We start from the raw sequence: 54,082 nt of genomic DNA, 5'->3' as shown, positions 1-54,082 counted from the left end.
GGCTGGTTTGTTTAATACAAGATTTTTTTTCTTGCAAGCCAAAATACTTCTGTACAGAACTAGCAATGAACCAGTTGAAACTTTAAACAGCCATAGAGACTTATTGAAATCTTGATGGTTTCATAAAGAACCCCATGCATACCACCAAGGGTCATTTTTTCTTAGGTGACTGATGTCACTGGCTGTCAGTGGGGGATATTGGGCTGCACCTGCAGGGAAGAGAATATTTTCAAGTTGAAATGGGTTAAGTAAGTAGGCCTACATGTAGAGCAAATGCATAAGATCATTGTGATAGAGTAGTTTGCCCCTTAAAGGCAGTAGCATCTGGTGGTCAGTCCATCTCGCCTCGTGGGATGACCCTTGAAGGGTTTGAAAGGTCCAATATAAGAATCAATATAAGGTGAGAGAAGAAGCGGTCTCAGGAACGAATGATGCTGGGAGGAAATCCTTTCACTGTATCTTCAAGGACCTGGGGCCAGGAGCCTTGCAAGTTCCTAGTAACCAATTAGGAATGAACTGGAAAAAGGAACCACCATAAATACTGCCTCCTCCCTCATATCAGCCTGTAGGGTAGATGCAGACTCTGCAGGGAGTAAGATGGCTCCTTAATGAGTACCTGCACTGGATATCTGCCACAAGGAGATGCCAGCAACGTAACTTGGCTGCTACCCCCCACCCTCATCCTCTGCCAGGTTCCCAGATATTTACCGATTTCTTCCTTAATATAATATATTAAGGACAAAATATATCTGCTCCCTTGTGGGATATGTGTACCCCATCCTCCCTGAATAACATGGGTGCCAAATAAGATATGTCAAACTGAGAAATCTCCAGCCCCCCTTAATTATGTATGAATTTAACCACCTCCTTAGTCACACACTTCCAGGTTATCTCACCTCACAGAGACTTTGTGGCTCCCTGTTGCACTATCCACTTTGTAACGTGTCAGACCAATTGATTCTAAGTTTTTATTTAACCTGATTAAACATAACAAATAGGATTCATTAACCCTTCTATTTCTTCTTCCAAGAGGGAAAGCCTAATCTTATAAGAGCGCTGTCATGCTGGTGTTCCTGACTGCAGTCTAGCTCTCTGGCCTCCTCTGTGATCCCATTCCCTGTCTCCTCAGGCCTTGTCTACGCTGTGAAAAAACGCCCCCCTGAGCGATGCAAGTTTCAGTGCTGGAAAGTGGCAGTGTAGACAGTGCTGGGAGCTATTCCCCTCGCGAGCTCTCTCCCAGTGCTGGAGCCGCGACTACACAGCCACGTTAAAGCGCTGACAGAAGCCAACTGACCATCCTTCAAATTCAACAAAGTCTGAAACAAGCAGTCTGGATGGAGCTTCTATTCAGGAGTCCAAGCCTCTGTCTCTCTCTGCACACAGCAGCCTATGTTCTTTTTGATCTTCGTTCCTTAAGATATCACATAAAATTCTGCTTAACACTTATTCTGTAGCAGTATCTCATAATATAGTCCCTTCTCCACAGCTGGACTCGCTCAGATGCAGAGAAGTGTCTCTTTGGTTGCTATGCCATATATATGTCTATAAAGTTAAATTTGTGCTAGTGGTTTTGGATTGGTGCCATCACCATAGTATCTGATGTTGGATTTTTATTGGCAAAAATGAAGCCTGTGGCAGTGGTTTTGTTAAGATCTCCTGAAAAGTTGCTCAGGCGGACCATACATTCTATACTGGCTAAGGGGACGAAAAATGAAATTAGACAGTTAGGCGCTAAATGGCTGATCCATCATGAGGAACTTATTTGTGCCACTGCCCATGTATGTGCTTTAAAGAAACAATCCTTATCCTTGACAAATAGCCAGTGCCTTCTCTTTCATTTGGAAATTGTGAGCTACTGTAAACTGATAAAGCTTCGCAAAGACACCAGTCAGGATTGGGACGTGGTTGTGCTGGGCACTGGACAAATACATAGGTGGAGGTGCTCCCTTCTCAAAGCACGTCACTAAAAACAAGTGAGTAACTAGTATGGAAAGTGGAGAGAGTTGATGTGGGTGACAGTAATAGGCTGCAATTAGACAGGACGTGGTGCACAACTTGATGATTCCAAAGTTGTTTAAAACTTCTCTATCAAAGCAAAAACGCTCTGTGCTTCCTTAACAGTTACACCTCCTCTTTCCACACACACCGGAAAAATTGATTGGGCTTGCTGCCTATCTTTGAGTGGTTCTTCCCACCCCTTTCTGTATAGGCTCCCCAGTCTGCCTTCTAACTAGCATCATCAGTTCTGCTTTTTAACAAACTATCCTGAAAACTGAGACAGTGAGTGCCTGCTTCACATGAGTCTGGGATATCACCAGGCTCCCTGGCATTCTGTCACTGTTCAGAGGGTAGATTTGGGTTCCTGCAAGAAATCAGAAAAATCATAGATCAGCTATGCGCTATGCTAGCAGTATGTGACCTTGGGCTCTGAAAGTGCCCCCAAGGCCTGCCCATCACCTGGTCCTCCTGGGGTTAGCTTTCCTCACTCAACAGTCAATCTCCCAACTCCACAAAGCAACTCGGAGCCTTAAACTGACACTCATCATGTCACATAAGACTGTATGGGAGCTGTCCCTGATGCTGCTGGGACTCTGTAGGTGCGGTGAGGTTGAGGATAGGGGCTCAGCCATCTCCAGCTCCATAGAGCTGTGGAATTTTTCACTCATCCTAATGGGAATTGCAACTTGCATAGCTATGTAGGGGTTAAGCAGCTGCTGCATTATACCCCAGAGGTGGTTGTATTTCAGTAGTGGGCGAAGTGGTTTGTATGCGTAGTTTGATTATCTGCTATTTAAGGCTCTAACACACTTCAGAAATTTGAGTAAGATAAGGGTGGATGCTGCCCAAAATGTGTTCGCGTCTGTGCTCTTTATATTTTGGCCTGCTTCTGCAGAGTGAAAGTTGGGAATTTCCTCCAACTGAAGGATATGGACTCCTAATGGGACGAGCTCCTGGAGTGCACCATGTGACTCTCAATGAGATAAGCTCCTGGAGCATAAGAGCAAATGGGCAGAATGGGACTGCCCACTTGACTAGCTGGTTGTTCTCCAAGGAATGCCAGTCCACTCAATGGCAAGTATTTGCACTTGGGATGCTGGGTGGTGGATGTTCAATGCATTCTGTCTCAGATATTACAGGTGGAACTCAGTTTCCTGACTTGCCAGGTGAAAATGGTATGGCACTGATGGGTTTTTGGTGCTGTGTTTGGAGAAGATGTCTAAGTGCTGCTAACTTAGATCCAACTGAAGTGCAAGTTGCCACTGCTGCTAAACTCCATGGAAACATGCTCCACACTGGTGCATAGGTTGAATGCCACCAAATTTGCCAAAGATTTGTGTAGGTGATTGCTGGCAAAGACCAGGTTATCAGACTGCTGTCTTCACTGGGGGTGATGTACTAGCTGTCAGGACTCCAGCAAATGCACAGCAACTCCCAAAGTAGTTCTCAATCATGCTGCTGCAGGGTATAGTGTTGGCACTGAGCATTTCTTGTTGCCTTGGAGGAGACTTAGATGCACGAGGCACCAGTGGAGTTTGTGAAGCTGGAGGCATGTCCCATCAGTTCCAAAACAGCTACTGGTAAGACATCAGGCCCCAGTTATAAGTACCCCATAGCGCTCTGTCCCTAGACCTGCTCCTATGAAAGCATCAATGTTGAGATCTGGATCTCCCTGAGGAGGGTGGGGGCAAATTTTGAACCCTCCCATAATCAGACCTGGATATGTAAGATTTTACCTTCAACTCCAAAGAAGAGTAGGAGCAATCCAGTGGCCATGGAGCTCTGGTACCAGGTGTTGTAAAAGGAGTTGGCAAGTGGGATGGATGAGGCGAAGCAGTAGGGGTGGGTGAAACATTGGGCACTTGCCTGCTGACAGTACCAAGCATCTGATTTGGAGATGTTCTGAAGACTGGTAGCAGTCATCCGTACCAAGGGCTGCTCTGTAGAAGTCAGTGTTGAATGGGGGAATGCTGAGGATGTAGTGGGTACCGGCGCTTGCATTGAAAAAGACAATGCCAGGACATATGGGCAGGAGTGGAGAGTCTGGCACTGAAAGGCAGAGGAGGTCCTTGGCCACTGTGGATACTTCTGGTGTTGTCAGCACAGAGAACTTTGGGTAGATAGCAGCATGCAAGAGAAAAGTCATCTTTGTAGATGGCCCTGGCAATGGAGTCAGCCTCAACAGTACCAAAGTTGGTGCCAGAGTCAGGGTCCCCAAGCACGGCAGTCCGCTGGTCACGCAGATTCGGCGGCATGCCTGCGGGAGGTCCGCTGGCCGCGCCTTCAGTGTCCCCGCCGCCGAATTACCGCCAAAGCCACGGGATTGGCGGACCTCCCGCAGGCATGCCGCCGAAGGCAGCCTGACGGCCACCCTCACAGCAACCGGCAGGCCACCCCCCGTGGCTTGCCGCCCCAGGCACGCACTTGCTGCGCTGGTGCTTGGAGCCGCCCCTGGCCAGAGTCAGTGATTCTAAATGAGTGGCTCTGAAAAAGAGGTGGTGCTAACCCATTGGGGGCCTTAAACAGAGATATTTTTGCCCCCCCCCCAACACATAATAAAAAACGAATAGTGGTGCCCCCTTGAGCTTCTCAGGGCCCTAAGCAATTGCTTACTCTGTTTATGCCTGGCGCCAGCTCTGTCAAGGAAGTATGCATTACCTGGTAGCACCTAACCGGTTCTCTGAACTCAGTACCTGATTTGCTCCTGGAGGATTCTGCTGGAGACTGAGTGATGATGAGACAATTTCATAAACATCTGAGAAACTGGATTTGAGTGTTTCCCCCGCTCCTTACCCCTGTTATTCTTACCCAGTAGACGATCCCAAGCCAACTGATTGGCCAACATTTGTGAAATGTTTCATTTTATTGTTGGGAAATTCAGCCAACTGGCAGCTTCTTTTCATCTATCAGAGAAACTGCAAGGCCAAAGAAATATCTAGGTTGTGTGTGTTTACTGTGAATTACAACATGTATATAGATGGTGAAATGCAGACCTTAGGCACCGGACAAACTGCCTCTGCAGTCTCAATATTGCAAAGTTGGAGCAGCCTTATTGTAAGAAAGCTAAGTGGACGGATTAGAATTAAAAATGTATGGACCGAGATTTTTCAAAAGTGGCCAGTGATTTCGAGTGCCTCAAATTTTGGGTGCCCACCATGACATATAATAAAGGGGCTTGAATTTTAGAGGTGGGTGTTCATCCATTCCAAAAATCAGGGATCCATTTAAGCTGTCTTAGTTTGGGCTTTACCCCAAAATTGAGGTATTCAGCCACTATTCCAGTTGATCAAATTTTTCCTCAGCCTTACAAGGAGAGGGTCTCAAGGCCACATTTGTCCCAAGGTCACATTTGGGCTCCCTTGTCATAAAGTTAATCTACATACTGTAGTATTAACTGCTAAGGAAGTACTACAGGCACCAGAAACTGTCAGATTCCAGCGTGGTTTTTGTTCAGGTCACCTCTTTCAAAACTTCTAATTTTCAGACTGTTATATCCAGGTGGCTGATTTCATCCCTGCTGTAACTCCATTGAATTAGTTGGAGTTACACTAAAGATGAATTTGACCGAGGGTCTTTCCCTGGTTAGGAATGTCCATGTTTTGTTTTGTTTTTGGGTGGGAGTGCACTGGGAGTCACAGTACAATCTTCTACAGTGGTGATCCAGAACACTGCAGTAGACAAAACTGTGTAGGAGGAAATACCTTTGAACTAGTTTAATAACTTTCTATAGTGGGAGAGGACAAACTTCTGGTTTTTGTTATTACTTGCCTTCTGCAACCCTGAAGCTATACGCGTGAGCCAGAGAGTGCCAGGTGCAAATCACTGTTCCCTTCCTTCATTCCAGTTGCATTTTCTTGTTTACCACCTCCTTAGCTATCTTCCCCATCCCAATATCGCTCTTTCATTTAGTCTCTGCAACACCCAAACCCAGCAGTGCTGTACTGTTAACAGGTTTTTCTCTGTAGTACAACCAAATGGATAGCATCTCAGATGTGTTCTAGGTGCAGGAATGATTTTCCATTTTAAAAGGGAGACAGAAGTCAGGAGAATATACAAGTCCTTTTAGAAAGCATTCAGTCTAGGAACTCAGCCTTTCCGCAGCACTGCTAAAGAGCTATTAGTTGTAGTGCTACAGAGATGCAGCAGGTGGCATCAGAGGAAGTGCAGATAATTACAGTGGAGTGAACCCTACTTCCTTGAGCCAGAAGAGTGGTAAAGCAGAACAGAGAGGTCTAACTTCGGTGTTCAAAGAAATTGCATCCGGTAACTGTTGCACAGGTTAGTAACGGGTGATAGGAATGAACAATAGTAACTGGGACTGAGTTGATGATAATTAAAAGGCATCATTATCTAGGCTCTTACACATTTGCAAAGTCAATCCAATTCTGTGTCTTATCTCAAACCAATTCTGAAAGAGAAACTGCTGCTCAAAATAAACAGCATTTTCCAGAAATCTAAGAGTAATAGAAATGTTTCCTTAAATTATAAATTGAAGTGAAAACGTATTTTAGATAGTCCCATGCAGTGTTAGTAAGCCAAACACTGCAACGCCAGACTAGTGCAGGAGAACCAGAGAGTGAAACGGACTATAAAAAAGGGAAGCTAAGTATATTTTCATTGTCTAGACCAGGAGTCAGCAACCTTTCAGAAGTGGTGTGCCAAGTCTTCATTTATTCACTCTAATTTAAGGTTTCACGTGCCAGTAATACATTTTAACGTTTTTAAAAGGTCTCTTTCTATAAGTCTATAATATATAACTAAACTATTGTATGTAAAGTAAATAATGTTTTTAAAATGTTTAAGAAACTTCATTTAAAATTAAATGAAAATGCAGAGCCCCTTGGAACGGTGGCCAGGACCCGGGCAGTGTGAGTGCCACTGAAAATCAGCTCGTGTGCCGTCTTCGGCATGCGTGCCATACGTTGCCTACCCCTGGTCTAGACTGAGCTTAGGGCAGGAAGGAAACATGAGCGGTGAGAAACGTTGTAAGAGCCAAATTCTGACCTTAATTTCACTAGTGTCAATATATTAAAGTTAATGGAATTATTCTGGGTTTATACGAGTGCAAAGAAAGAAGTATATGGCCTCGAAGTTTTAAAAAATTATTTGTTTCATTAATGTAAGAGTTTATTAGTATCACACAGATTATGAAAGTTGTGGTTTGTTTGTTTTTCGTTTGTTTGTTTGTTTTAAATTAGGCTTTAACTTGAGAATGATTTTTCAAAAAATTTACCTGCCAGATTCAAGAAACAATCTGTTACTCCAGCTCAGAACTCCTGAGTGAGACCTGTAGTAACAATCAGTGTAGACATTCCCACTCAGGTTCTGAGACCTGGTGAGGCGGGTGGGTCTCTGGGCCCGGGCTCCCAGCTAGAGCAGGAATGTCTACACTGCTATTTTCAGCTTCTATAGTGCAAGTCCTGCGAGCCCAAGTCAGTTGACCCGGGCTCTGAGACTCGCTGCCACGGGGCGGAGGGGTGTTCAGTGGAGACGTACCCTCCTAAGGTAAGCTTTTTCACAAGCACTCAGCACATTGGGTGCTGCCTATGAAAATATGGCCTTTTATTTTGGTGCCTGAATGGGAGTTGAACTCTTGAAAACCTGGCCTTAAATTAAGTGAATTGGAAGTGGGGAAATGCCAGTAAAGAAACCTGGCGGAAAGTTTTTCAGACTTCCTACAGACTGGGATAAACAAGCAAGTAACCTTTATTTTAAAATTTTGAAAAATGCTTTGATATCAGCCTCTTAAGAATTGGTATTTGTATAAAGCTACTTCAGAGATGGTGGGCAAGATAGAGCCACAGCTTCCTAATAATCTGGGTTAACAACATAAAAGTCGGATTCTGCTCTGTGTAAATCAGTGGGAGTTTTGCTAATGATCTTAGTGGAAGCAAAATCTGACATAGTTATTGGGATCATAGTTAATGTTCTGAAATATGTTGTATTTTTTCTTTATAATTTTATATATGCTGAACCTTTGTCCTGAAATTTTTATTTACTGTGTAGCAACACTAGGAATGCAAGTCTGTCCCACTGTTCTCAACCTTTTCCATAGTACTGGGGACCCCATTCTTCACACCAGGACAGATATGGGGGCCTTTGTCTGTCTAGCTGGGATTCCCCTTCTACTTAATAATATGGGTAGGGTCAGGGCCAATGGGGGGGGGGAGGGGGAGAGGGGAAAGCCAGTACAAATTACCAGGGCCCGGCAGTCCAGAAGGGGGCCCAGGGCCCGGCTTCCCTGCCCTCTTGTTGACCCTGTTTAGCCAGTCCGCCCTTGCTGGGGGGCCCAAAAATTTTTTTTCACCGGGGCCCAAACCCGCTCTCCGCGGCCCTGGGTAGGGTAGTTGCAACTGTCTGCCACCTGTTGGTGACAGTGCTGGGAGATGCAACCCTGAGGTGGAGAACCTATCTTCTATCCAGCCCCTGGAGAGACATACTCTGAGCAAGCCAGTGCCGGTCAGTGACCTATTTAGCAACGGCAGAGCTGCATTCAGCCAGGAAAATCCTTATGCATTCTCTGTGCTCAGACACGCAGTTCAGATCTTTGTCATTTGAAAGCCAATGACCCCAGAGCTGCCAGTATTGAGTGCTCATTTCCTCACAAAAAATAGCCAAGAGGCATGCATTAAAAAAATCCAGAACTTTTACAGCCTCATCAAGTCCTCTTTTCAGCTCCACTGGAATCCTGTGGGAGTTGCTTCCCAGGGAGTTGAACAATGTGCCCAAATGGCTTGGGGTGCAATAGATTGGATTCTGTTCACTGTCTTTTTCTGTGGTAGCTTGGGCACCATCAGTGCAAATACTAACACAGCAACGCCAATCCAACCTGGCTGCAAGCAGGGCCGGTGCAAGGAAGTTTCGCGCCCTAGGCGAAACTTCCACCTTGCGCCCCCCATCCCACGGCAGCTCCCCCCCCCCGCGGCAGCTCCCCACCCCAGCTCACCTCTGCTTCGCCTCCTCCCCGAGCACGCCGCCCCCACTCTAATTCTCCTCCCCTCTCAGGCTTGTGGCGCCAGACAGCGGATTGGTGCTGCAAGTCTGGGAGGCAGGAGAAGTGGAGCGGCGACCGCACGCTCGGGGAGGGGTTGTAGGAATGCTGTAAAAAAAATTGGGTGCACTGCTTTTTGGTGCCCCCAAATCTTGGCGCCCTAGGCAACCGCCTAGTTTGCCTAAATGGTAGCACCGGCCCTGGCTGCAAGAATTGATTGGTGGAAAGCTTCAAAGATTTCCCACCTCCGCCCTGTAGCGCGCCCTGAGTGGACAGCAATACAGGGAGTCCTCATATATGGATCCTTCCTACCTGTATTGAACTCATGTGGGGCAGAAGACACATCTCTAGTTTCACCCGGTTGTGTTGAGAAATTGTGGCTCTCCTGAACAGGTGCTGCTGACCACTGGAAGCCATATTGTGAATTCATCAGCTGACTATGTCATGGGAGAGAGGAACTGCTTGGCTTGACTGGCAGATCCCAACATAACATTAACAACAGCTAAGAGAGACGATGTAATTGTTGTTTCCACAATTATACAAGACTTGGAAGCTTTTAGTATTCACTGCGAACCCAAGTCTGATGCATGCAGGTTTTCATGCCATTTAATAAAACAGGCTTCTGATTTTGTCAACCCATGCATTGTTGCTCAAGGAATATCATGGGTTTCTTTAGTAAATGTAAGGGACTGTTGGCCTCTTACTAAAACTCAGTGGGTTTTTTTTGGTTGGCTAGCTCCCAGTAACAAAAGAAAGGGGAAGGGTCGATGGGAAATCAGGACCCTGAGACTGAGAGTCCCCAGGGACAATGGGGAGAGGCCAATGCTCCAGGTTAGCCTGATTGGCAGGGCGGGCAGGCTAATGAGGGAGTCAGGAGGGCAGGGAGGGCCCGTCCTCCCTGTGAGCTGGAATTGCCTGCCTGGGTCAGACAGAGTGGGGCCGAGCTAAGGAGAGAGTAGGGGCCCGAGCTGAGCTGGGGAGCAGAGTCGTGCCAACCAGAGACGCAGCCCAGATCTGTGCTGGGAGGAGAACTGCAACAACCAGAGTCGGAGGGCCAGAAAAGCAGCCCAGGTGGCTGGAGGCAGAGCAGCAGCAGTGCTGAGGCAGAGTGGAGCTGGACCAGTCCAGAGCCAGGTGCGGTGAGCAGCTGGGGAGAGTGAGAGGGACTCTGGGCAGCAGGCCCGGTACAGGAACACGCCCCCCCAGCCAAGACAACTTGCAAGCCAGACTTGGAGGGAGATCGTAATCCTGACAAGGTGGGGGTGATGCTGGGAAGAAGGGTCCTGCCACCCTAGAGATCAGGGCGTGTGGCCACCGCCAGAGCAAGTGTCCGACCCGCAGCATCCCTGCAGCACAACCAGGGCCTGAGAAGGTGCCTGGAACTTGTGAGGAACAGACTGTGAACTGCCCTTACAGTACAGAGATACTGATTGTGATGTCCCTGTGCCACAGAGCAGGATGATGTGTTTTTCTTTAACCGTTCTCATTTTTTAAAAAATTGATTGCTGTTTAATAAACTGTATTTGCTTTGAACTGTACGGAATGATCAGTGGGTCAGGGAAGCATCCAGTGCAGAGAGAGCACCCCGGATGGGGACACCCTAGTCCCTGTCCTACATGACAGCAAGGTTGGGGGTCAAGCCCCCCAGGAATCCTAGGCCCAGCCTTGTCGGGGTTATGAGGATTCTGCCACAAGGAGAGTGGAAGGGGAGCCCTGGAGGTCAGGCAGGCATCTGGGTAAAAGAAGTGGGAGTGAGGACTCAGATCCTTTCGCTAGCTCACCAGGGTAGCGTATAAGCCAGGAAAGTTCCCCACAATAGCGGGCCTATTGCCCTGCTTACATAAAGATGATCGCTTCCTCTCCACATGCCTCAGTGTTCCCTCCTTTTGATGGTCATAAGTAAGGCTCCGTGTTAGTCACGGAAAGTCACGGATTCCGTGATTTTCTGTGACCTCCGTGACTTCTGCAGTGGCTGGTGTGCCTGGCCTGGGGGCCGTCTGAGCAGTTTGGGCATTCCCCAGGCCCGGTGCACTGGCTGCTGCTGGGGCAGTCACAGGCCACCGCCTCCCAGCAGCAGGAGTTTGAGGGGGGAGGGGAGGGGCTCAGGACTGGGGATTGAGGTGCGGGTTGGTGCTTCCCTGGGGGGGCTTCCCTCCCTTAGCCAATGGGAGCTGCAGAACCGGGACTTGGAGTGGAGCGGAGGCAGCATGTGGAGCTCAGGAGGTGCCAGGGAGGGAACCTGCCCCAGCCCCGCCAACCCTCCACCCACCACCCACGGCACTCCCAGGCCGCGCTCCCGCTGAGCACCTGCGGTGCCCCCCCGGGCTGTGTCTCCTCCCCAAGCACCCACGGTGCCCCCTGGGCCATCCCCCAAGTTCCCCCCCCCCCAAGTTTTAGTCAGGGGTACATAGTAAAAGTCATGGACAGGTCACGGGCCATGAATTTTTATTTACTGCCCGTGACTTTTACTAAAAATACCTGTGACTAAAACGTAACCTTAGTCATAAGGAAACCTCAGAATCCTTTGCTGGCTGCTATGAAAACTCCTTTGAAATATCACTGTAGCTGAGAAGCAAAGCATGCTTGGGTCTGGTTCCCCAAGTGAGGAAAGTCAGCCTGCAAGAGGCAGATCCATAAAGGAGGGGAAAATGGTAAGAAAGGGAGGCAGGGCCAGATTAAGATATTCTGAGGCCCTAAACTATGTCAAGTGTAAGAGGCCCCATACCATTAAAAAAATCAATTTATTATTTTCACAGAAAGGACAGTGAATATATAAACACAAAAGCTTTATATTTGCATATATAGAAAGATGAAGTTTTAAAAATAGAAAAATAATTTTCATTTGCAGCAGCCCTCTCGGTAACGATGACTTCATGACAAATAAATTTTAGACAAATTCTTTGAACTGCGTATGTATGGAACCCTTCTGCCCGTCAGAGTTAGCAGCAACAAGGGCCAGGTTCAGTATCTAGGGGTTCCGTTTCAATAACACAATGCAAAACCGGCTCGAGCCCCCACCCAGTGACCTGGGACAATTACATACCACCTCCCTGGGCCCCTCTATGAGGCAATACTTCCCCTCTCGCAAGCCCAGAGTATAAACATAGCAAAAGCCTTTTAATAAAGGAGGGAAATAATGCAGCATTATGCTGGGGAAACCACCACAAACAAGATTCATAACACAAACCATGAGCAACAGAAGACCCATCCCCAAGTAGATTGGGCCACATCCCTTCCCTTTGGTTTTTGAGTCCAGCAACCCAATAGTCACCCCACCCACAGTTTCTGCCCTTGGTCAGTGCAGCCCCAGAGTTCAGAAGTTCATCTGCAGAGTTTACCTACCAGCCAGGGTGGAGGTATGGGGTCACCTTACATGCTCCACTGCTTGGGTTGACAACCAATTGCCATGCCTTTCCATGGGGTTCTACAACCAACCAGACACAGATACCTATCCCCAACCTCTTTCAATTCACTGGGCTTTGGAACCCATGTCCCTTGCTTAGCGAGTGCTGCTTAGTTGAGGGCGAGTTCTTCAGTCATAAAATGCCAAGTACAGTTCTACTGTCCTTGCTTCACATCACCAGGATAACAACACTTTATTACTCCTGCCCCAATAACAAAGAGACTGGGGATCCCACAGCAGCTAAAGTGACCATTTGGGCAAGCAGTCCCATCATGCTAGGCAGGGTGGGTGTGCCCATGCAAACGAGATCAGCCCCTGAAGTCCTTTTCCACAGCTCACCACCAGATGTCAGGGGAGAGCTCATTCTGACTCTGCTTACATCCTCCCCTCAGCTGAGAATTTGTCATCCCGACAAATCACACTCCCTATTATACCAACTCATTGGTTCCCTCCAAAGGGCCTCGGGAAGCCCACTATGGCTTCAACAAGCCTGTGTGCTAAACTTATTGGTTCCTCACTAGTCACCCCTGGTGCATCATAAGTTAACCATTTTACGGGTCTTATTATGCTGTCCCATCTATTGAGAATCTCTGTTGCAGGGGTAAGGGAGACATCTTCTTGAGCGACGGATGGAGAGGTTTCCGTTGAGGGTCCCTTGGCTACTGGCATAGTCCCCTGCACCTCTGGTTCTAACAGTGGAAGGCCCAAGGTGCCCAGGGCACCCTCACCTGTATGTCTCCACTGTCCAATAACCTGAGTGTGTCATCACAAGGGGGGTCCCATCGGCGGCACAGGGGTGCCAGTAATGGGCCTAAATACTTCCACCATGGAGTTTAGGGCTGAGGAGGGGGAGCTCTCTCTTGGTTCAGCTGTTCGAGACTGAAATCTTGTCTCCATTCCAGGATACAGAGCCAGCCCCCAATACCCTCTCCTGCACCCCAAGCCCCTACCCCAGCCCTGAGCCCTCTCCCAGAGCCAGCACCCCTCACCCCCTCCTGCGCCCCAAGCCCCTGCCCCAGCCCTGAGCCCCATCCCAGAGCCAGCCCCCCATGCCCCATCCTGCACCCCAAGCAATATTACCAATAACGGTAATATTACCATATCAACCAACAAAGAACTCAGAAGGTTCAACCATCTGTTTCGGGTTGATGTGCCTCTCACATTGAAGGTTTTTTGCCAAAGTGGTCCCCTCTTCAAAAATAGTGAAGAGCACTGCCCTAAGCTGTAGTTTAGTTAGCTTATACCTTCATCCGGCACTGAAGGGAGGGTGGTCCCAACTGCCCTGCTGCCTGGAACAGAGCAGGGGCACATAAACTGTAATCCAATTCCTTTCCCTTTGAGGGGAGAGCTGGAAAGTAAGGCATCTGCATACAGATCCCATTAGGACAGGGAGAAGAAGCAAAATGCCAGGCTCCTGGCTGCAACAAATTGGAGAATTCTGTGGCTTGTTGGAAAAATGACACATTCCATGCCACAGAATTAGAGTCCACTGGGCTTTGGCTGTGACTAATGGAGCAGTCATACATCTTACAGCTATTGTTTCTGGCTGGCTGTGGATTTTAGCCAGGGCATCATTCCCATTCTAAAGCAGTTGACTCTTGGCTTATGGTTTTGAAGTTTTCTCCATGAACCAAAGGGCTAGAAACGTAATTTAAAAAAATATAGATCTGGTAATTAAAGCCCCCTGAAACCTATTGGTGACCCTTGGAGGTCATGACCCTCAGATTGAAAACTACTGGTCTATCCTGTCAATCACCAATCTCCTGAAATAGTCTGGGCTATAAGATACCCATAGTCTTACAATTTAGTTTTGTATATGTCCAGACATCATAGATTTTAATGGGCTTTTTAGTACTGTAGAGTTGCTCACCTTTCCAAAATTCATGGGAGGTTCTCAGTTTTCTCAGGTTCTCACTGGCCTTGTCCTCCATCCTGTGAGTCTACACTGTCGGGCAGGTAGACTATTGAATTTTGACCTTGCAACATCATGATTTTAGGTTGTAGTGCAGCACTGACACATGATGACTTCGCATTTCTGCACTGTGATATCCTGTCAGCTTGTGATAACAGTGCTGAAGGAACTGAGAATGCAGTGTCATTGTTCTATAACGCATTGTCATGACAGTTTAGCAATTCCAATTTCATGATGCAGTGCCAGGAATTTGTCCTGCAAATAATTTCATTATTAATACTTGGCACTTATATCGCACATTTTCCCCCATAGATCTGAAAGTGCTTTATGAAGGTAGGAAAGCATTATTATCCCCCTATTACCAATGGGGGATATGACATGCAGATAGGCTTCAGTGGGACTTACGGTTGCTCAAAATATCAATCCTTAAGTGACATAACCAAGCTCACTTATCAAATCATTGACAGAGCCAGGAGTAGATCCCATAATGTCTGATACTGTCCAGTCCCCTGATGTCACCTCCAGACTATAAACTGTACAGTCTAGTATTTATAAAGTCCTTCAGGTTCTTTCATTGACGGGTGCTTCAAAAATGTTAAATATTGTTGTTATTATTATTTTTAGAGTGTCAAACAACTGCGTAGACCTGGTAAGGAAGAGAGGTAACAGGGTAAGATATTGTTTCTCTGAATAATTTCTCTAGTTTTTTAACTCTGGGCATCTGCCCACAACACAAAACCACCCCTGAATTATTGCACAGTGACTATATTGTGCTCAGGAATAAACATTTTCATTTTAGTCATGCACATCTGAAAGCTTCTAAGCTGTTTCAGAGAGAATATGAACAAAATAGACCTTGGTCTAACACACACGGCAGTACGGCCAAATGAACTGAGATTGGCAGCAAAACCAAACTAGAGTCTGACTCAAAATTTACAATAAATCAAGAATCCAGGGAGAAACAGTATTAACTGACAAAGGAATTAAACAAAGCTGCACTCTGACATGAAACCTTAGATCAGCTCAGCTATGTTAAGGCAGAATAACTTCCCAAATGCCTGGCATGTGGGACAGTCAAATGTGCTGATCTGTTGAGACAATTGACATAAAAGCAAACTTGGTCCCTTAAAACTTTGCTTTACAGTGTGATTTAGATGCAATCAGGATACACGTTGCTTTTGGGTATGTGTTGGAGATGGAAGCAAAAACCTTATGGAGTGTTGGAATATGTTATCAATAGCACTGCAGGCAATATGTAGGTGGAAAGGAATGTACAAGTCTTTCCCCTTCTTATTTCCATTCTTGTAAGATTTTTGGTGGATGGGGTATGTCCAGCCTTAATAGCCATTAAACGAAATGTTGCTAATTGTATATCTGTTGTGCAATCTTACAGAAATATCTATAAAGCTATTCAGTAGAGAATTCTAATTATTATATATGTTTAAAGAGAGCTCCTTTAGTTTAACAATAAAGCAATATAAGGCAGCATGTCATACTCAGTGTTCTGTGAACCTCAGGCAAAACCAAGGGCTTCAAATGCATCTGTGAACTGCAGACATGGAGTGCAGTGATTGAGTGGTTTTATTCCCCGTCTAAAGTGGACATAATAATCTGGACACAGAGTTACAGACACGCTTAAGGAATCAGCTCATAGGTGAGCTGAAGTGTTTTTAAAAGAAATTGACACAGCAAATGATCTCGAGGATTGTGCGTTATATTAAACATACGATTTGTATGAAGTGCAGGGGGTAAGTCAGGACCCAGTTTGGCCAATGATGTTTTTTCATGCTGACTGGATTTTAAAAAATCACCAAGTGAAATGAGTCTTGTTTCCTTAGGTTCTATTTGTACAATAACTCTTTAAGACATATTGGTGCAGCTGTGAGGGCTGACATTTTTGTATTTACAGATCAGGTGTATATCAGAGTGGGAGAGTCAGTTCCTGCTCTTTTATTTGTGTTCAGAGTGCCTATTGCCACAGATAACAATACCATCTGGCTTTTCCTCTAATCCTGATCATGCAATAATTGATTATGGGGAGCTGTTTTTAAGGTGGCTCTGTTAATAACCTTAAATGCATAGGGGCTGTATGGGAAAGACAGAACCTGAAGTGAAAGGTGTAATGTTCTTGCTGGGATTTAGGGTGTCTAAAGCAGGTACAGACAAACAGTGAATGGGAATTCATGGTGTCATATAGGTTTATCCCCTTGTCACGGACTCACAGATCGTGCCCACTCTTGGCCCCGTGCAGTCCATGGGGGGGGGTGCCCCTTTCAGTGCGACAGCCCTTCTTGGGGGTCCACTCTCTCTCGGGGTCAGGCCCCACCACCTCCTGGAGCCACACCTCTCTGAGCCTTAGCACGTCTGTCTCTCGCCGTGGGCCCCCTCAGGGAGTCCACTCGCTCTGGACCCCCCGGGCCTCCACCCCCGAAGGGGTTGATGCAACCCTATTCTCTAGACCAGAGTGACACTCAGCCAGCGTAAAACAGGAGGGTTTATTGAGAGTTGAACACAGCACAGGAAACTCTCAGGGCCTCAGGCCTGGCCTCCCTCAACCCAGCACATCCCAGTCTCTCTGCATCCAGGTAGGCTCTGCCTGCTCTCCCTCTCCAGCCCAGAGCCCCGCTGCTTCCCAGCTCAGCATCTGAGATCCCCGGCCCCAAGCCCTGCCTCTGTCCATTGTCTTCTCTCCAGGTAAACAGGGTCGTAAACTGGGGCCTCCTCTCCTTGCTTCTGTCCTCTGGCGGGAACTGGCTGGTTAGGTCACTGGGTCCTCACTCTGTAGCCCATTATTCTCCCACTGGCCAGAACCGGCTGCAATTCCTGAGCTGGGTCTCCGGGTCGGGGTCTCAGGTCACCGGTCGCTGGGGTATCTATCCTCCAGGCCATTGGCTGGGGTCCCAAGTTCCCTCTCCGGTCCTCTGTAACAACAAACTCCCTCTCCCCTCACCTTGTTAAACCAGTAACACCCAGGGAAACTGAGTCCCACCCCCTCCGCATGCAAACCATTGAAACCCCACCGAAAACAAGAAAAAACAAGACAATCCCCCACTTCGTCACACCTCTTTACTGCATGTAAGGAGCTTGCTTCTAATCTTTGACACAGTGGGTGGATGAGTATTGCTGGTTATTTGTGAAATCAGTTAATGCACTTGTGCAACATGCATGGGTGCTGAACATCTGGGATTGTGGTGGGGTTCTTTTTTTTTTTTTTTTTAAAGCGGGCCAAAGTAATGTACACCTTGTGTATGTTCTCCATTAGCCTACCACAAACCCCACACTTGTGCCTTTTAGTATCTGAAATCGGTGCAAAGTGTTTAATTGCAAAGTCACCATTCCCTAATACTCTGTCTTGGCTTGTTTGTAGGTAGGCCTGGTGCTTTGTGCTGATTCTTTCACCTTGTTAAATCCTGCGTAGACTTTGAACTTGGTGGGTGTGGTTATTGTGACAGGAAAGAGTGATTGGGCCCTTCAGTAAAGCCCGAGATAATGAAGTCTGTTCGGAGGCCCTCTCACGCCACACAATTCACTACAATGCGGTGAAGTGCCAAAGCTTATTAATATTTAACAACTTGTTAACTGCTAAAGGAGAGTGGCAGTACTAGGTGGATAATCTGAGACTATTGTTAGAAATAACGAGTCTGTATAGGTATATATGGTCAAAATTTCCAAAGAGCCTAAATGACTTTATAAGCCTAAGCCCCATTTTCAAAAGGAATAAACCCTCAAATCCTCAGTTATTTAGGTACCTAACTTCCATGAAATCAATGGGAGTTAGGCACTAATACCTTTGAGGATCCAAGCCTCAAGAACCTAAGTTTCATTGAAATTTACTTAGCTCCATTTTGGTGCTTTAGAAAACTTTACTCATGGGCCCCAGGAAACAAAAATGTGTTTAAAGATAAATAGGGTTATTTTTTTCTTATGATGGTCTTTAAAGTAAATTTTGACCGAAAGATATAGGTTAAAAATAAAATTTGTGAAAACAGAACTGAGTTCTAAAACAGAAAAGTTGCTGAAATTGCTTTGTCTGCAAAAATAAGAGTAAGAACATAGGCCTGCTTTGAGAATAACAAGGAGAAAGTGGTAGTAGTGGTGTGTGTCATATGTTTGGACCCATTTTTGTTTTGCTAATGGTTAGATGCATTGAGTGACTGGTTTTCGTTCTTTTTTTTTTTTTTTTTTGAGGTTAATTTTTAATGATTGGATTTTTGTATTGAACTTTCCATAAAAGCTAGTGAGATGATATCTCCAGTGAGTGGACTCTTGCCAGCTGCCCCAAAAGCAGGGTCTCTTGTCTGAATGGCAATATATATTTTTGGAGGACTCCAGGATCAGCACTCAGAGTGACCTGCAAATGTTTCGTGTATTTAAAGTTGCTTAGTCATGGGGCGACCCTTTTATGAGTTAATGTTTGCTGAATTGGAACTTTTTCTACAAATGAACTAATTGACACTCAATTGGACTAAGTCAAATCACTTGTGAACCTGATTTGCTAATGGTTTGAAGATAGGCACTGTAGGGCGGAGCAAGGGAAATTCATATCCATTGTGGATAAAAGCAGAGATCTTTGCCGTTGGCTACCCACTTGAGGAAACACTGAGGTTCCAGAAGCTGTAAGACGGATCACCTTGCAGAGAAGAAACCTCTATATCCTGAGATTGGCTATTCCAGTCTCTGACTGGGCTTCTGCTCTGATCCGCTGAGCCTGTTGACAAAAAGCAGCCAGAGAACACCACCTGGTTCCTTACCAGCAGGAGCTGAAGAGAAGCAAATCTTTATTATAAGTATCCACTTTTCTTTTGTTGAGGGGAGGGTCCATCCAATTTTTTGAAGGGTCTGAAAGAGGCTGTGCAAGTGTGTATAAACATCTGTCAGATTCACCTGGGAAAGTTCCCTAAGATTGTCTTATGGAAAACACTGATTAAAGAGGGTTCTCAGTTTAATGTGCTGTACTTCTAAACTTGAGAAACTCTAATGTCATTGTTTGAAACATTTGGTTATTAAAATCTGTGTTTATCAGGTGTATCAATCTGTTTTGTGCCACCTATTGGCAGACGTGTGGGAAAGGGTTAGCCACGGTATCAGGGTTAAAATGTAGAGGCTTTATTTGCCTTTGCAGCTGTGATTTGAACTTTGGCTAAAACTGGTAACAATTGGTTTTCAGTGCTGAGTCCATTTAACAAGGCTGAATTTGTAGATTTAACTGGTATAAGGAAAAGCCTTTAATTGAGGATTTATAGCCAATCAGGGTGCCACCTTTTTAGATTTCTTTTAGACTATATGGATGAGATTCTGTGCTGTGTTTTTAAGAACTGTGGCACAGAATTCACAGCCCAGCGGAGTGGGGACTGAGATGACTTTAAGCTGCCTTTATGCCCTCCTGTTCCTGGGCTGTTCTAGGACTAGAATGGTCCCTGGAGTAACTAACACAGCTCTCGGGCGTCCTTCACTGAGGCAGGGAAAGGTACTTTAAAAAATAGTAAACTTTGGTAAGTGCAAATATAAAAGACTTGACAAACTCTTAGTATGTTTTCGGGGTCAGTGCTTAGCCTGAAATGGTTAAGCACAGAGATGGAGATGCTCAGGCCTGACCTGGGTGCCTGACAATATCTAATCTTGCAGCGGGGAGGGGTCAGAATGGCTGTGCAGCCATTTGTATTCCAGCTTTTAATTTTGATTGTGCTGTCTTCTCATGCAGGTGGTACAGGATGGTGAGAGCCAAGTCTTGGACGCTGAAAAAGCATTTTGAGGGCTTCCCCAAAACAAATGACTTTGAGCTGAAAGAGGTGGAGCTGCCAAAGCTAAAGGATGGAGGTAAGGAGAATGTTCCTTCATGTAGATTGTGTTAGGACTATATTTTGTCTTTCTACTCATAGCGCAGTGTGCAAATCTAGAATAATTAATACATTTCTGTGAACTGAGCTATACAAAAGTACGAGCAGGCTGGGATTTCTCCATTGATCTACCACAAACCCCACACTTGTGCCTTTTAGTGTCTGAAATCGGTGCGTGTGACTCAACAAAGAATCCCCTGAGGGTCAGGTGCCGAATACCTGGCTCAGCAGCGTTCACGTGGATGAGCAGACATTTAGGGCGGAATTTTCTAACGTGCTCAGCATTCACCCGCCTCTGCTTCCACTGAAATCAATCAGTCACTGACTCTGGTGGGAGTTAGATCAATGCTGGGTGCTTTTGAAAATCCCCATCCTTACCATTAGGGGTCTGGTAACAGACCCACCCACTTGACTGCAAATGAGTAAGAATGTCTTGTGGGCTGGGGGGCAGGAGGGGGTGCGCGTCTGCTACAAAGATGTACTGAGAGCTATATACTGCTAATCAGGACTTCAAAATTCCACTTGGCCACAAGCCGGTGACAAGTAGAAAATTTGACCTGATGAGTCTGGAGGCCTAAGGTGCAGAAGTCTATGGAATATAAAGTTTTATTTATTTTTTTAAATTACGCCAGCATCATCATCTCATATCATGTTGTAAAGATAACCTTCCGAACGTGAATCGATTATAGTGTTCTCTTCCTCAGTCTGCAGACAGGCAGAGATTGATCATACAGAAGGGGAATTAAATGAACAAGACTGGTCATTTTCACTGCTTCTAGTCAGAACCCTGTGGGCAGCAGAGAAATTATGGAGAATTATGTCATTTTCGTGCTGGTGCTGCTGCTTGGGACAGTGGCAGATGTGCGTATGCTCAGGGCCGGCTCTGGCTTTCTGGCCGCCCCAAGCAAAAAAAAAAAACAACCTGTGGCGCGGCCGGAGCCAGGGTGCAGGGGGACTCCCTGCCCTGCAGATGTGCCCCGGCTAGCAGGGGGAGGGGAAGGGAGTGGGGGGAGAGAGAGAAGGGGAGCGGCCAGGGCTTCAGCGGGGCGCTGCCACGCGGCCCCTCCCGCCGTGCCCCCTGTCGGGAGGGCTCCGCACCACTCTGGTTGGCTGGGAGGGAAGGACGCGGGCTGCCCTGCCGGGCTTGCTGCAGTGCGCTCCCGTCCTCCGCCCCCCACAGGGCGGCCGGAGCGGAACAAAACAAAACAAAACAAAACAAACAAACAAGCGGCCATGCTGCACTAGGATTGGGTGGAATGCTGCCTCCTACAAGCTGCCGCCCCAAGCACCAGCTTGCTCGGCTGGTGCCTGGGGCCGGCCCTGCATATGCTCCAGTTATTCACCAGGGAGTTGGGCCCAAAAGCTAGAGCAGTTGACACCTGTCCTCACACTAACCAGGAACCTCTGGAGTGGGGAAAAGATACAGAAAACTCTTCCCTTCCAGCAGCGAGAAGGTGCTTGAACTTCAAGTGCATGAAACACTTGCTAGCCAGAGATTGACATGAAAGATGGAGGCCCTAAACCAGTAGCTGAGGGACTGGGCTTTCACCAGGACATTGCTCCTGGACCCCACTGGTGCCTTTGGCCCTCACTTCAAACCTGTCCTTGATCTCTTTTCTGGCTAGCAGGTTTAATTCTCCAGCCAGTAAGGATCTGCCAGATGTTTCAAGCCTTATTATTGACACAGCAAACCTGGAAGCTTGCCCTGTGGTCCCAACCAGAAGGCAGGCCTAATTCAACAGAAAACGCATGACTGGATTTTTATTTAAAAAAAAAAAAAATAGTGCAGCTCCAGCCAAGAAAAGGTGTGCACAGGAACACAACAGGGAAACTCTCTCCCAGGGGCACCTGCTCCAAACCCCCTGCAGTGTGTGTGGCGGAGGAGGGAGGGAAAAAGTGCACCCTTCCCCCCCTGCATAGAACAGCAATTTAGGAAAGGGAAATATTTGTTTACAGGGGGATGAATGGAGAAAAACAACAGGGGGAAAAGATAGGGGGAGCAGTAAAACAGGGTTACATGCAACACACGGACCCATGTGCTCAATGGTACCCCAGTATGAAGGGACAGACACTGACCAATGCGTCTAGACCAAAAGTTTGGGAGTCCTGGGCAAAATTCCAGTCTGGCAGCAAGTCTTGGCTGCTCCCGGTCATCTTCAACACCAGTAAACTTTCCCCAACAAACTCCTCCGGTGCCCTCTTCTGAGGTTCTCTGCAAACCCATCCAGAGTGACAACCTACCCATGTAGCTAGCTACAGCCTCTCTCCTTTTTCCCAATGCAAGGTCACAAGCCCCTGTATTCACGACCCCATACAGCTCTGGGCAGCCGTGATACTGGGCCAGCTCCGGTTTGTTCCTCTCACGAGAGCTGGAGCTACGGAGACCTCCTCACCTCCGTCACTCTCCCTCTTTCCAGCCCTCCTCTGGAACAACCAGTGCTTTCTCTACCTCATGGGCCATGCTCTCTAAACCCCAGGGGTATGTCTACACTGTAATTACTTGCCCGCGGCTGGCCTGTGCCAGCTGACTCAGGCTCTAAGGGGCTGTATAATTGCGGTGTAGATGTTTGGGCTGGCAAGCTCTGGGTCCTCCAACCTCACAAGGTCCTAAAGCCCAGGCTTCCGCCTGATCCCGTAAGTCGGCACCGCAGTTAAACAGCCATTTAGCCCGAGCCCTGGGAGCCTGAATCAGCTGGCCCTGGCAAAATTAGAGAATTCCCCCCCGATTGACTAGGTCATATTCCTGAATTTCTGCGTTTTTAAAGCAATGCTCCCAACACTGTCCGGAGAGAAATGGACCTGCCTCTTCAGTCTCTGGTGAACATCCATGCGTGTCACACTTACTATTTCACCCCTCTCCATTCCATACTACCTGGCCATGTCCAGCAGTCATTCCAGGGGAATTTACAAAAAGCCAAGGATTTTTAATACGCTGCTTGCCCAGAAAGACAACATAGAACCGACCTGCATGTGCCTGGCATTGTGCTTTGTTTTTTTACAATCTGAATATATAAATAGTTGCAACAAGTGGTTTCTTGCCTTTGGCACTAGCCACACATCTGAGCATTAAGGTATGATGCAGCATTACCCAATATATCTGTTACATGATTAAGAGTATCATAGAGATGATGTTAAAACATCTGGATATGGTTGCAGATGGCAGGTTTGAAATGTACATCCATTAAAAAGGAAGAAGCCAGTTTTCAGAGACTCTTTAAAAAATACAATTCCATTCCAGCACGTATTTAAGAAAACTTATTTGTTATTTCCCTTCCCTTTAAATCCTTAAAGTGGAGGTGGGGATACCTTTAAGTTAAAGTACAGGTCTGTCGCATCTTACACGCATTTAACATGCGGAATTTCAGCTTTACGCGGTTGGCAAAAAACAAACCAACAACAACAAAAAAGGGAAAAATAACAATTTTAATACTGTACCTGTAGTGCGGGCGATTCCGCCCGCCATTCAACTCAATGTAATTTTGACTATACGCGGTTTTCGCTTTACGCGCTAACCGCGGAACGGAACCACCGCGTAAGATGAGACTCGCCTGTAATGTTATTTTTAAAATGCAGCTTTCCCTCCCTGCTACTTAAATGGCTTTGAATGCAAAGAGACTAATCCGTTTAACTTTCTGGCTCTCATGTACTTGCACAGTTCTCTAATGGTTGTAATCAGTGACAGCAAGAGTTTAACACAGACACCTCCAACCCCAATCTCTCACCCCACGCCCCGGTATTTATTGCTTTTAAATGATAACTTTTCTAATACCATTTGTTCTTGTAATCTGCTTATGTTAAACAAACCAAAGTGGTCCAAAATTACCAAACAACATCCCCTCTTTGAAATTTAAGGGAGAAAAAGTAAATGGGGTATTAATATTTATTTATGTCCAAAATAATCTGCCTTGGGGCCTACGGGTGGGTGAATGTGGTCTGTCAGCACCCTCTGTTGGTTGAATAATGGTAATAAAGGGTTTTATGCATGGGTCTTAAAAGGTAACAGTTCTCTGTGTGGGTGCCTGGACTTTTGAGCTTCTTACAAAGGAACGGGATATAGCAGGGATGGGCAATGCTAAGGTGGTAGTGGGCCGCAGAATCCACTGAAACCCTTTGGCAGGCCATACTTACTTTTTGTTTTTTGTTAGAGACGACATATTGCATAACTTAGAAATGTTTTATATAACAGCCCCTTACAGAACAACCTTTAACTACAACCCCCCACCCCAAAGCCCCAGGTTAAACATACCTCCTTCACTGACTGACCTTTTTTCAGTGTGCAGAAGAGCCCACCAGCAGAGATACTTGCCCGCCAATGTTCAGCTTCGTGATCTCCAGGAATGTGGACAAGCCCATGCCCCTGGACACCACCCCTGCCTCAGTCCCTGCCACCCGGGATGCACAGCCCTTGCTTGGTACCCCCAGCTGCCTCCTCCTCCTGCCCTTACTCCGGGTGGTGGGAAGAGCCGCCTCTCTCCCTCTTTCAGCATCCTCTGTTCGGGGCTGGCAAAGCCTCTTGCTGCTTCCCTCCCTCAGACTCTGATTTGGATGGGCCTGGAGTCTAATTGGGTGGGCGATGGTCCACTCGGGCCCACCTGTGGCTACGCCCATGGTGGGCCAAATAAAATGCTCTATCTGGCTGTATGCGGCCTCCGGGCCCACAGTTGCCCATCCCTGGGGCACAGGAAAGGAAGACAGGCTGTGTGTCCCAGAAACCTTCCTTCCACAACGGTCTCAAACACAAAACAGAAAGCTATGTCCGTTTGCCTTCTCTGCTAACAGTGTAGCAGTAACTTAGACAAAGCCTAGAAACTTGATTTGATCTCTGTCACTTTCGCTTAGCAGCTCTGAAGGGAATCCAGAGCACTCTGCCATAGGTCCGTGCACTGTCTTGTAACATTTGATATTTACTTACTGTAGGTCCTAATGTAACCGCTAATCCTTTTTATTGCAGATGTGCTGTTTGAATCTGTGTTTCTCAGTGTTGATCCTTATATGAGGTACGCTTTTCTTTCTTCCTTTTTAGTTTAGTTTACTACTTTGAATTGCTACTTTGAATCCTAAAAGCAGTGCTTATTCAGAGCATCTGGCTTTCCGCGGTCCTCTCAGGGGCTACCTGCCCTATAGAAACACCAGAGCCCCATCTATGTCTTCACCAACGTCTACGCTGTAGCAACGACCACATTGGTGGAGCTGGTTACAGCACAGTATCCTCCCCACTTCCACAACATACGGCTACAGCGCAGCTCAGTCATGCAGAGTAGACCGGACTGAACTGTGCAATAACTATACTACAGCCGTAGAATTTCACTGGGCTTTACTGGACCATTTGGGAACTCAGGTGAAACGCAGTTCTGTTCATCTATGCGGCAAGTCCTAATTATTATTATTATTACTATTTATATTCCAACAGAACCTAGTGGCTTCAACTGAGCTCAAGGCTCCACTCCGCTAGGTGGTGTGTCTACACTCAGCAAGAGACACTCCCTGCCCTGAAGAGTTTAGTCTAAATACATAGAGAAGGGGCATGAGAATGGAAGTGTTATTATCTCCATTTTATAGATGGGGAACTGAGGCACAGAGAGAGTAAAGTCACAAAGGAAGTTTATGGTAGAGCCAGGAATTAAACCCAGTTCTTCTGAGTCCCTGACCCGGGCCTTATGGTGAAGGTACTAGCTGTGTTCTCTAATAGTAACTGTAACCTCGGAACGGCAGGGGACTAGCATTTTGTAATAAGTTAGCCAAGCACGGTAGTTGATCAAGGGGCATCTCCACTCATGAGCGGTTGGCTAGGAACAATATTTGATTTTTGTTAACATGAGAATGTAACTTTCTCTCTGTCTCTCTGCAGATATCTGGCATAGTCAACAGCGAGACCCTCGGTGCACTGTGTCTTAATCAGAAAATGGACAGTAATCTGTAGTGACTGTTTTGCACTTAATTAAGGCTCTCTCCATTTTGTGTGTTTCAGACCTTATAGTAGGAGATACATGAAAGAGGGAGACATAATGATAGGCAGCCAAGTTGCTAGGTAAGGTCTTCATTAGTTGCTTGATTTCTTTTTTCCTAACTCACTATCATCTTTCCATACAGGAGACTCAAAGCACTAGAGAAAGTACAATGTCACTTATAAGAGATGGTTGCATGCAGCTTATATTACTTTCTGTTAGCCAATGCAGCACATTCATAGGTATTATGTGCACGATACTAATATACCATACATTATATACATAAAGTTATATAATACATATGTTAACTGTATGCCTTATGGTCTCCCCACGATTCTGTTCACCCATGTCTGTTCACCCAAGTATCTCACAACACTGTGACTCTGAAGTCAGCAAATTGGCATTAGGAAAGCTGTCAAAGACAAGATACATAAATGGTGTGTCCAAGCAGAGGTTGGGATGTATCTCTATGTCCAACTTGTTTGGAATGTGCTATCCAAAAGAGAGAGAAGGAAAGGTTCAGAAAAATAAGTTAAGGAACTGGTGGGTTAGATCTTGGATGATGTTTAAGGTGCTTTTTAACTTGTAATCAGCCATGATATAAATATGAGTGGTTTTGGGGGTGTATCATTGAGGCACACCTTCTGTGTAAGGCACACACATGCTGTGACGTAAGAATTGCTTCTGGGAATTTTTCTCCTTTTGTATTGTGTTGTTTTGACTTTAGACTGTAAATTTGGCTAAGTTTGGTTATTTGGTGTCTCAAACATTTTTCATTACGAAGCACAACTGGCTACATCTTTTAGTCCATACTTCTCTGTGAGGCCCCATATTTCCTGGCAACTACTTTCTTTATCAGTCTGTAACCCATCAGAAAGCAAGAACATCCCGTGAAGCCGTACTGCCTTCTAGTACTACTTAGAGCTTGTTCGGAGGCCTGGAGACTACCCTTACTTGCGTTACTCACATGAGCAGTGCCATTGAAGGGAGGTCTTACAAGACAGAGCAGGAAAGGCTAACATTGCACAAGTGATCATATTCTGAGGTGTCAGCTTGTATGCAGGACGTGCTGTGTAATAACTGCTCACCCAGGAACGGTACAGTCAGCTATTCCAGCTGAGAATACTCTTCAGTCACCTTACTCCTTTTGCTGATAAGGCGTATGGCAACTTCACCATTGCCAAGGAATGCTATAGAGTCTCCATCATCATCAGACTTCTTTGTGGTCCTGTGTGGGAAACCAGAGGTTGGGAGGAAATTTAAGCCCTAATCCTCTGAGCGAGAGGTCGGGTACCATCAATAGTTGTAACACTTCACTTGAAATGAGCTGAGGAATTCACTGCGTCTGGTGCCAAAGGATCGTGTGCACCTTCTGCTGAATTTTGTTATTTTTGTTTGACTATCTTCATTATTAGAGTCCCAAACCGATAGTTTTCAAGCTGTTCTTAAAGAGCCCTTCCTGTCCTACAAGAGGAGCAGCCTTTAGGAGGTGAAATGTCTTCAGCTTTTGAAAAGGGACCTGGTTTACTGAATAGGGAACTGCCTCTTCTACTCTGCCCCTGTGAGATACCATTTCCCCAAACTTCCTCTCTCCTTCTGGTCTAGCTGCAGGGATCAACTCAGGATTCAAACCGAACTGGTGTTTCAGTCAGGGTTTTGGCTTGGGATCCTCCCTAACATATTAGGAGCATAAGTCTGATCCAGTATGGTAATTCCTATGGCCAGGTACCAGCTGTTTCAGAAAAAGGTGCAGGAAATGTACAGTGTAGCTAGTTTTTTGTGTTCACCTGCCTAAAGGGAGCATTTCCTCCTAACCCTCTCACAGCCCCAAGCCCTATGTAAATATTTAGCAAAGCTAGGGAGAAGGAGCGGTTTGTAAAGTGTGGCTTTCGTTTGTCTTCTCAGAGTTGTGGAAAGCAAGAATCCCACCTACCCAGTAGGGACCTATGTTGAGGCTAATTCAGGCTGGACAACTCACTTCATCTCTGATGGGAAAGATCTACAGCTGCTTCCTCCTTGGCCAGAAAAGCTCCCCAGATCTTTGGCTCTTGGGACAATTGGCATGCCAGGGTAAGTCATACCACAGGCTATATAAAGACTAACCAAACTTCGCTGCATTGAGATTTCCAGCCATCTGTGTGCAGGCTCTACCACGCCACACTTGAGCCTAATCAGTGCATGCTCTGAGAGGCTCTTGCCACTGAAGAGGGACTGAATTTTGACCCATCCTGCATGTGCGAGGCTTATAGTTCTATGTCTCCATTTGGACCCTATTCTCCCCCTACTTGGAGACCACACGGTTGCTTCTTGGCCATATGGGATGGGGACAGAGTATTGTGCTGGAATTAAAAAGCAGACCGAAGGCCCAGTCCAACAGACATTAGAGTTGATGGAAGGACTCTTTTTGATTTCAGTGGTAACTAGCTAGGGCTCATAAAATACTGAACTTGCTCTGCTGATTTCTCTGTATTTCCAGAGTTTGCACAAAGATGGAAACATGCAGCTGTAGAATTCTACAGTCCTATAGCAGCATCAAAAGCACATCTATACCTGTTGAACAGAGCTACTGTTCATGGTAACCCTGCCCTAAATACAGAAGAAATTCCATTCCACTTATGCTTTCTCTTGCCTAGTTCCTCCTAACTTGCTTCTTTTCTTACCTCTATATTTGTAGGACAAGCCACATGGAAAGCTTGCAACTTGTTATTTGTGATCTGGGCAGAACAGAAGCTTCTTAACATTTATTTAAAAAATGGGCAAGATGTTTAGCTTTCCACATTCAAATAGCTTGAATGGATTTTGTACACCTTATAAATAATTCCGAGCACTTCATATAGAATCTCTAATGGGATGAGATAACCCCTCCCCTGGACAGCTACATGAAGCATGACCGGACTCGGTGTTTGTAATGTCTCCACTGAACATTTCCTTTCTCTTTCAGCCTCACTGCATACTTCGGCCTATTTGAGATCTGCAAGATTAGAGCAGGAGACACCGTGCTGGTTACTGCAGCAGCTGGAGCTGTGGGTTCAGTGGTGGGGCAGATTGCTAAAATCGGAGTGAGTGGCTTGAATTGTTCATATGAACACCATAGACTGTCAAGCTAAGGAGAGGAGTGGAGGGATTTGAGTGCTTAGGAGGAAGGGGGACAAAGCGTCTCTTAGATGGGACTTGCTCCAAGATCAGTTGTTTAACTATAATAATAATAATAATTAATAATAATAAAAAAACCTCTGGCAAGGCACTTTTAGTAGGAGAATTAAATTAAAATGATGGTTGTTTCCAATTACTATTGCTCCTGGGGACTGCTAGCCCCACCCTGTGAAGCCTCACTCAGTTGAGAAGCCCCATTGCCTCCATGTGACTAGGGCTAGGCCTGGAATTGAGCCCAGGAGCATAAGTAACAGTCTGCAATGTGTATATGTCACTGATCTGTTCTCCCTGTCAATAGTGTCCCCATAATCCGCTAAAGCACACCGGCTTACTGCAAGAACCAGGATCACAGATCCAGTTAGCTATGCGTATCTAGCAGTGTGGTAGTGAACAGCCAGATGAGAAACAGAGTATTGCCCCCAGGGAATAAATAAAAGATGCCATGACCAATTCCTGCCTGCATTTATCATTCAGCTGGTGCAAACCTTGCAACCAGCACTCTCCTTAGTCAGTGATACGGCACGTGCTTTCCTCATACATATTGCCACTACTCCACAAGCAAGTCTTCACCTGTCAGCATCATACAATATATGTACCTTACAGCAGTAGTTCTCAACCAGGGGCTGGGGCCCCTGGGGTGGCTGCAAATAGGTTATAGGGGGCCACCAAGAGGGCCAGTATTAGACTCACTGGGGCCCAGGGCAGAAGGCCAAAGTCCCACGATGCAGGGCTGAAGCCTGGGAGTCCCCTGAAGCCAAAGCCTGAGCAACTTAATTTTGCAGGGTCCCCTGTGGTATGGAGCTCTGAGCAATTGCCCTGCTTGCTAACCCATAACACTGGCCCTGGCTTTTGTATGCAAAAATACAGTTGTGGCACAGGTGGGCCATGGAGTTTTTATAGCATGTTTGTGGGGGGGCCTCAGAAAGAAAAAGGTTGAGAACCCCTGCCTTACAGGAGATTAAAATGTGGGGTGGGAAGGGAGGAGAGTGTACACACTTTTAGAAACATTTTTCTGTCTCTGTCAATAACACAAAGAGAAATGGTCTGAAATGTGACTGTTAAGTGGTTTGTATCATACGTCATAAATTTAACCCCTTCAGTGATGGATCCTTGAAAATGACACTCTTGAAATTGTATTTGGTATCTTCCTTTTTTGGGGTCGCCGTAGCTAAAGCACTAAAATCTAGGCCAGAGGCTAACTGAACACCTATAAAATACCTTAGTGTAGAGTTCGAAGTCTCATGTCGCCTGTTGACTACTTTCTGTGCAGGGCAAAGAGAAGCAGGGGAATCCGCTTTCACAGGGCGACTCAAGGCTGTGGGAGCTGGGGAACCTGCAGCATTCCAAAGCTGTGCAGGGCAGGGAAAGGCAAGGGAGAGTTGCAGGCTCTGCTGCCTGGTGGCATGTAGCATCTCATTTGTATCTTGTATTTTATTCTGAAACCACCTCTGCGTTAAGACGTATTTTCTTTTCCTCCAGGGTTGCAAAGTGGTTGGCTGCGCTGGCTCAGATAAAAAGGTTGCTTATCTGAAACAGATTGGCTTTGATGAAGCCTTTAACTATAAGACTGTAGGATCCTTGGAAGAAGCACTGAAGAAGGCCTCACCCGATGGCTACGACTGCTACTTTGATAACGTGAGTTCAAACTGGGGTTGGCAAGAGTGCAGTTTGTTGCAAATGTTCACTTCTTTCTGCTGTGCACGTGCACTTGGAATGTTGTGGCTTAGTCCTGTGAGAAATAGCCCCCTGAGAGAATGTCCGGGCTTACGCTCTCTTTCAGTTTTCTCTTTCAAATTCCTCTTTTGCTAGCGAAAACTGCTGGCCTGTGTTTTCATGGAATTCTGAAGTTCCAGTTCAGGAGCACCGCTATTCTTAAGCCAGCGGGCGGGTTCGACTTTTTCCCCAGAAAGATCAAAGCAGTCAAGGAATCCCTGGCAAACCATTGGCCTTGATGATGAGAGTTATTGCTCATTTAATCTTCCCTCCTGCCCCAATTTGGCAGCCCTCAACGTTTTCAGGGGAAATGGTTCAACGGTTACCATCACAATGCCTCCCCCCCCCCCCCCCCCCGCATTCCCCTGCCCCACTAACATGGAAAAGTCCCAAAATGTCAGTCATTACAGATTAAAAAAAAAAAAAAAACCCTCTGATCTTCGTAGGTTTTCTTGACAAGCACACCCCCTTATTCATAATAAGGTGTGGCTTCATCATGGAAGACACTTACAAAAGTCACCCGGGGCTAGATGATCAGCTGATGTAAATTGGTGTAGGTGCATTCCATTCAATGGTGCTCCACTGACTTTCAGCAGCAAAGGACCTGTCTGCCTAGGTGTGATAGAGCCCTTGACACACTGTCTTGGGTGGCAGGTCAGGAAAATAGCCATCAGTACCATGACTACATCAACCATGTTTCAGTTCTAGCTATTCAGCCTCATCTAGGATTTAAAGACGTGGTGTTAGACTGCATGAGCTAGACGGATTTCACGCGATGTAATAATACCTTCAAAAGCTCTAGTCAAGGCAAGTTGTTCTTTAGTAGATCCAAACTGGTTAAGTTAAAGCCTAGGCTCCCATCTGACATGATCTCACATCACACGTTTAAATCCCTGTCTCCAGTGCCCTGCAGATGTTGGGGTGAGCATTTGGAAAAGTAGCCTCCCTATAGACACAGTATTTTAATGAAAGTCAATAGCTGAGAGCATATATGTGGGGAGGGTGGTAAGGATGAAAAACACATAAGTTATTTAGTGTTAATACTCTCCTAAAATGCTAAGGCATGCCCTTTGGGAATAGCTTGGCTCCGGAGCAGGATTTACAACCTTTTCCCAGAAGCGGGCTGACATCAGCACAGCTGGTGCACAAATAAAACAACAACACAAAAATCTCCATTTAGAAACACAGGGAAAAATATTCAATATTTTGCCAAGCAAATGGAAAAAGCATGTTGCCAGTGAAGCTTTGTCAAGCTGAGGAGAGGATGTTACAAATTACTTCTCGCACAGACTCCTATGAGAAAGCTGTGGAACAATAGCTTACTACTGTTTGTCTACCCATTTAAATAATTGGCACTCCTGCATCAGGCAGGCCATTTGGAAGATCTGATCATTCCAGTGCTGGAGGCCTAATGGGATATACTGTAAATATAAATACTGTCAGCAGAAATTCTTGCTTGGTATTCTGGTACTATTTTCAAGATCCTGCCCAGTCTCTCTCTTCCAAGCCCACTTTGTGCCTGCACTCTTCCAGCTCCTTATACCTCCATCAAAGCCTTCATCTTGTCCACTCCCCTTTTCACATTCTCCCTAGATCAGCTGCTTCCCCCTCCACACACACACACCTTCCTAAAAAAACTCTACTTCTGGTTAGACTTCACCTGCTAACCATCCACCTCCTTCCTCACACCATGCCTCTATCTGTTTAACCTTGCTTACCTTTCCAGGTTGATATTAAATTAGATCCAAGGTGTTCATCTTGCTGCTCTCAAACTCAATCTCTTCCCTGTCCTTTGTCTAATTTAGATGAACATTTCAGGGCAGGCACTATGTCCTCTTATGTGTTTTTAAAATGCTGTGTACAGCTGGTGCTATCTAAATAGGAAACGGCGTGCCAAGACGACCCTGACCCTCAGTCTTGATATTATGGGACTGACACATAACATATAGCAGAGATGGGCCTAGAGCAGTGCTTCTGAGTCAAACACTTCTAAATAAGGGCCCGCTCCTACAAGCACTTAAGCTTATGAGTAACTTGACTCTAGTGACTAGCCCCTCAGTAGATCTGCACTGCTCAATGGGATAACTCACATGAGAAAAGTTATTTACATGCTTAAGTGTTTACAAGTTCGGCCCCTTAATGATCAATAGGGGTTTCATCTGTAACTTTATCTATGTTCTGACTACCTTAGGTGGGTGGAGAGTTTTCAAGTATTGTTCTGAATCAAATGAAGAAATTTGGGAGGATTGCTGTGTGCGGAGCCATCTCTGGATACAATGACACAGTGCCCCAGAAAGGTAGGAGTCTTTTTGTCAGTTAGTTACTTTTTATGGTAGAAAAAATAATGAAGAAAGAACTTTCCTCTCTGAATTCTTTTAATGGTTTTTATGTTGCTTGTTTTTATATTATGAAACAAACCCTCAAAATTAAAATATATATTTTGTGGAGCAAACGCATCTCCAATGCTGCATTTTTAGGACAAAGTTAATCACAATCATCTTGTATTCTGTGCCTCAAAAACAAAGCTGTATTGTCCCAGAATTAAAAAGCAAATAAACACATTTAGTGCATGGCACCCTTTCCCACCACGGAATGGTAAAGCTTCACAGACAAACAGCAAGGCTCAGTGTAGTCAAAGCTTCATCTGAGTAAACAAGGATGCTCCTCAAATGGGAGAACCCCTCACTTCAACAATTTATAACTGATCTTTGATATTTAACATTAAAACAGTTCCAGATAGTTAAATCGCATTGTCCTGTTGTCCATCTACCAAGAGGAAGGGAGGGGAGGGGGGATGAATGTTGGTTTAACAGGAATGGGAAAGAGTAGTGATGGGCAACAACCATAGAAATAAATTGTCCAAGAAGTGTAAATTACTAATTTTCAGCACAAGCAGTGACTGGACCTCTCATCTAAAATGCCAATAGCAGCAGGAAAGGAATCCCTTGCAGAGTACAACCAGAGAATGCACCATATAACAGACCTGGTGACAGTTAGTATATGTGATTTAAATGAGATTTACTGCAGAGTTACTCTTGCACACCACTAGGGGGCAGTAGAAAATGAAGAGCTAGTTTGTTTCAAGGATTCCAACTTTTTATCTTTAGGGTGTTATTTACCTAACAAATGTTAAGTAAACACAAACAGCAATGGTAAAACAGCCTGATGCATGCTATTTCTGTAGCAAAGCAGATTACACAGTTCAGTCATCTAGATGGAAAAGTTCTTTCCCTAGGGTTTTAGATGGTTTTACTTTTATGGTAGGATTTGCATTGGTAGTCAATTGAAGTCAGTATTGACTGTAGGTGAAAGTCAGGTTAGGCATTTCTAACGTTCCAGGTTCCTGGGTCAGTGCTCTAACCACTGGGCTATGTGTATTCAGGGGTGAGGTGGTCTGCACCACCACTGTCACCATTTTGTGCAGGGCCCAATCTGGTCAAGAAGTGCAGCCTTAGGCTGACTAGCTTGGCTTTATCAGCATCTCAACTTCTCCTTACTGCACATTGGTTTGGTTTTAAACAAAGTAGTATTACCACGGTTTTGTCTATTACCATTTCCAACAGGACCGTATGTTCAGATCCCAATGATCTTCAAGGAGCTTTACATGGAAGGATTTATTGTCTCACGGTGGAATCACAGGCGTGAGGAGGCCCTGAAGATATTGTTAAAATGGGTTGCAGAGGTAAGAGGTGTGGCAGTTTCTCAGACTACAGTATGTGAACTTATGCTGCTACTTCCCTCTTAACAAAAGCCTGTCCACACTAACACGAGCCAAGTCTGCTCTCATACACTGCTCTTTCACACCCAACATGTCCCTCTAGCAGGTTGTGTGGGGGTAGTGTGTGTCAGCGTCAAACCATGCTGAACACAATACAGAAGAGAGGAATAGAGCATGCAACAGCCAAAACTATGCTTGGCCAAAACTGAAGGGGCAAGATACCAAACTCAGCTCATCTCCACTGTAAGGTCAGGCAGCTGACGAGTGAGAAGGGAGCCTAGGATATCCCTAAATTTAAATGCAAATCTCTTAAGACCCATTTCAAAACTAGTCCAACTACCTTTTAACTCTGCCTTTTTTGCCCCCCCCCCGCCAAATATTTAAAGTACTCGCTCTATTCCTTACCCTTCCACTTAAAGCATGGCCAATTCTTGTGAATTTTTTTTATTACCTCCCTTTGGTTGCAGAGTAAAGCTTGAAAATGTGAAACCTAAAGACAACACTAAGCATCAAAGCACCCAACAGTTGTTGTGGGGCTTATCAGTTGGGTTGGCACTACAGCCCTTACTAGGGGAGGAAGAGAAATCTTGTTTCTAGAGAGTTCTAATGCTCCACACCTGAAGACTTAGTTCTGTTAGACCTATTGCAGTTAGCTTCTGCTAAAGTAACTGATGTTCCATAGGGAATTTGGCATCAGTCAGAGGAACAATGGTAGATGGGCCACCAAAAACAGCAACCATGTTTAAATCACTTTTGCTGAGCAGTATTGAATAGTGGGAGGTCACTAAAACAAATAATCTTACACTACAGACATTACCCTTTACTCTCAAAGGGTGAGCTCTTTAGCTGATGTAAACAGGTTCAGCTCCATTGACTTCAACAGAACTACCACAGTTCACATCAGCTGCTAGGAATGATATGAGTTGAAGGAATCTAGCTACAGTTTAGACCACCTGCACAGCAGAAGAAAACTGAGTGAAATTGTTTTGTTTTTTCTTTGCACAGGGGAAAATTAAGTGTGAAGAACATGTTACTGAAGGATTTGAAAAAATGCCAGCAGCTTTCATGGGACTGTTAAAGGGAGAAAACCTTGGAAAAGCAATAATAAAAGTGTAAAGGGCATGTGGTTCATTCCTTTAGGAAAGCTATACCAATAGGTTCTGTCTTGTTGCCAAATGCTCAACCACAACTTTTAATGTGCTAAAGTATACTCAAATTAGACAAGTCTCCAACTGGTTTGGGGAAAGTGATGCTTCCTCAAATAATGCAATGCTACAACAAATTGTTGCTCCTGTAGCTAAGTGATTAATCCACTTTATCACTGCTATAATCAGTCCTCATTGATACATGTGATTGATATTTACAAGAATACTCTAATTTCATGGGCATTTTGAAAAATGCTAGCCAGGTAAACAGTCAGTGAAGCTCTATGGCTTTATACTAACTGAGGATCTGACCTTATTTTTAAAAGCAAGGAACCTTAACTGAGCTGCTTAAGAGCTTGATGTTTTCTAAGGTCCATGCAGAGAGCAGAAGTCAACTGCAATCTTTTAAATAGCATCTGCTAAATAGTCATTAATAGATTTGTACTAGATCCCCTTAAAATGTAGATTTTATTCTGTAGCTAACATGCTTGTCACAGTCACAGCAACATGTAACCCAGCAGTAATCTAATTAAATAGTTTAGAGCTGTTCTAATATGCTGTATGTTTATGCAAAGAAAAATAAGCCATTAAAATCTTATTGATAAAGAAAATGGTTCTTACCGTGACATGAAACTGACTACATGGAGTGGCAATATTTATGACTTGTTCTGTTTTTGTGCATCAAATAACCTGACTGATCAGCTATGCATTCTACATTAATTTGGGAAAGACTGACATCTGCCAACTTTGTAATTTAATTTGAATCTCTCTTCTCTCCCCCCCCCCCCATCTGTGTTTTACACACCATCTCCTTCCCTCTGACCACACCCACCATGCCAATTTGAGGATAACTCCTTGTTTTAACTCAGGCAGCTCTTCACACTCACTAGGACAAGTATGTATCCAAATCTAGGAAATTCTGTAGGAATTTAGTGGTCATATGCCTTTACCTCCTGTGAGCTGAGTGTCTAAGACTCTCTCATGTTGTGGAAGAGTAAGGGAGGCCCAGATAGACAAAATAGTGCTCAAACTCAAAAGATATTGAAAATAGCCTAAAATTGAGAGCTTGTAGTAGTAAGTAACTTGAATAACATCAGAGCTCTATCTGCAGATGCACACAGAAGCAGCGAACTCTATGGAGACAACAGGGAGGTCAGAACCCCTACAAATGATGAATAAGGCAACTAAAAGGTTCACACAGCATGCTCATATCATCCAAGTCAGGGCTTATATTATATTAGCTCTACTGGCTATCATGCCGATAAATGAATGCTGAATGTATTAAGTGCAACAGCAGCTAATGCATCTTAAAATTAGGCAACACTCCCTGTTGCCAAGACAGATTAGATTCTGCATGGGCTTCAGGAAGCCAAATGGAGTCCAAAGTCAACATCTTATAAAAACAAAAAACCTGAAGTGTCCTATGCCTGATGCTAAGGCAAGAGCAAACATCCCTGCTAGAGTCTGAACTATCATGTGGTATAAATGCTACATCTTTAGCCTTCCAGTTGCATCAGTACAACTATCTTAACTTCAAACAAACAGCCTGACGGTTCAGGCAGTTGACTAACCTATTGCCAAGGAATACAGGCTTGAGAGTAAGTTAACTAGGAAAAGCAAGATCGACTCAAGCACAACTTTGTTGATAGTTGATGGGAATTACTGCCTGCAGCTCCACTGCTCTTGAAAAGATGGGAAGTAGTTCTGGCTGGAAGCAAGCCCTGGCCCACTCACACAAATACAGCTCAGCCTTCTTGCTGAATAATGGGAGACCAGGACACGTCTTTAAAAAAAAAAATAATCTTACTATAATAGGTCAGCCATGACAGGCTTTGCAAGTTTTTAATTTTTTATAAACTTGACCTGTAAATTCTACCTATATTCTGATTTGTGCGAGGGAGTGTAGCACTAAACTATTAAGTTTGATAGTCCATGCAATAAAACCTCCTAGCCACTAACTCATCAGTAGTATTGTAAGGTTGCTGTGTGATGAATTAATGCACAAGATGTCACACAAGAAGTCCCCAGTTCTATTCAGCTTGAGTCAGCTGAGTTCAGTGTGACAGAGTGGGAATCTTTTGTAATTTATGAAGCTTGTGTCTGCCTCACTTTCCCTTGGTACTTTTCATTGCTACCCAAGAGGTGTGAAAGGTTAACACTGCTCTTGGAGTTGAAGAAGAGACATGAGGTGTCACCAATGGGTCATTAAAGAACTTGGTGAAACCAACCCATATCAACTGAGAATCAAAGAAACAAGGCAAACCCTAATGACTGAACAATTGACACCTAACAGCAAAAAACTCTGGAAGGCAGATGCAAATACTCATCCTGAAGGGGTGCAGAGGCCTTGTACTGTACGAGTCTGGCTTGTCTAGATTTGCCACAGGGAACTAAAGAAAGACGGGTATTGCTAGTGCCCCAAGATCTCATTTCAGTCGTAGAGAACAGGTGCCTGCCCCTGGGGAATGGTGTGGGTCCTTGGGCACTCCCAGGGGACTAGTTACAGGGTGGGGAATAGACCAGACCCATGATCTTGTGACAAACAGCACCAAAGTACTTTTTTTAGACTTTGGAACTGAAAAAAGCTTTAACCTGAAGTCATCCAGACAATGAAGCCAATTGACAGCACGTAACACATACCAACCTTGCTAAGGTTGCTTGGACCACTCTTCCCCACCCTCATTATTTCAAGTTTTTGCATCAAATATTTCCTCACTATATTACTTCTGAGCCAGGCAAGTGAGACATCTTGAATATGGAATCCTGGGAATGTTTTTCTAACACTGTGACCCTCTAAATCCATTAAAACTATAGTTTTGGTACCTTAGTCAGACATTAGCATGACAGTGTGTTGGCACCTCCAAACCTGAGCAGAGTAAGATAGATTATTAGTACCACGTAATGTGTCTTAATCCAAAAAGCATGTTTTGCAGTAAAATGGGTTATGGTGAACTTTTTGCATTGAGAACTTTGTTTAAACAGGACAGACTGCTGGAAATTAGCGATCTCATGCTGTACAAAACAGGTCAATACTAGTGAGAATGGCCATCTAGTTTTAGGAGAGTACTTCAGAGGGATGGAGGGGATTAACTTCATACCTAGCATTTGGTCCAGCAGACCACCACATTACCACCTAGCCATCCACCCGCAGAAGTAATACAGCTATATCTGATGCAAGCTGCCTAGTTTCACACACTGGACAGCAGTCTCTGTAAGTGAAGAATTTACATTTTATTGTACTCATTTACAGTCTGAAGGGACAAAATTTTTGGATACATATTTAGCTAACTTGATTAGACTCCATAAGTAGAAAAAGTTACAGGCTATATATAAACAGTCAACATTAACTGTTCACACTGTTCGATCAGCGTAGCTTGGTAATATTCTCTTCAAGCTTCTCTCGGTTTGCTCCAGAGAATTCAAGCACCTGTAACAATAATTTGTTTAATAGCAGCCATTTAAAACAATGATTTTTAGCCCAAATAGTTTTATAATTCCTGGAAAGATACTGGCAATTTTAGTCCCATAAATCAGAGGATAAGAAGTGGCCAATGTTGGCGGTTTGAAGTATTGTTTTGATTTCCAGATTTTGTATTCTGCAGCCCAAGTATTTTACACACTTTGGGCCAGACTCTGCTTTATTGTTCTCCAAGCACCTCCTACTGACTCGTCTTACAGATACAAAGTTTTACAGATTTCATAAACAGCTACACATACGCCATGTCAATCTTGGCTCTCAAAAGTTGTAAAGATTTAAACTTTTCTTACCAAAAATCTTGCATGTTATCTACAAGAGGTCACAAACTACTCCGTTAAACTCTGGATGCAAGACAATGTCTTTTCACCTACTGCATTAAGGTGTTATGACACCACTTCACATCCAGATGAATTAACTTTAGGTAATACTTTGCTGGAGAACATGTTTTCAGAGTTAGATTTGTGAACAAGGAACAGACTCAGCAACGAAAGGATATATTTAGTTTTAAAGAGAAAGTTACTAGAGATTCTAGAAGATAGAGTCTTGTCTACACTGGACATAGTAACCACCTATTCAATCCACCCAACATTTGAGGCATATTTTCTGATGGGCAAATTTAGTTTTTGAAAGCCACAGCTCCCACCCCCGGAAGGCCTTCCTAACATGAACAAAATTATTTGAGCAGTGTGCCTGCAAGTCTGGTTATACACTAGTCCACAATGAAGATGACAGTCAGTATGAAGGACTTGTTTTATATTAGAGCACAGCCATCCAATTATTTCATAACTAAGTGCTTTTGGAGAACAGCCAGCCAAATGAGGTTACTAAATCAGATATTCCAACCAGAAGCTCACCTCTAGGTTGAGAGAAAGCATAAGTAGTCTTGGCCCAAGTTCTTTATTATAGCACCTGGAGTTTAGACTTATCAGCTCTGACATGATTTACAGTAATTACAATTTTGGTATTGTGCAGAAGTACTGAATTTGTTTCCGTAGCCTTTCTATATAGCTGAAGACTAAACACATCTAATAGATTAGTTTGCTTGTTTTTTGAAAAAAGTTATGAATTGTTGTTTAGTTATGATTGGGTCACAAAAAGATAGGAATACTAATTAAAATTAAGTCCAGCTGGCCTGCAGCTGGGATAGGTGCATAAAGCAGGTTTCAGACATATTAGGTTCTGAAGAGAGGCTCAAAGTCTGGGTCAAAACTTCACATTAGGATTTACCTGGAATACAAACCTAGAAGGTTGCCAGAACTTGTTACATGCAGTTAAATCACTTAGAAGTAGTTTGTGTCTAACATTAGTGACCCACTGCAGAAGGCTAAACATTATCCTTTTTTTAGGGTGCCAATATGAACTTCCTTGTTTCCGAGGCTACTCTAAAGCCATTTGTGCTCTCTAAGGCTACATCTACACTACGGGGGGCCGGGGGTGTGTGTCGATTTAAGATACGCAAATTCAGCTACGCGAATAGCGTAGCTGAATTTGACGTATCACAGCCGACTTACCCCGCTGTAGGGACGGCGGCAAAAATCGACCTCTGCGGCTTCCCGTCGATGGCGCTTACTCCCACCTCCGCTGGTGGAGTAAGAGTGTCGATTCGGGGATCGATTGTCGTGTCCCGATGGGACGCGACAAATTGATCCCCGAGAGGTCGATTTCTACCCGCCGATTCAGGCGGGTAGTGTAGACCCAGCCTAAGTGAGTATGTGTAAGTGAACTATACTGCTCAGGAGGTAAATTGAGATGCAAGCTATTGTGAGATCTTCACAAGGTGCCATTTCTCCAGAGAAATATTCAGGAAACGGCTATTTTGTGTGGTCACTTGCCCCAGTCTATTTTTCCCTAAAATAACTTCCAGCAGCTGAGTTAAACCTCATTAAAATGTTTTTTTCTGGGCCCTATACATAATTCATATTTAGTGTTTTAGCATCCAGTATCCCCCCTCCCCGCACCTATACTGTTTCACGAAGAATGTTGAAAACCTACCTTGTTGCCTTGCTTGTAGAATTGGAATGTTGGCATGCACTGGACTGCACACTCTGAAGCAACCTCCTAAAAAGAAAGTTTCACTGCAATTTTAGCTTGGCAAATTAAACATAACTGACCAGACATCAGATCTGTAACAGATTACAGAAAATGAAAGGGAACTAAGTAATTATTTGCTACTCTGGTCAGTTTAAGACCAGTCACTAGTTATTATGTGGATATACTATAGTCTTCCTGTTCCTACAACTAGCAGTGGTTTCATCCTCTTTGCTGGATTTGTTTAGACAGAAACAAGTAAGACTACTTCTGCAGAAAGTAGCACAATACTACAGAAAGCTAACTTCCATATCATGCCTTATTTGTAAGGTAATTTCACAGCTGAAGGTCTGCCTAATGAGTTTGTTAAACAAGCATCTAGTCAGCCAGGTTTGCAATCTGATGTTACTTCCATCTGTTCCAATTATTAAGAACCTATATTGGAAAGGCTTATGAAGATATTCCAATTAGAAGTGTTTATCATTCATTATGAAAGGACAGATACTTTTAAGCAATGAGTCATTTCCTGCTGTTTATTACCACTCAAGAATAGTTTATCACTAGCAAACAATAGCTTCAGGTGAGAAGCATCAGCTTTAATAGATCACATATCCAAAGACCGATTAAGTTACCCTAACTGAAAGTTTGGGGGGGGGGGGGGAGGGAGAGGAGAAAGAGGGAGTGAAATTTAGATTGGCTTCAACCCCTGCAGGGAGCAGTGCCTATGCTATTCAAGGTACCTTCACAGCAGGGGCACAGGAAGACAAATACATAAGTAGGTAGTTTTTCCTCTATAACATTTGCAAACTATGGGAGGGGAGTGCAAGATGACCACAGATTCTAAACAAGATTTGCTGGCAAGCTAGAAATACTGCCAATACACAGACAAGCCTACTACAGCATAAGTACTTCAGAATGCAACAAATGTTGTATCACTTATATGAGGGCCAAGTGGAAGCTTTGAGCAGTTATCAGAGTTTAAGGCCAGAAGGGACTATCAGATCACCTAGTCTGACCTCCTGTATCTTGCAGGCCATCCCCTGCACAATACACCCAACAACTGAAAGTATTACAACCCACAGGAGACTAGACATATGTACCACAAGCAACAAAAGCAAGGATCAAGGGGCACCTGTGCCCAAGGCCCCCCCAATGGCATGGAAGTGATTGTGCAATATACCCGGATAATTCTGGCAACTGACCCAAATCCACATGCTGCAAAGGAAGACAACCCTCTTCCCCTCCTATTCCGCCAGCCAGAGCCAATCTGACCTGGGGGAAAATTCCTTCCCAACTCCACACATGGCAATCAGTTACACCCCAAGCATGTGAGGAAGAACCAGCTAGCAAGGCATCTGAGACTGCACAGTGGTGCCACCTCAGAGACCTGTCCCTCACCATCCAATGTCCCATCTGCAGCAGCAATGGTCACCCCAATGCTTCTGAGGAAGGATATTAAAAAACCCATAATACAATGGGTGGAGGAGAGTAAGGCCTAGTCTTCACTTACCGGCTGGTCCGGAGGCACGCAATCGATGTTCTGTGATCGATTTATCGCGTCTGGTTAAGACGCGATAAATCGATCCCGGAAGTGCCCACAATCGGCACCGGTACTCCAGCTCTCCGAGAGGAGTACGCAGCGTCGACGGGGGGAGACTTCCGGCCGCGTCTGGACCCCGGTAAGTCCGGACTAAGGTACTTCGAATTCAGCTACGTTATTAACGTAGCTGAATTTGCGTACCTTAGTCCGAAGTCCGGACTAAGTGGGGACCAGCCCTTAGAGTGCAAGAGAATCCCTAACTGACTGCTGTAGATGGCCAGCTGAAACCCTGAAGCATAAGCTTTTAGGAACATAAGAAGTCTCCTGAGAGGATCTCAGTTTCCTTAGAAGAATTGAAAACAAACTCAAGTTGACATTTTAAGATGGCTTGATTCCAGATATTAGAGAAATCCCCCTATTAACATTTGGACTTTAAAATGAATTCTTGATATTTTAGTCTAGTTTAAATGTTTCCATCAAGTGTTATTCACATGCACTGAGGACAACAGGAGTTTGGGATATGCAAGGAGTACAGGATCGAGATCACTTTAGCAATCAGACCGATCTCTTGTCAATTAGTGTTTGCTAGGAATTAAAGTACATGATGGAGAAATGCTGAATTACTAACGGGGATTAAAATATTCCCTTTAGAAATAACAATTAATCCCTAGTTTCTTGCTCTAGGTAACCACTGTTGCAGCGACTGACCATTTTGAGAGCAAAGACCATTGTAGGTGTCTCCTAAAAACACCAAGTTTTTTAGGAGACAAGTTTCCCAGTATTAGATTGCATGGTAAAGTTAACCTTTACTGCCAGTTCGGCCACAAACAGTATTACTTTTTGGTGCACTATTTGAGGACCTTACCTGAGCATCATCCACATCAACTTCAAGAAACACTACGTCTGGGAACTTCTCACAAAGACTCTAAAGTTTTAAAACAAAAAGTGTTAAAATTGCAGTTTTTACTTCATAAAAACCTTGTTTAAGAGTGCTCTAGGAGTCTTATATAGGAGCCCCATTTGGGGAAAAACAAATCTTACCAGTTAGTATCTTTTACTAAAAAGTAGATAAGTACAAGTTTCATTTGCCATAGAGCAATTATGTCACTAGCTAGAGCGTCAAGAGTTCAGTTACATGTACTACAGAAGTCATTTTAAGATTTTTAGTAGTACATTTTAGTTTCAAATGCTTTTTACTAAGATCTTTAGTAAAAGGCAAACCTTCCACTACCCAGCTTTAAACTAAGTAGTTAGAGAGGAACTTATTAGGGCATTCCCTCAACCATGAAGTCATGTGACAGATGTGTCTGTAGGATGATTATATTTGCATGCTCCTAAGACATAATGAAGTTTTAAAACTATTAAGCAAGTTGCAAGTCAGTTGAAGAGTAAGATTTACAGGTCTACAGAGTGATACATGTACCCTCTTCCTTCAGATGGATCTCAAACATGTATTCCTTTTTAATAGCTTTAAAGATTGTAATGTTTCTCTTTTGACTGAAGAAAATTGGTAATCTGTGAAAGTTTGACTCAATTCCTCAAGAGAATTAGAACAAAGTTTTAATAGCGCTGAAACTTTGGAGAGTCACATGTGAAGTACTTCATTCATTAAAAAGGTTTACCCTTCATAAACTAAGTAGATACAGTAAAATCTCAGTGTTATGAGCACCAGAGTTACGAACTGACCAGTCAAGCACACACCTCATTTGGAACTGGAAGTATGCAATCAGGCAGCAGCAGAGACAAAAAAAACAAATACAGTACAGTACTGTGTTAAACTACTGAAAAAGGGAAAGCAGCATTTTTCTTCTGCATAGTAAAGTTTCAAAGCTAGATTAAGTCAATGTTCTGTGTTAAACTTTTGAAAGAACCATAACGTTTTGTTCAGCGTTACGAACAACCTCCATTCCCGAAGTGTTCATAACTGAGGTTCTACTGTACCAGGAAATTGGTACAACTTCCAAGCTACACATTTGTAATAGTTCACAGCCACATATTACACTAATGAATCATGATTCCTAGTTTTCACTGATGGCTATTTGGAGTTAGCATGTAGGGTTACAGTTCTTTACTTTGCTTGTTTGGGTCAGAAGTATTAATATTATTTCAGCCTGTTCTGTCATTTTGTTAGAATGTTATTTGAGTTTTAGACTTCAAAATCATTTGACAAGGCTGTCTTTTATGGCACCAGAAACTGAATTATTTTAATTTTCTTGACCTTGTCAGTTTGTTATGATCCTCACAATAAGTTGTGAAGAGCATTTCACTTTTTTGGAGGGGGAGGAAGGGAATGCTTTAAAGAGAGCGGTGAAGAATTGTTTGGACAACATTAGGAATATCATTGTTTTGGTTACAGTCACACGGAGGTCACAACTGAGATTTTCTTGCAAGTCTTCCCCCATGTGTGTCAAGTAACACAAGACCGTTCAGACATCCATAGTGATCTAGTTTTATAGTAAGATAGCATTGCACTAGTCAAGTCTCAGCTGTAAAAACTAGCAGAGTATTGAGTTTGGCATTGTTACTTACATGAAAAAAGGGTTTGATCATTTTGCATGGTCCACACCATGTGGCCGAGAAGTCAACAACTACAAGCTTATCACCAGCAGATTTCAATTCAGACCTAAATTCTTCCTGTAGAGAGAAGAGATTCAACACCAAGTTTTAATTTTGCAAGTGTGCTCAAATCAGTCCCCCTCTTTATGACTAACTTGTTTTTGAAGTTCATACTCCGTTTACAGACTGGATATTCTGGTGGCTCAATCCTAATAGCCAGTGTTGCATACCAAAACTTTCTTTAGAATCAGTGGATTTTGAATACACTAGCGTGAGTCCAAAAAATGTCTCCTACAACAACCCAAACGCTATTACAGTAACCTTATTACTTTTTCAGCAATAGAACAAGTTCTCTCATGTAGGAATTACCCACCAAGTTGTAGCAGCAGATTTGTTGTACTGGCTGGCCCAAAGCCAAACAAAAGAACTACTACATGAGACTAGATTTTCCTTTTTAGTTTGCTTTAAAAAGCAACTAGGCATGCAGATTAGGCAAGAGAAGGAGAGAGAGTTTGTCGAGTTCTAATCAAATACTTGCTCTAACTAGTGAAGCAGGTGCTTCCTACTGCCAGTGTTCTGGTATGTTTGATACATGAGGGTATCTGAAATCTTTTATTAGAATTGTTATTCTAATCAGATAGAAACCACAAACCCAACTTATCCTTATATACAAATTTGTTTCCAGTCAACTGTTCCTGAAAATGCCATTTTAACTGCATTCAGTCAAGTTTGTCCAGTTCTTTCATCCTACATTTTAGAACTTTTATTCTTAAATATCACCAAAGCAGTAGGTTTTGATGCAAAGCAGGCGACTCATGCCCATAACTACCAAAGCCCTACCTTTTGTTTTCATAGCACAATAGCATCTCCCCCCAATCCAAAATGGATAGATCGGAATTACACCTCTCACTTCAGTTACATGTCCCTGAACAAGGTATAAGCTAATCACACTGCACTATAGAACCAATTATACAGTCTTCATACTTAAGTGGATTATCCTTTGCAATAAAAAGGAAGCTTTCCTGCAAGGTTCAGTGCTTCTATGCATGACATAGATCAAGAGTTCCGATGTACGGTTTGCCTTTTCTTTAGATAAGAACACCATTGGGAGGGAAGGACGTAGATGTTCAGATTGTTTTAGGCTATATACCTAGATTGCAAGCCAAGTGACTTCTTATTTAATTCCCAAAATAGCATGATAAACATCTGAGAGACTGTCAGGGAAACTGACAACAGTACCTGGGGAGACTGGGAAAGCGTCAAGTCAGACGATATGGAGAAAACAGGTGACAAATGTTCTTATAAAGACAGGGTTTCTGGGTACCAAGTACTGGGACACGGAGAGAGGTGAGGTCTAAGTCACCTCAGCTGAAGGAAAAAAGGACGATGAATACTACTTTTAAAAATCGATCCCCTTCTCTCCCATCTGTGTCCTGCCTCCTCCTTTCAAAAATTGAAAAAAAAATAAAAAAAATAAAAAAAAAATGAGTTTCTGAAGTGAAACCTGGATGTAACCTCGGTTTCAAACACCTCCTGTCTATAGTTGATGAGCACTGTTGGCTGGCACTGCAAGCTACCTTCCACATTACGTAGCTGCCTTGACGAAGAGGAAAAGCAGAGGTGTGAAGGTCAGTGTCAAAACTGGAAACCAGGTGAATCAATTTGCAGTCCATGCCCTATCCACTGGGCACCACCACCTCCATCTTCCAAAGTGATGTAACAATACATGATCCAGCTACATTTTAAGGAGCTAACTATATATTAAAATCTGCACAATTATTTAGACTCCACCAGGAAAACAATTTTCTTCATGTTCCTGCACCAACATCCAAGTCTTCTATAAGTTCAGCAAAGGATGGAACCACTCTTTCTATTTAAGCAGCTTACATGTGCAGCAGATAGAGCTAGAGCCATTAGACTCCAGTAGTAAAACCATCTCCATTTGTGAAAGTGGACTAGTTTTGAGCCAACATCACTCCAAGGGACTCTGGGAAGTAGATTTATATTTTGTACCAAGACTGAGGTGTTAGCTGAATTTCACTTAAACCAGCTGGCTTAAATTTGAGCACAAGACTCCAAAGGTAAAATCCCACACACAGTTAAATGAATGCAATTAAAACCCACTTGCTTAGCTTTAGATACAGCCACTTTAAGGTATTTTAAAAGACTGCTGTGTTCCTTTAGTATGTTATAATTCAGAAATTTGGCCAGATGGCTGATAAAAGCAGCCCAATTTGTATGCTACAAATAAAACTGATAGAGGAACGGAGCATGTACCATTTTATTGTTGGCTGAACATTACCCGCAAGTAAATTCTCCTATGTAATTCGCTGTATTGTGGAATTCAGAGACAGTTATCTGTACAAATTGGATTTGGTTGTGTTGCTACAGCCTGAATTTCAAGGTAGCCATGTTAGATGAATTTGTAGTCCTTAGAGATCCAGTGACACTAATAATTAAATTGTAGAATATAAAACTCATTTATTCCTGACTATTTGTGGCCATGTACAAGATGTGCACTGTAACAATTCTTGTAAATTAAGGGATCAAATAAGCCAATTCAGATTTTGAAGGAACCAGTATTACTTTAGATAATCTGGTGAAGCTATAAGACAACTGAGCACTAAAATACTGGTTCAGAGGCCCTAGCAGTAACCTACCAATAACTATTCCTTGACATGCTATTTAGACATTATCATGTTCTCTACTTCACTGCATTCATAAAGCCAATGAAATCCACTGGGGTGGGACCAGTGGGTATAATCTGGTTCAGTTTTATGCTGAAGACTACCTTGGCAAACCCAGTTTGGGGTCACATGAAAAAACTAGGACCCAATTCACTACTAGAATAATTCTGTTTAACAGCTTAAGTTTTAAATTAAGAGGACACAATCACAGCAGCTTTGCGTCATTGACGGTTTGTCACAAGATAGTGTTTCTAGAGAGCTAAGACCACTAGTAAAGTGACTTGGTTATTGTCAACATCGGGTCCCCCTTTTACTCACACTTCCCAAAGTACTGGGCAAACTACTTGCCCAGATGAGCACAAACCATTCCTGACCTAATGTTCCCTCCTCCCCCCAAGAAGGGAATCTGCCTACTTTCCATAATTGTTACACTACTACACAAGCTAATCAACAGAGGACACGGAACCTATATTCATCGGTCTCATTTTTAGAGGGTAGACAAAATAATAGTGCCTTGACAGCATCAAAACGCCACCTCTGCCAGTGGCAAGTAAGAAGCGATACTGTGATAGCACAGGGCGTGCCCGACATCAGTTTCTGCTGAAGTTTTGTTTTTAAGTTAACCGATGCAGGGCCCACTTGGGCGGTGTGCCCACAGCGCCAGTCCTCGCTGCAGCTGCTGACAGTTTACCCTGCAGCTGATCGCCACGCTGGCCACGGTAACGCCGTGGCCCTGCAGCAGAACCACTCGAACCGAGACCGCCAAACAATTACAGAGGAAGGGAGGGAGGGGCCAGTTACCCAGGCACGCGCAGTACCGGGGGGGAGGGGGAGGGTCCCGCCAGGGGGGAGGGGAGGAGAGTGGATCCCCTCCCCAGCGCAGACCGGCCGCCGGCTCAGCCAGAGGCTCCTCAGGAGAGCAGCTCCCCGAGGCCTGGCACAGTGGGGTGGGGGCGGCCGTGCAGCGCGGGCCAGGCCCCGAGGACACCGCTGCCCCGGAGGAAGGGGGAAGAACCGCGGCGTGCCAGGCCCCGCGCCCGCGCGCGCCCCCCCCAGCGGCGGGGCCACTCAGGCTTACGGCGCGGGCACGAGGCGAGGCTGCGCTCGCGCGCGTTCCCGGGCATTGAACCGCCCCGAGACCCCGCCCGCCCCGAGCTGGCCCTGCCCGCCCCCGAGACGCTGGCCGAGGCCGCCCCGCCACCAACCGCTGCTCACCAGGTTTCCCACGGTCTTCACCATCGTTGCCGCCCGGGTTGCGCTCACGAGACGCTGCTTAACTGATACTTGGACCGCTAGTGCCTGTGGCGCGGTGCCGACGCCCTCCTGCTTATATAGAGGCCAACTCCCCCAGGCCTCAGTGCGCACGCGTGGTCCGCGCCCCGCCCCTCCCCTTTCCCAGAAGTGGAGGATGCGCACCAACGGCTGACGTAGCGGAGCTCGTGCTCGCGGGTTTCCATCCCCTCCCCCTCGGCTCGGCGCGCGCTGAGCTGTCAGGCGGCGGGGGCGCGGGAATCCTCCCGAGGAGTCACCACAGCGCCTCCCTCCCCCAGCGAGAGGGCGAGGCGGCCACTCATTCCCCCCGCAGAGCAGATGTCACCCCCGGCCCCAAAGCAGACAGGTCCCTGCCTGCCTCTGCCTGGGAGGGGCACAGGGCAGCGCCAGGGGAGGCCCCACGGGAGGGGGGCAGGAGAGTGAGCCTGGCCTGCCCTCGCCCTACAGTGGCTGCTGCTGCCCCAGCTCCCCCCTCCGGGCACGGTGTGGTCACAGTAGGGTGACCAGATGTCTCGATTTTATAGGGATAGTCCTGATATTTGGGTCTTTTTCTTATATAGGCTCCTATTACCCCCTATCCCCTGTCCCGATTTTCACACTTGCTGTCTGGTCACCCTAGGTCACAGCCAGGAGCTCAGATTCGGCCTAGCTGCCCCTCTCTTGTGACAGGGCCGGGGGGGGCTGCCGGGCCAAATCGGAGTGGTACTGGAACTCCACACACCAGGTCGCAACGCCCCAGGCTGCTCTTTCGATTGCTAACCTGGATGCACGCACGTCCCCCTTCCCCGAAATCATAGCGATGCCTAGGGGCAAGTATTAAATGAGGTAATGGAATAAAATGTGTGAGATGTGTTGAAAACCAAATCACAGCCAGTGAGATGAAAGCCTCCAAATCCACAAAGGAGACTAAAACTAGTAAAAAAGAAACAGGGTCAGGGGGATCAAGGATTTCACAGAAAATTTCAATTTGTTGGTAGAAATTCAAATACTGAACAGTTTTGGTTTTCACCTGGAATATTGTGGTTTAAAGACACTCAGTTTTTCAATTAAAATTTTCTGAGGAAAGCAGTTTTTATGTATCCATATTTATTTATATAAATGAAAAGACAATACACCAGTAATCTACAGATAAAAAAAATCACAGAAATACAAACCAGACAAATTAAAAATGTACAAATTAAAAACGGTGGTGTGCTTTGGTGTGCGCTTGGAAAAATAAACAAGCAAAAAAGAACCCTGAGGTTTGGGTGAATAGTGTAATAGGATAAAAAAATGCAAATGCATTTTGTCTTTGGGAAAATTGAAAACAGATGTTAAGAAATAAAAGGCTGTTTTTCTTTTTTTAATTATGGAAAATAAAAAATGATTACATGGATGGAAATATTTCCTATATGAGTTTGTTTCTCTGGAATTAAACTGGGCCTCTTGTGTCACATGGGCGAAAAAGAGAGGGCAGTAGGTAGGGAAATTTTTGGCATTAAAGCAACTTTTGATCAAATAGTGAGAGATGCTTGTATGCAGCATTAGTCACAGCAACATTCTGAGGGCGGGCCTACGTTTCCTTACATAGCTCATGGCTAAAAGCTCAGTGACTTTGGAAAAAACTGCTGTGTAACAATGACCAGGAAGTATTTCACATGCATAGGCCCTAGCCAAAAGTCATATGATTTCCTTCCCTCACTCCTTGCTCACTGTTCATTGCTGATGTTGCTGCTTGTGACATAGTACTATTTACAGCTTATATTACTGGAAAAACTCCAGCCAGTGTGCTTTATTTAAATAGTTTTAGTCGACTCTGAATGACTTATGATTTTTTTGAGAGCCCGCAAGTTACCATGAAGTTTTCTCTTCTTTTGGTTTCAGAAGGAGAAATCAGTGGGGTTACTGAGTTCCCAAGTCAGTGTTGGACCACAGGCTTCCTACAATTATGAAATCTCAAGTAGTCACTTGTATTACTTAGATTAAACTAGCCTTGGTTATACAGTTAAAATAATGATAATTATATAGGTTTCAGAGTGGTAGCCGTGTTAGTCCGTATCAGCAAAAAGAACAAGGAGTACTTGTGGCACCTTAGAGACTAACAAATTTATTTGAGCATAAACTCAAATAAATTCGTTAGTCTCTAAGGTGCCACAAGTACTCCTCGTTCTTTTTAATAATTATACAGTGAACACCCTTAAAAAAGTTCCACCAGTTTGAAAGATTCTACCCGGTTAAAAAATATTTCTCATATTTAAAATGGACAATTCCATTCGAATCTTTCAAACTGTGTGGAACTTTTAAAAGAACATTTTATAGTGTATTTGGGTTTTGGTGTATTCTGATTTTTTTTATTTTTTAAGGGGGTGTATGTTGGGGCTCATTGCATGTGTTTTGGTGTTTGCTGCATGCTTTAAAATCCTGGAATGAATAACGTTGAGTGATTGTAAAATGTGATTCAGTAGTTGTGCAAATTATCTTTTGACTCTAGATACCATGGTTATTGGTGTCCCTACAATTGTAGACAGATTATCAAGGTGAATAGATTTCCAGGTTCTTTGCACTCAGATGACATAAATATTTGTACCCTATAAAATATACATGGTTTAGAGGTTGGTGGAGACCAAGCCAAAAGGAATACAAAATGTTAAATTGATTGTTAATGAGAACAATTTTAACTGGCAAACAGATAAATGTTTGACTGTAAAGATAAAATATTTCCAACTTCTAATAGACCTTTTCTTTTTGTTCCTGTACGAGTAGGTATCACCTTTCACCAGGCTTTAGGGGAAATCCCTGGTTCTTTATCAGATGGGTTCACAGTTATTATACTGGTTAGTTACACACCTTCTTTCCGGCAAAAGATGTCTGTTTATTATTTCATTTCCATAGACTGTCCTTATGTCTTTAAAGGATTTTCACCATGTACCAAGCTCCCAGGTGATTTATCCTGCCTGGGAGATGCTGCACAGTCCTTACAGTGTGCTTTTATTGCCCTTTGCTTATTCCTCTCCTTTTGTGAAGAGGATAAATATCTTTCTCATACATGCCAACGATATGCCTAGGGCCACTTTATATCACTTTGGCAGCATAAAGGATCATAAAACCAGAGGCTTCAGAGGGTGGGTAATTGTGTAAGGGGATTCTCTGGGTGGTGCATAACTGGCATAATGGCGCTACATGTCCCTTCTTAATGTCTGGGGTAGGGTTGTGCTGGAGGCTTGGCCAGGAAGAAAGCACTGCTGTGTTCTGCTACTCTCAACTGCCAGAATATACCCTTGTGTCCATGGACAGTTGACTGTAAATTAGAGCAGCCTTGAGGACCAGAATACAAAGAAGTACAAAGGTGGCATAAAGCCTCTCTCTCTCTCTGCTGTGTAGATTTCAGTCCCATAGGAAGAAAATCTAAAGGAAAAAGGAATTCAGGAGAGCTGGCAGATTCTCAAGGAGACAGTAGTAAGGCACAACTGCAAACTATTCCGATGCAAAGGAAAGATAGGAAGAAGACTAAGAGGCCAATATGGCTCCACCAGGAGCTCTTTAATGACCTGAAAATCAAAAGGGAATTCTACAAAAAGTGGAAACACAGTGAAATTGATAAAGAGGAGTACAAAGAACCGCACAAGTATGTAGGACCAAAATGAGAAAGGCTAAGGAGCAAAATGAGTTACACCAGGCAGAGGACATAAAAGGCAATAAGAAAAGGGTCTTTAAATGCATTAGAAGCAAGAGAAAGATGAAGGAAAGTGTAGGCCCTCTCTTAAGCAGGGAAGGAGCACTAACAACTGATGATATCAAGAAAGCTGAGGAGCTTAATGTCTATTTTGCTTCAGTCTTCACTAAAAAGATTAATGATGACCAGATACTCAACAGAATTAATATTAACAACCAGGCGAAAGGAATGCAAGCCAAAATAGAGAAAAAACAATTTAATGAATATTTAGATAAATTATATATATTCAAGTCAGCAAGGCCTGATGAAATTCATCCTAGGGTACTTAAGGAACTAGCTGACGCAATCTCGGAGCCATTATCAATTACCTTTGAAAACTCCTGGAGGACAGGAGAAGTCCCAGAAGACTGGAGAAGGACAAACATAGTACCTATCTTTAAAAAGAGGAACAAGGAGGACCCAGGGAATTATAGACCAATCAGCCTAACTTTGAGACCCGGAAAGATACTGGAGCAAATTATTAAACAATCAATTTGTAAGTATCTGGAAGATTATATGGTTAAAAGGAATAGTCAGCATGGATTTGTCAAGAACAAATCATGCCTAACCAACTTAATTTCCTTCTTTGATAGTATTACTGACCAAGACGACGGGGGGAAAGCAGTATATGTGATATACCTTGATTTTAGTAAGACTTTTGAAACAGTTCTGAGATTCTCATAAGCAAACTAGGGGAATGTGGTCTTGATGAAATGATTATAAAGTGGGAGCACAACCAGTAGAAAGATCGTACTCAAAGACTAGTTATCAATAGTTTGCTGTTAAATTGGGAGGGCCTATCTAGTGGGGTCCACAGACATCTATCCTGGGTCTGATACTAGTCATTAATGACTTGATACTATTCTGGTACTAGTCATTAATGACTTGGATAATGGAGTAGAGAGTATGTTTATAAAATTTGCAGATGACACCAGGCTGGGAGTGGTTGCAAACACTTTGGAGGACAGTATTAAAGTTCAAAGTGACCTTGGCAAATTGGAGAATTGGTCTGAAT

At 44.4% G+C, this 54,082-nt stretch overlaps 2 protein-coding genes across 6 annotated transcripts; one reads left to right on the top strand and one right to left on the bottom strand.

The window, feature by feature from the left end:
- Window positions 1-6,138: 6,138 nt before the first annotated feature.
- Window positions 6,139-36,426, top strand: PTGR1 (prostaglandin reductase 1). 5 transcript variants are annotated; one of them, XM_024105670.3, is made up of 11 exons: window positions 6,184-6,276; window positions 14,929-14,974; window positions 20,006-20,121; window positions 25,093-25,138; window positions 26,110-26,169; window positions 27,992-28,156; window positions 29,028-29,145; window positions 30,719-30,874; window positions 33,144-33,249; window positions 34,516-34,634; window positions 35,676-36,426. In XM_024105670.3, exons 3-11 carry the CDS (start codon window positions 20,016-20,018, stop codon window positions 35,784-35,786), a joined length of 987 nt encoding a protein of 328 aa, XP_023961438.1. In that variant the 5' UTR covers window positions 6,184-6,276; window positions 14,929-14,974; window positions 20,006-20,015; the 3' UTR covers window positions 35,787-36,426. The 5 variants fall into 5 exon arrangements, with proteins under 5 accessions (XP_005294843.1, XP_023961438.1, XP_065405802.1 ...); XM_005294786.5 differs by lacking the exon at window positions 14,929-14,974 and having other exon boundaries at window positions 6,139-6,276; XM_065549730.1 differs by lacking the exons at window positions 6,184-6,276; window positions 14,929-14,974 and adding an exon at window positions 7,268-7,503.
- A 2,601-nt stretch (window positions 36,427-39,027) lies between these two features.
- Window positions 39,028-49,732, bottom strand: LOC103306138 (thioredoxin). Its single transcript, XM_008168752.3, has 5 exons — window positions 49,320-49,732; window positions 45,391-45,495; window positions 43,727-43,786; window positions 41,286-41,351; window positions 39,028-39,242 (listed from the first exon to the last, which is right to left on the bottom strand). The coding sequence occupies exons 1-5, from the start codon at window positions 49,341-49,343 to the stop codon at window positions 39,180-39,182; spliced, it is 318 nt and encodes a 105-aa protein (XP_008166974.1). The 5' UTR covers window positions 49,344-49,732; the 3' UTR covers window positions 39,028-39,179.
- Between the last annotated feature and the right edge of the window lie 4,350 nt (window positions 49,733-54,082).

Source organism: Chrysemys picta, chromosome 6, assembly GCF_011386835.1.
Source record: "Chrysemys picta bellii isolate R12L10 chromosome 6, ASM1138683v2, whole genome shotgun sequence".
NCBI lineage: Eukaryota > Metazoa > Chordata > Testudines > Emydidae > Chrysemys > Chrysemys picta.
Note: the sequence above shows the minus strand (reverse complement) of the source record. Positions and strands in the feature narration are given on the sequence as shown.

Coding starts and splice junctions, on each gene's coding strand:
- PTGR1 (XM_005294786.5), top strand. CDS start 20,016: ATGGTGAGAGCCAAGTCTTGGACGCTGAAAAAGCATTTTGAGGGCTTC. Junction 29,146..30,718: donor GGCAGATTGCTAAAATCGGA/GTGAGTGGCTTG, acceptor CTTTTCCTCCAG/GGTTGCAAAGTGGTTGGCTG. Junction 34,635..35,675: donor TGTTAAAATGGGTTGCAGAG/GTAAGAGGTGTG, acceptor TTCTTTGCACAG/GGGAAAATTAAGTGTGAAGA.
- LOC103306138 (XM_008168752.3), bottom strand. CDS start 49,343: ATGGTGAAGACCGTGGGAAACCTG. Junction 43,787..45,390: donor TGATCAAACCCTTTTTTCAT/GTAAGTAACAAT, acceptor TTAAAACTTTAG/AGTCTTTGTGAGAAGTTCCC. Junction 41,352..43,726: donor TTGATGTGGATGATGCTCAG/GTAAGGTCCTCA, acceptor CTTTCTTTTTAG/GAGGTTGCTTCAGAGTGTGC.